Source organism: Leptodactylus fuscus, chromosome 11 (genome assembly GCF_031893055.1).
Source record: "Leptodactylus fuscus isolate aLepFus1 chromosome 11, aLepFus1.hap2, whole genome shotgun sequence".
NCBI classification, from domain to species: domain Eukaryota; kingdom Metazoa; phylum Chordata; class Amphibia; order Anura; family Leptodactylidae; genus Leptodactylus; species Leptodactylus fuscus.
The window spans coordinates 572,418-644,506 of record NC_134275.1 but is presented as its reverse complement, the minus strand read 5'-3'; the positions used below and the strand labels follow the sequence as shown (position 1 = coordinate 644,506).

Here is a 72,089-nt window from a genome sequence, read left to right as displayed (position 1 = left end):
CCTGTCCCTGCCTACTTGGCTCACTGCCCTAGGTGACAGAGGACAACTGGGTGGCGGTCCCTTCTTGGTATAGGTAATAATACAGAATCAAGACAAGACAGTGAGCCCTAAGGTGAACCCGTCCCCTGTCCCTGCCTACTTGGCTCACAGCCCTAGGCGACAGAGGACAACTGGGTGGCAGCCCCTTCTTGGTATAGGTAATAATAGAGAATCAAGACAAGACAGTGAGCCCTAAGGTGAACCCATTCCCTGTCCCTGCCTACTTGGCTCACTGTCCTAGGTGACAGAGGACAACTGGGTGGCAGTCCCTTCTTGGTATAGGTAATAATACAGAATGAAGACAAGACAGTGAGTCCTAAGGTGAACCCGTCCCCTGTCCCTGCCTACTTGGCTCACTGTCCTAGGTGACAGAGGACAACTGGGTGGCGGTGCCTTCTTGGTATAGGTAATAATACAGAATCAAGACAAGACAGTGAGCCCTAAGCTGAACCCGTTCCCTGTCCCTGCCTACTTGGCTCACTGTCCTAGGTGACAGAGGACAACTGGGTGGCAGTCCCTTCTTGGTATAGGTAATAATACAGAATGAAGACAAGACAGTGAGTCCTAAGGTGAACCCGTCCCCTGTCCCTGCCTACTTGGCTCACTGTCCTAGGTGACAGAGGACAACTGGGTGGCGGTGCCTTCTTGGTATAGGTAATAATACAGAATCAAGACAAGACAGTGAGCCCTAAGCTGAACCCGTTCCCTGTCCCTGCCTACTTGGCTCACTGTCCTAGGTGACAGAGGACAACTGGGTGGCGGTCCCTTCTTGGTATAGGTAATAATACAGAATGAAGACAAGACAGTGAGTCCTAAGGTGAACCCGTCCCCTGTCCCTGCCTACTTGGCTCACAGCCCTAGGCGACAGAGGACAACTGGATGGCGGTCCCTTCTTGGTATAGGTAATAATACAGAATCAAGACAAGACAGTGAGCCCTAAGGTGAACCCGTTCCCTGTCCCTGCCTACTTGCCTCACTGCCCAAGACGACAGAGGACAACTGGGTGGCAGCCCCTTCTTGGTATAGGTAATAATACAGAATCAAGACAAGACAGTGAGTCCTAAGGTGAACCCGTCCCCTGTCCCTGCCTACTTGGCTCACAGCCCTAGGCGACAGAGGACAACTGGATGGCGGTCCCTTCTTGGTATACGTAATAATACAGAATCAAGACAAGACAGTGAGCCCTAAGGTGAACCCATTCCCTGTCCCTGCCTACTTGGCTCACTGCCCAAGACGACAGAGGACAACTGGGTGGCAGCCCCTTCTTGGTATAGGTAATAATACAGAATCAAGACAAGACAGTGAGCCCTAAGCTGAACCCGTTCCCTGTCCCTGCCTACTTGGCTCACTGTCCTAGGTGACAGAGGACAACTGGGTGGCGGTCCCTTCTTGGTATAGGTAATAATACAGAATGAAGACAAGACAGTGAGTCCTAAGGTGAACCCGTCCCCTGTCCCTGCCTACTTGGCTCACAGCCCTAGGCGACAGAGGACAACTGGATGGCGGTCCCTTCTTGGTATAGGTAATAATACAGAATCAAGACAAGACAGTGAGCTCTAAGGTGAACCCGTCCCCTGTCCCTGCCTACTTGGCTCACAGCCCTAGGTGACAGAGGACAACTGGGTGGCGGTCCCTTCTTGGTATAGGTAATAATACAGAATCAAGACAAGACAGTGAGCCCTAAGGTGAACCCGTTCCCTGTCCCTGCCTACTTGCCTCACTGCCCAAGACGACAGAGGACAACTGGGTGGCAGCCCCTTCTTGGTATAGGTAATAATACAGAATCAAGACAAGACAGTGAGTCCTAAGGTGAACCCGTCCCCTGTCCCTGCCTACTTGGCTCACAGCCCTAGGCGACAGAGGACAACTGGATGGCGGTCCCTTCTTGGTATACGTAATAATACAGAATCAAGACAAGACAGTGAGCCCTAAGGTGAACCCATTCCCTGTCCCTGCCTACTTGGCTCACTGCCCGAGGCGACAGAGGACAACTGGGTGGCGGTGCCTTCTTGGTATAGGAAATAACACAGAATGAAGACAACACAAACAACAACAAATGGGAAGTCAGAACCATCAAAATCAGAACTTTTGGGAGTGGGTCTAGAGTGCGCCTGGTCACTTGCTACCACCACAGGAGTTAGTGGTCTGGTTCAAAGTCCAAATACCTGTATGTGGGTTAAAGGGTGAAACAGGGGAGCCTGCTGGGATAACGGCCTTAGAGGTGCCCAAGCCAAGCTCTTCATTTATGAAACATTGTTTATACCTGGAGGTAAACCTTATCTTACAATGTAATAGCTTGGCACCTGATGTAACATGAGCGCATTACACTAAAGGTATCCCAAATGCATCGCAACGTGACAAATAGGCAAGGTGTGAAGGCAGCCATTTATAAGGCATGGGTAGCCATTACAAGGGCTGAAACAAAATCATATTCCTAATTTGCTATCCTACAATTGACATTAGTGTTACCTATTCAAGAAGCGTCTGGAAAAATAAATGACTAAATATTGCAGAACAAGTTCTCTCAATCTTACATTGTGATTTAGCGAGGTGAAATATACAACTCCCAGCAGAAACTGAGCACCGCCCTGGAGGCTCCGACGTAGTTCGCAACAGCTGCCAATTTCTTAAAGGTGATGTCCATGCAGATAATACATAATGTGGCCTTATCCTCGGAGTCTCCCCCGCTTCTCTCCTAAGCCTGCTAATACCGCTATCAACAATGGCTTGTCACAAACGCACCACAGTTTTTATATGAAATTGGCGCTGAGCAGTCCTGGTCGTGGTGCGGAATATCAAAGTCAGAATTAATTCTATCCAAGTTGTCTCTTTCTCAAACGTATATTGATTTCTATATCATGAAAGGTCACAAGACACTGGAGCCAAGAATGATGCGGCTTTAGCTACAGAACCACGGAGGGTACGGAGGGTAAGCGTCACCCTTTCTGCGCTGTCAGTCCTGTGGCTTCAATTGAGAAGGATATCTAGGAATTGACCCTATACAATGTGTCCTATACAATATATATATATTATATAGACCTCCCTGTACCAGAGGTGAACATGTAGATACATAACCTTAGCTGTGTCATTATGGAGAACCTCATCCAGCTACATTGTATATTAAGAATCGGATCAATATTTTTGCCAATTAGACCGGTCATAAAATGAAGCTAGATGGCCGCCCATACTCTGTAACCCCAACACTGTGATTGGTCGAGAAGAGGAAGGAGCATGGAAGCACGGATCAGGGAGACTGACAGTAGCCAAGTCTCTGACTGTTCAATGAAGAGCCAGTATGTTTGTGTAGCCAGCGCCCATCCACTGCTTCTATAGTACACGAATACATTGCTCAACACAAGCGCTACTTCCATTTAAGCTAACTTGAATATTTTTTGGTCCAGGCCATATATCCTATATTCTAATGTCCCACCTCTAATAATGGCTTATCATCAAAACTGTATCTAGGTCAGAGGCCTCCGCTGGAGTGTGCAGAGGTTCCGGTTTCCCCCTATTGCCAGAACTGGTACTTCTGGGGTCAGGGGGGTCAGCAGCAGGACTGAGGCTATTAGAACTCATTTTGGTTTTGGCCCGCCGCTGGTTATTCGTTTTCCCTGTGGAATCAGCTCCCCTAGCGACGAGCCCTCCGGTTCCCTGTCTCCTTTCCTGCACCTGGATTTCCTTGGATGTGTATGACCCGGCTTGCTTTACAGACCTCTCCTCTGTGATCCTGATTTGGCACCTTCCTGACTTACTGTGTATGACCTTTGGCTTCCACCTGACCTCCCCTTTGGATCCTGATTTGGCTACTCTGTCGAACACCAAGGGGTTAAGTGCATCGAATATTCACTGTGCTTAACCCCTTGGTGTTCGGCCGCTTACACGCATTCCTATGGGAGCGAGGTATTCGATCTAATACTATTTGCTCCTCTCTGTTTCCTACCTCAGCAACGTTTGAGGTGTCTCTCAACTTTCCTTCTTTCGAGATGCTGGCTGCGAGTTTTTGGGGGGATTTTACTTATACCCTGAATGGAGACTGGGTGCTACCATGTATTTTCTGGGGTATTTTCTGGGTGCCATCACATTTGTTGTTTCTTCTGTATATTCCTATTGGCTGCCATTGGCCTTATAGCGTCCTACAAACACACTACAACTATGATCCATGGCCTAAACATATTCCGTCCCAGCAATGGCCAGGTATACGGCTCTGAATGAATGATGGGGCTTATACGTAGCGATAGAAGACGCGTTAGCCATCTACTTTTACTGCCATAGAGGTTGAGCCATTGATCCATAGCCTTGAATACACATTTAGCATTCAGAGAGTGTGAAATATACAGTATATATAATATTATCCCTGGACACGATACAACGCCATATGTTATATCGGTGAATATAAGACCTGACACATGGGCTTGTTGTGATGACCTTGAGAATTGCGCAAAACCTTTGGAGAAGAGTTTACAGATGCACAAACCAAATGTCTGTCTGACACATCAGCCCAACCTCGCCGCTCATGTTTGGCTTTTCAGTGTTTGTAATATAATTCCTTGCTAATATTAGCGGAAATTGCCTCCCCGCCACAGCGGCAAAGCCAAAAAGCACTTTGCTGTCTTAATATTCTCATCTCTGACAAAACCAGTTAAAATGGAAAATTACTGCAGCGTGAAGATCAGACCAAAGGCAATGACAGGGTGAAGCAGGTTCATATCAGCTTTGATTAATCCACCGGCTTACAGATGAAATTGATGGGTGTCACATTTGTTACGTCTTCCTCCAGATTTAACCCTCTCATTAGAATTCGGCAGTAAAACACAACTTGTATATATTTGTGCATTAAAGGGGATGACGTAAAAACCCTGCACGGCTCTCCAATTATGAAATCGTGTAGTTACCCATACCCCGGGGGGGGGGGCATGTGACCGTGCCAGGGACCTTTTCTGATTACGACAATCTGTTTCCCCACTTTCAAAAATGGATCGTTACTACTACCCCCCCCCATCCACTCAATTATACTTACCATCCATGGCTTCTTTGGCTTCTCCTCTTGTATTGATGCTGTCTGTGCGATGCGCGATCTTCTACACTGTGCACGCTGCTGCCGCCGCCTGTAGTTCAACTTCACATTCCACGCATGCGCAGTAGAGGAGTCTGATCACTGCTGAGAAGGAGTACGGGAGCAGTACAGGAGAAGGGGCCGACTCACCAGAAGAAGCATGGAGGGGAAGGTATATACTATGGGTCCGTGGTTAGACTGAGTAGGTAGGAGAGGGCGGGATAACTAGAGAGACAGGGAGGGGAGAGAGGAAGGAGGGGGGAGAAGTCAGAGGGTCAGTGACAAAGTTACACAGCAGGAAGCTGAACCAAGTAAACAAAAGCAGAGATACCAAGAGCTCTCAGAGACCCCCAGAAATCACTCAATACACACTAAAAGGTATATGGGTGCATTTATTAACCCATTAGCAACAGACTTTTTTAAAAACTTTTTTGCCCAGAAAACCCCTGTAAGTAAAACAGGATTATGTTATTTCCCGTGCAGGATACAGAATCAATAATATGGCTTTCACCAGAAATGCCCCCAAACTGCCAAGGCCCCACATACTGAAACACAGCAAAAATACACTGCAGAGCAACACAACGAAGCAGAAACGTGTCGCTTTTTTTTTTTTTTTTGCAACAATTTCATTGCCTAATCGTTGAGATCTCTCTGCAGAATTACTGCCCCTATAATACCGTTATGGGGAACTCTGCTATTTCCGCAGGTATAATTGACAGGCTGTGATTTCCAGAAAAGCAGCACACTTTTTCCTGCAGCGTATTTTGCTGCGGCCCGCTACGTGGGGCCTGAAAGGGTTATTCATATCTCAGTAAATTGCTACTGAGACAGGAAAAACTGCTTGTAAGCCTAATCACCCGGACAGGACTTAGGACAACAGGTGAGCAGTGCTGTTCTATGCTGTTTCCTTAACTCCCATAGAGGGGAATGGGAACTACAGAAACAGCATAGCACATGCGACTTGCAAGTCCCAAAGACCTAGGCAGAGCAATGAACATTGAGCTGTGTTGCTTTACGCTGTTTCCATAAGTTCCAACCTGGCGGTCAGGATTTGTGTATAGATATCTACGTCTTGTCAGAGATTTTCCAGGATGAGTTTACTCCTTTAGGCCAGGGATCCACAGGACAGAAATGCCCCAATTTCTAGCGAATGCCCACTTTGCAGTAAAAAACGCGGTGTGCACACTCCACAATTTCCATTTGGCATGATTTTGGAAATCTCAGCATGTCAATTATACCTATGGAAAGTGTGCAGAGGAAAACTCCGCAACCTTTCTGTTTAAAGCACTGTGGTGAGATCCGCGATGCGTTGCCTCCACGTTTTTTCCCACAGCGCTTTATTGCTGTGGGGCCTTATAACCGATTACACATGACGTGTGCTAACCGGTTTCTGTGAAGGTACACAGTGAACACGTGGATATCATCCGTGTGCTGCCCGTGCACTGGCCACGCTTTGCTCAATGACTAGGAGCTGAAGGGCCACAGAATCAGGAATCAGTAATAGAGACCTGATCTATATTTTGCAGCTTGGACTGTCGGCCTGCGCATGGGACCTTGTAATTCCTGATTCTGTGCACAGGCCCATAGAAATGAATGTGGGAATAACAGCACCCGGACAGCACAACATTCATCTACAAGGGGCTTAAGGGAACAAGCTGGTTTTGTGAATATTTGTTATCCGGTCTGCTATAGTTTTATTTGTAAGACCAATATGACGCTTTGCCGTCTCTTCTTATGAGATGCCGGATATACTCCGAGCATTAAGATAATTTTATGATTTCCAACTTGGATGAGATTTTGAAAGCTTAATAATGAACCCGTGTAAATGATGGCCTAATTCTCTAATTGGAGATACACTTGTATAAAATACTAACTTCCACTCATTCCTTGTGTCCTGGACTTGACACAAATTACTTCTTCATGCCATGTAAGTGTTTGAAATAGAGCGGTATGTTTTAATGAGTTTCAAAATACATCGACGACTGTAAATTAGCAAACCCTTGTGACTCGGCACCGAGATACTTAATATTCATTTCTTATATCCCAGCAAATATCAAGTTCAGCTAAAAATTAAGGAGCCCATTAAAAATAATAATAAAAAATACATCTGAAGTTTCTTCTGCTGCCTGCTGCTAATCTCATTAATTGTGGAATCATATCACTGTGAAAACCTAACAATTGGCTTCTCAGTTGGTGCCGCAGGGACTTGGCGTCTGCACTGCAACATTTATTGCTTTTATCAGGTCAAATCTGTTTAGAGAGAACTGATAATGGCGGCCCAGGATGTGCCAGGATGTGCCAGGGCGCCAACTGCAATGTAACATGCACAGATTAGGCTGCCAAAAAAAGCAGCTTTTTTTGTTGCAGTATTTTTTAGCTATAGCCAGGTGTGGATTGAGTAGAAGAGTAAGAGATTCCTATATATTGGGGCGTGGCCTGAACATGGCGGCATAAGGAAGCACATCCCTGCAGCCCCCAAGCAGTTTAACGCTCTCCCTCCAGGATTTCACTCACCTTCAGCCCACTAAACGGCGATGGTGAAGCGCCTGGGGCGCAAGACACCATCCTCCGCTAAAGTTGAGCCGCAGCTGGCCCGGTTTCTGATGGCTGCGGCCTCTTCCCCTGCAGCACGCTCCGATGGGTCCTAGATGGTGACGGCGCGTGTCGAAGCGGAGCAGCAACAACAGCCAATGGTGGCAGAGGCATCCTGCAGCACGGCTCCCACCTCCTCCTTTGCCATGCAGCCGGCACCGGTCCCCCAGGCCTCAGAGGGATCTAGCGCTATACAGTCTGGACGGATGCCAGCAGTGCTCTCCCGGCCTTGCAATATGGTGGCCGTCCCTTTGAGTCGACTCCCCCCCTCTGGCTCCGGCACTAACACAGGCCCTCCTCCTCCTCCTCCAGACATAGAGACCTGACTGGCTCCCTGGGCTTGTCTCCTCTCCTTCCTGAGCCCCTGCAGCCATCCCCTGCTGCTGCTGCTGGACAGTCCCCCTCACATAGCCAGCTAGGCCTTCTACCCCCTCCAGAGCACCCTGTTGCAAGGCCAAGGGATTCCCATCCTGGACTGCTTCTCACCTCTGCCCCCCCCCCCTTCCTGGAGAGAAAGCTATGCCGCTACAATACCCACCTCAGGGTTCTGGTCCAATGGCGCCTACCCTTGCGGCCCCCTTACCTGCATCCTCCAATATGGATCTTGATTACTCCTTGACCCCTGCTGCCCTGCGAACCCCACCTTCCTTGGACTCTTCTGATTCTTCGCAGCACCCCCTCGTAGGTGCACCGTTCTAAAGTGTCCTAAGCTGTCTGACATATGGCAACTTCTCCATGCTTTGCCTACTAAAATGGACATGGAGGTCTTGGTCCACAGGATTGACAAACGGCAGGAATCAGTCTCTGTCGACACAGGTCACCGCTCAGCAACAGGTGACGGCTGACTTGGACCACTGCTTGGCTGCTGCACAGAAATCCCTGGCCTCTCAACATCTGTTAAACCGCCATGTTTTATTGCAAGTAGATGATCAGGCGAACAGAGAGCGCAGGAACAATATCACGCTGAGGGGTGTTCCGTCCATCTGGATGAGATAACTTGTAGAATTTGCTGGTGCCGGCCGGCATTTCGCGGCCCTGTTATACATCTGTTTTGTTTTGTTTATTGTTTGTTTGTTTATAAATAAAGAATTTATTAAAAATAGAGAGATTCCTAAATATTTTCCGTTCCTTTTGTAGACACTCCTGACTCTGGCTCCAAAAACGGCAGCAACATCAGCAACTAAAAAATCTGCTTTTCTGCAATGTGTGGCCTCAGCCTTAGATCTGAGCTTATCTCATGTAGCACCATCCAAAAGACTATTTAAGGCTGTGAAATAAATGCAGGGGTCCATATATTTCTATAGGGCTTCTGGAACGATGATCTCCATCAGTCCCCTGGAAGGCAAAGGAGCGGTGATTATCAATGTCTACCAGTAATTCATTCACTATGGGTCCATGCTGTTGTGATTCGTGAGGGTCCCACCAGTCAGATCCCCAATAACCAGACACTTATCCCCATCCTGTGGATAGGGAATGAATGTTAGTAATGGGTAAATCAATCCAATAACTTATAATGCTCCATCTTTGACAAGTTCTGATTGTACTACATTGTCTACCAATAAGTATATGGACTCCTGGGGTAGAATAGAAAAACCACATTTCTTCCTATCCAATAGGTGGTAGAGTCCAGCAGATACTTCCTTACGGATGGGATTGGTGGACACAATACTCCCGATGCCTGGTGACACTCCTGGTGTATGTCAGCCATCAGTTGGGTGCGGTTTCTCTGGCCAGCACTCGTCGCTCTCTATCTCCCAGTTTCGGGGGTCTGCTGACTCGGGGCACATTCTGACAATCACTGTTCACCTTCCACTTGGTAATCACATAGGCCACTGTCAATTGTGGGTAATTCAGTTGGCTTGCTATGTCCCTTAAGGGTCGGCCATTTCTGTGGTCCCCCACAATTACCCCTTTCTTGAAATCGGACAACTCTGCACTCGGTGGCATCTTACACGTGACTAATGCCAATACACTATAGGCGTGACGTACATCACAACCACAGATATCTTCATTTGCATGGGTGTCCAAATACTTATGGGTAGACAGTAGAGATGGGCGAGTATTATTCGAAACGGCAGTCCATTCATTCCTATGGGTGTGTGCTATTTGAAACTGTGGTTACGAATAGTACTCGCTCATCTCTAGTAGACAGTGTACACGTAAGTGCAAAGTCAGATTAGTGCAAGAACATCATGGCCCGAGAAAGGCAGAAGAGATACCAAGAAAGGGGTTTAGGTTCACCCATCATAGACAAGACACAAGGCAGAACCATTCACTACATCCCAGACAACAGCGGATGAACCGGTATTTGAGGTTAAAAGACAATGTCTCCGCATAATAATTACCAAGCGTAAAATATGCCGGGGCTTATACTTCCCGATTCTAGACAGAAATTCTCACTCCATCCATTTTAACATTCCCTGAAAGATCATTCAAGTCTATTTATCTGCATTTTATGTTCTGTTTGGAAATGAGCATAAAACGTGGCCTTAGTGCGCGGTGGTTTGATTTGTAAAGTCAGGCGTTCGGCTGTCTGGGATGCGGATATTTACATTTTTGATCCTGAGGTTACGCTCTGATGGCTGCAGAGTAACAAAACGGCCGCCAGTCACCATAGAGAAGCAATTACGCAACTTATTTTTTATGAAGGGAATAACCTGTGATCTGTTTTCTTTAAAGAGACTCCTAATGACTAAGAGTGAAGAAGCTGCTTGCTTTCCTGGAGAAGAATGCACTCTCTATTCTAAGACGCAGCGTGAGGTCCATGAATTATGGATTTGCATTATAATGCCACCTGTTGAACTTTGGTGGAAAATATTATAATAGGCTTTTCTGTTCATGTCACTAGTAATATTTCTTTATATCCTTTTTTTGATTCAGCGTCTTGGAAGTCTGAGTAGACAGCGGGACGGCAGACTCGTCTGCACATCAATGCTTCACGTGGGGAGAGGACTGTTCATATGGGACTATTAGCCTTTGCTCCATGGAGATGATTCTTCTCTGCACTCAGATGGGTTTTTTGCTCTTGTAAAAATGCAGAGAAAGCATTAGGATTTTAGGAGGCGGACAAAAAAAACCAATCTAATTGTATATTCTGCATGGACACACAGCGGTCTAACAGCAGCTTTATTCCTATAACATCTAAAAATAGGGAAAAATAGGAAAAAATGCAACTTGAATTTTTTTTTATCCAAATTTAGGGGTATAAATGTCTTGGTTGAATAACAGGGGAACAGCACAATATGGAGTCCTAAGAAGAGATACGCCGGAATTATCTCATGGGTGATACAGATATTACCTTACAGTCTAACTATCCTTTCATTCCTTTGTTCCTAATGTATAGGGGAAGTGATTGGAAATGCTTTTGTGATATATTTAATTAGAGAATTTGGCTACACTTTATTAAAAACAAACGCTGAAACGTCCCCCTAGTAACTCAATAACTGTGTTAGCGTTGCAAAGGAAACGTTGTATTTACCATGGGGTAGATTTATATTTTAAAAAAAAAATGTATTTGTGAAAAACAGGTTCATATTACTTATACAGACAACTTTAAAGGTGACTGTCATTACACAAACATAGAACTGTATGAGCCGTCATTCACCAGTCGTATCCTTTAAAGTGCAGGCGCTTGGACATATAAAGTTAGTCTGAGACGGCCTCATATCGTGTGGGGTAATGGGGGAGCGGGGACAGAGGAGGGTTCGTTTTAGAGATTCTAATGATGGTACAGAAGGGTTTACATTAGGACATGTGATCGGCCGGTCTGATAAGATGTGTCTTTAGTTTGCGTTTGAAGCTGTAGAAATTGGGAGTTAATGTGATTGTCCGGGGTAGAGCATTCCAGAGAAGTCAATGAAAGAAAATGGAAAACACAAAAACACAGACATTTGGCTTGGGAACGGCTCAGAAATATTCAACACAGGCTTAGCCCATAATTACAGAGCAAAAGGACATCCTTGTAGTAGTCTCTTAAAGGTTCTTTCCAATGGACCTCATAAATGGAGTCAGTGTCAGGTGTTGGGAAGTAAATGACGCTGAAGGTGCATTTACCTGGTACGGCTAGTCGGGACCCAGAATCTCCACGGTCATGTCAGGCACCTATTTAAAGGGAACCTGTTGCATTGAACATGCAATGACTGTATGTAGCCAGTGCCGTAACTAAAGTCTTGTTGGGCCCGGTGCAATCTTTGTTCCAGGGCCTCCTACCTCATCCCTACAATGAAGTCTTGATAGTGTTGCTAAGGAGTTTAATCCACCTTAGTGTGGTCGGGTAATCTGTGGATCTCCTTGGCTTATGGGAGACATGGAAGCTGCAATCTCAATAATAATACCAGTGCTTATGGGCTAAGGCTCCTGGGCCCCGGCCACTGCACCCCATCAAACTTCTAGGCCGCGGGCAGAGCCGACTGCGCATGCCCACAGGCCACAGTAAGTAAGCGGCCATTTTTCTTGTGGCTGCGAGCATGCACAGTCGGCTCTGCCCGAGGCCTAGAAGTTTGACCCCCAGAGCCAGAAGAAGATGCATGAAGAGGACATTCCAGATGAGGATGGAGGCGGCGCTGGAGAGTTCACTCGCAGCATTGAGGACGCCACCAGTACTGTTTGAGAGCTGGGGACTGCCTACACCTCTGCAAGAGAACTCATTTGCATTGCGATGAAAACCGTCATTTCTACCGAATGGCGGTGCAGAGAAGATATCTAAAAGTAGGAGACGAATAGCCTTTCTTAAGGCTATTCCTACGTATGAGCTACAAAAATTGGATTTTAATGGTAGAATGGTAACTTCTAAACAAAAAATGCCACAGTTGTCAGATGTCTGACAACAGCTTTTCTCCCAGCCTAGTAAGCCAACCTGAACTGAAACGTTGAAAAGTAAGTCATGTAAGACAGCTGATGACTGAATAGCTTATCTTATGTATGGCCAGCAGTAAGTAAAGGTAGTCCTCGACTTGCGACGTTGATCCGTTCTTATGCGGTGTCGTAAACCAAATTTCGACGTAAGTCGGAAACATACCATACAATGCAGCATAGGAACGGATCAACGTGATTTAGTGTGCAGCAGCTTGGAACCAAGGAATTCTGTACCATATACAGTACAGGAACTAAGGAAGACTGTACCATATACAGTACAGTACAGTCTTCCTCGGTTCCGAGCCGCTGCACACTAAATCACGTACTGTACAGGGAGAGCTGGCAGCTTGCTGTTACGAGGGAGCTGACTTTTTCTCATAGGAATGCAATGACCAGTGTTGATTGGCCAGTGTACAGCATTCGGCCAATCAACACTGGTTGTGGCGGAGGCTCGTCTGTGAGGAGGCGGAGTCTAAATCGGACCAGAATGGAGACTGCTGTGGACCAATCTTAGGCTCCGCCTCCTCACAGACAAGCCGGCAGAACCAGCGTTGATTGGCTGAATGCTGTACACTGGCCAATCAACTCTGGCCAATGCATTCCTATGAGAAAACGTCAGCTCCCACATAAACGCAAGCTGCCAGCTCTCCTGACTAGCAAGGACCTACTCGCTCATCTCTAGTCATAACTCGAGACCGTCGTAACCCGAGGACTACCTGTATATGGAGCGGTTGATAGCAGAGCCTTAAGATGGCTTACTGCAGCCACAGAACTCTGTAGCAAAGCTGCAGCCCTGCACGTAATACTGAAATGATGAATGTGCCCAGTGTATTCTTGTGATGTGCTTTGTAATGGAATAGTCTGGCTATGATTAGATGGTTAATGCATACATTATCCTCATTAATAACAATCTAATCCACCTCTCCAAGGGAAGGAGCGGTCAGCACCTCTAGGCATGTACCGCACTACGCTGCAGCCCCGCACCGCCAGGCACCATCTCCTCATAGCTGTATATTGTGATGGTAATTCACAGAAGGGCTTTAAAGTGAAATGAAAGCTTTAAATCTAAAAAGAAACACAATAGGGAAATAACAATCCGCCTAATACATCACATTTTATTAACATTTCAGTTAACACGGTAACCGCGTTCTTGGTTTTATTTTTCCTTTTTTGGGTTAATTTCCTTTTGCGACCGGCGTCTTTACCCCTAGTGATATTTCCGTAGCTCATCTTGAGTAAGCCCTTGATCCTTGACATCCATTTTGTTATTCTCCCTAAGCTCTTTTCATGCACACTACTAGTTTGCTGCTCAATAATAAATCTCTGATATTCCTCATCCTGCTTGTTCGCTGAATATTTTTTAACCCTATTTTTTGTATTTTACTATTGCACAATTACAGATGCAGTGTAGCCGCAGGGTGTATGTCCTTGACTGCGCTGAAAAGCTGTGCAGGCGCAAGCACCAGAGATCAGTCAGGGTGTGGATAGTAGTATTACAGGGTGCTGCATTTACACTGCAATTCTTTTTCGGCAATGAGTGGATGGGATTAGCCAGAATGATGCAACATCATCACATCACGCCTACAGCTCCAGGGGCCAGCGGTGAAGCAGAAGCTGTATACCAACAGATCCTGCGTCATACACATACGGACGCAGATGAGTTGAAACAGAGACACCTCCTGCCAACTGGGACAGCAGGAGGCATGCAGATGCTATGGTCAGGGGCCCAATTGGGATGGTCAGGAGCCCAGCCCTTCACCATCTCAATTGGGCTGCTGACAAATCCATTGCATTGGCAAAATGATGACTAATAGTGAGGGCTCGGGGCCCACCGGGGGATTCACCAGTTTCCCGGTGGGCTAGTCCGACCCTGCTTTGTGCAATATCTTTCATACCAAACAACATCCACTATAACACCAGCCCTGCATGTCTGTTACACATTGTATTCTCTCTGTAATATAAACCAGCACTCCATGTACAGACTATCTGATGAGCTTGGGGGGAAGAACTTGTGCTTTTACCAAGCAGCCAATCTGAACAAGTAGAGCAGCAGCATGAAAAACACCGGAGGTCAGAGCAACATCCTGAGCTCCATGAACCAGAGCATGAATATAAACTGAATATAAACCTATGGAAGACAATGTTTAATTACAACATATAAACTTTCTATAGGTGCCATCATAACCGCTGGTCTCTCACCATAGGTCAGGCTGTTCGGACAGAACCCGACTCCTCCACTCTCCGCCAGGAACAGCCCAGGGCTGAGGTCTTGTCAGGCTTCATAGGCCTGTAATGAGACCCAACTCCTATATATATATATATATATATATATATATATATATATATATATATATATATACAGTATATATATAATATTGTAAGATAAAGATCTTCTCAAAATTGTATTTATTGACCTTCTAATGTTCGATATCTTTAAGAATAAGTTAGCCTAGAAAGTCATTCCTCGTGTGATTACTGATTGATATTCTCATTACTATATGATGAGGGCAATGTATGCGTACAGGCGTGGACTGCCAAGGGTTACAATTACTTTTCATTTCAGAATCAAAAATATCTAATCTGCTTAAAGATGAATCAGACTTGTTAAGATGTTATGTGATGATTAGAATTACGAGTTTGCCGGGAAGCATTAACAATGGAAGCTACAGCCGACATTACCAGCCCCGGTAGTGCGAGAAATTAGCACAGCGACAATGCATTTCAAATGGACAGGCCGAAAACCCTGCCCCTCCATCAGTGGCCATTTGAGGATGGGGCAGAGTGATCATAAGAATATCTGCTATCATCAGTGGTTCAATTACAATGAATGGTACGTCAGCGCTCTGCCCCATCCTGTGCATCTGCCCCATCCTGATACTTCTCTTCTGGTGATCAATGAGGTTCCCGCAGTCAGACCCCACTGATCTATCCTGTGAATGAGATATAAACTCCATTAGTAGGGCGACCCCTAGAAGAGGATTGTCCAGGAGTAATGAACAATGCTATCCTAGGCTATGACTATAAGGATATACTAGAATCAAAGTAGATCATCTTTGCATCTGAAATATAAGAGTTCTGACAACTCATTGTGCAGCTTCTCTCATTATATAATCCAGGTGGACTCATTTAAGGCAAAAGAAACTTGTTTTTCCATCTCGTACAATTTGATATTATTGTGGAGTGTTTGCATAACATAAATCAGAGATGTCCAGGTCGCGGTATTAATTAGCCAGGCTTTATGAGATGGTGCAGCCTCATTAGGGGGATTTAGACAACCATGAAGGAAGCTGAAAACTTGTTTTTGTTAGTTCTAAAATACCTAATAATTAATAAGCACATGTGATCCGTAATCTGAAGGTCACCTGTCCATCCAGTAGAGGATTATAGTATCATATGGTCATGTAAGACACAGACAGCAAATGGTAGAAGAATAAATAAGACGGAAATGTGCAAGAACTGGCACCTAAAGAATAAGGTAACAAATCCCAGGTCATCCTGAAGATTCATCCCAAGACGAACAATATTCCTTTACATTACTGACTTAATAAATAGAATCTGTATCCTGGGGGTCTTCTCTGTACTCAGCTACATTACCAATGACCCCATAGCCCAATGTTGGCCATTACTAGGACAGGAAAACTATCTTAGGGCTCATTCACACGGGCACATAGAGGGCGGATTATGGCGCGTAATCCACGTCATAATCCGCCCCCTCACAATGGTGGTCTATGGAGACCACCAGGCTACTTTTTTCCGTGAGCGGCATATTGCCACTCACGGAAAAAAGAAGTGGGCTGCCCTTTCTTCAGGTGGATTCTGCGGCTCGTTGAGCCGCGGCGTCCACCTGGCGGCAGCAACCTCTCGGTGCCAAAATCCGCCATTACACTCCACGTGTGAACTAAGCCTTAGGATAACTACACATGACCATGTGCTGGCCACTGGCCATGATGGAACAGCACACGGATGTCATCTATGTGCCGTGCGTGCATCGGCCATCATTCCTGGCCCCATTCATTCAAGGAGTAGGAGCCGTGGAAAACCTAGGAGCCACAAAACTGGACAGGAATAGGACTTGTCGTGGGACAACACGGTGACTCAGTGTTTAGCACTGCAGCCTTGCAATGCTGGAGTCCTGAGTTCATATCCCGCCAGGAACATCATCTGCAAGGAGTTTGGTTGTTCTCCCCGTTACAGGTTTTAGACTTTGGTAAAGACAAGTTGATTTGGGGTTTTATATTGATTTCCAGATTTGGAGTCAGGATTTTTTTCCCCTAATGTGGGGCAATTGGCATCAGCCTCATGGGGGTTTTTTGCCTTCCTCTGGATCAACACTGTAGGGATTGTAGGGTTATAGGTTGAACTTGATGGACCTTTGTCTTCATCCAACCTCATCTACTACGTAACTCTATGAACGTATACTATGTAACTATATGAAATTATCCCACATCCTATAAAGATATTTTTCAACTGGAAAACTTCTTTATATTTTTAGACTTTGGCTAGATATAGGCTTTAATATCATCCTGTCTCCGCACAAGGGAGATGGAAAAACCCCTTGAGGATATGTTAGATCCAATCCTTCTTTTGATCAAATAAGACATATAGGAGAGCAGATCTCTGAGATATGATGTAAAAGGGAATCAGATTATCCATAAAATATATGAAATGCCCCTTGTAATGCTCATCTTAAACACACAGACATTATAATAATCCAAATCAAAATGGAGACGAGCCCTTGGAGCCGATGGACCCTGTTACAATGTATCAATGTCTGTTCTGAGCTTTACACACAAACTTGTGTTTCAATGGAATTGTGACTTTTTTAGAGGGGAAGTATCTATCTTGTCAAACATTAAGCAAATCTCTACGGCGACTGTCATACATGTTGAGTATTAAATTGGATTTTTAACCTCCTGATTATTACAATTACACTGGCAGCAATAACAAGCACTTGAGTTTGCATTGACTTCACATTAATTAGCCATTGTGACAAAACGAGCCCAAAGTCCTCGGCTAATCAAAGCTTCTATTTTTTCCTGCTTCATTTATGGGGCTTTTATTCAAAAAGTGACCTACTTAAACAAAACCTTCCCAATTATCCCCCATGTTAGAAGGGTGACATGTTTAATAGCTAGTCATAACATGGAACATTGGTGTATCTCCCGGAACCTTCCTGCCTAATTATAACTTTCTTTCCACCTGTCATGGTAACAGAAAAATCTATTTCTCTAAGTGTTCTGTGTTATAAGTTCAATAAGGTAATGCACACATCAGGCTGAAGGGGCTGCAACGCTAATGGTGAATTTAAAGAGGCAGAGATTAATGTGTAGGAACGAGGTGAGAATCCTATGTCTGGCTCACGTAACCAGTCTATGAGTACAATTAAATACATGTTCTACAGATCCAAGTTCTCACACTGTAATAATAGGAAAAATTAGGCTCCAAGATTTTACTATTTCATAAATTCCATTGTGTCCATACCGATATAACACTATTTCCGTTACTCAGCCCCCCTCCTCTCTCACTCCGTTACACTCCCCCTCCCTATCTTACTAGCCTAGCTATCCTGCCCATTACTATCCCCTCCCATGTTTCCCTAGCTTAGCGATCCACCCATTACTAGCCCTTCCCACCCTCACACATCTCCCTAGCCTAGTCATACGCCAATTACTAGCCCCTTCCACCCTCCCTGTCTCCCTAGCCTAGCGATACTCCAATTACTAGCCACTCCCACCCTCCCCCATCTCCCTAGCTAACCTATCCGCCCACTACTAGCAGAGAGAAAGAAGGGGAGGAGCCGCTCCCAGACACAGGAAGGCATGGTAAGTATTGATGGAGATGCGGCGGGGGGAAGAGTTTTGGAAGTGGTGAAACAGAACGTCACCAGATTATCAGAAAGTGTCCCTGGGGTGGTCACATGACTGCTCCAGGGATATGGGTAATTTTTTTAATTGAAGTGAATTAGAAGTTAGACCGGGTAAGGGGGTTTAGTTTAGGAGTTCATTTTTTCTTTTTTGTTTCCTATCAGTATGTCTTTGTAGAATGGGAGGAAACCCACGCAAACACGGGGAGAACATACAAACTCCTTGCAGAAGTTGTTCCTGGTGGGATTCAAGCCCAGAACTCCAGCCCTGCAAGGCTACAGTGCTAACCACTGAGCCCCCGCGTTGCCCTAGTTCAGGGGTTAATTCTTAGTTTATACTGGACAACCCCTTTAATGATATTGTGATGCATCTTATAAGTTATAATACAAAAGAAATCTAAATGTATGAACAAAGTAATTAACAAATGTTGCAATATCATACATATCATAGACCATGGAAGCCCAAAAATGTCAACAGAAATATGTTGTGCAGTATGCAAAAGTTTTAGGCGATTTCTGGAAAAATGCTGCAAAGTAAGAATGCTTTCAAAAATAAAAGAGTTAAGAGTTTAATAAAATGCAAAGTAAATGAACAGAAGATTCTGAGTATAGTGTGGTGTGAACAGAGCTCAAGGTGTCAAGTCACTGGAAAAGACAACAGCATTAATAATAAAACAGAAGCTCAGAGGAGTGTGGCTAGCACACAATACACCATGGCACACAATACACTACTGATACACAATTCATTAAGAAAGCAACTATGACTTCATGACTCCAGATCTGTCCTAAGGGAGAACTCAGCTTAATATCATCAACTATTTACTTATAGCAAAAGGCCGTCACGGAAGATGGAGACAATGGAAAGACGTGACCAAAATGAATCGCACATTTAGGATATGACTGAGTTCTCCTTTATTGAAAATGGCAGTGTGTGATATATGCACAAAATAATTCTTGCGGAATAAGATCACGAGTGTCCCAGGAAGCAGAAGCGCAACAATTAAGATTAGTCATCATAAGCTTGGGGCCAAATCCACAGGAAACTTATGGAAATATAGTTCAACTATTCCTGACTTTCCGCCCAATTTATTCCACGCAGCACCTTTACATGGACCATCATATAAATATATATACATCACTTGTTATCCACTACTAGGTTGGCCTGATGAAGACACCGGTGTGGGTGTTGAAACGCGTTGCCATTGAATTTAATCAGATCTCTTCTTCATTTCCAGCTCTCCATCTTCTCATCCCCTTGCTGTTCCTCAGAGTTCAGTCCTAAGTTCTCTAGGTTTGGTTCTTAGTATCATCTCTATGCCAATGACACCCAAACACAAAACTGAACCGAATCTTTCCAAAACAGAACTAGTTCGGGGTGATCACTTCATCATGAATTAGGCGGATCTTCCGCTAAAAACTACAGCAATTCCTTACTGGTGTAGATAATCTCACGTGGCTGATGGCTCCATCCACACCCTATCCCCACCATACCCCCCTAGAGATGAATGGGGAGGGCAGCACATAAATCCAAAAAAAGTGGCTTAAAGGAATTCTGGATTCCCCTTTGTGTTCAGGTCATCTACTAAGTCCCCATCCCTTGGTTGAAATAGATAGGATTACAGCTTTTATTGTAATCGTACGCCTGTAACTCCTGGGCAGCGAGCCGGCTCTCTTGGGGTTAGACTCGACTCACATCTGTTCTTACATTCACTATATTCAATTACTTGCCCACTCATGTCCCCTGCACATATAATCCTACATTCTACTTTATCTTTCCTTTTTTTTCACCTTGGAATCTGCCAGAACTCTTATTGCTGCCATGATCCATTCCCGTCGAGATTACTGACAGTCATTGCAATTGGTTTTCCCTTTGGCCTCATGCAATGACCTGATGCGCAGACTGAAGAGGGCTGATTTCTTGACAGAAGGCATTGAGTGCTGCGTTTACTCCGTGTGAATAGGCCCTAAGGTCACACTCATAGGACATCCGAGTGCCTTCCGTGGTTCATTCATTCCTGTGGGAGGTTCTATCCAGTTCCAATCCGATATCAAGTAGAAAGACAGGACCTGGCCCATAATTATTGAATCAAAATGGAGCATCAGATGACACTGGTTCATGGGCATGTCGCCTCCTCTAATTGTTCCCTTTTCAGTCTCTTCTGAATGCAGCAGCCAAACTCATATGTATATCCAACTATTACAGCAATGCCTGTGCCCTGCGCCAGTCACTACACTGGTTACCTAATCACTTTCAATACAATTTCAATTAAAAAACAATGGACACCCAACAGATCCCATTATAGTCAAGTCCATATATATCCGCTATTGTAGTAGGCCACCTCTCCATTTTTCTGGTTCTCCAAAGGTGGAGATGTGAACTAAAGCCCAGTTCACATCTGCATTCCATATTCTGTTTGGGGAGTCCGCTTGGAATCCTATATGCATTAAAAAATAGTTAGCTAAGGGGCCACACGGTGGCTCAGTGGTTAGCACTGCAGCCTTGCCGCACTGGAGTCCTGGTGTTCAAGTCCCGCCAAGGGCAAAAAACCATCTGCAAGGAGTTTGTATGAAAAATATATAGTAAAGGAATTGCGTCTTACCACTTCTTTAGGCTTCGTGAGAGGTGCAAGACCTTGCCTCTGGACTGGAGAGGAAATCAGCTGATGAGGATGAATGTGAAGAGATGGTTTGCAGACACTCCAGAGCCTTTAAAATTTCTGTATCTTTATTCCATAGTAAATTAAAAAAAACAAAATACAAAGAGTGTCCAACAGAAAAGCACACGGTGCGTTAAAAAAAGACGCTTTTTTTAACGCACCGTGTGCTTTTCTGTTGGACACTCTTTGTATTTTGTTTTTTTAATTTACTATGGAATAAAGATACAGAAATTTTAAAGGCTCTGGAGTGTCTGCAAACCATCTCTTCACATTCATCCTCATAAGGAGTTTGTATGTTCTTCCCGTGTTTGCATGGATTTCCATCCCATATTCCAAATACTTACTGATAGGGAAAAAATGTAAATTGTGAGCCCTATGTGTATATATCTCTATGTGGGGCTCACTATCTACATAAAAATTTTTAAAAAAAAGCAGTTAGCTAAGAAACCACACAGATTCAATAGACTATAATGGGGTCCATGTGGTTTCCGCTGGGTGTCCACACAAGTCATGTGGAGAGAAAAGTGCTGCTTGAAGTACTCTTCTCTCCGCATGATTCGTTTGGAACCACACGGACCCCATTATAATCTATGGGGTCCATGTGGCTTCTTTCCAACCAATTTTTAATGCATATAGGTTTCCATTCAGGTGGACTCCCCGAACCAAAACCCAACCACAGATGTGAACCGGGACTTAGTGTTAGTTTGTTACTAAGTAATTAAGATATTTACCCTCTGAATTGTAAAGTGTATTATATAAAGATATTATTATTATTATTATTATTCTGTTATCAATACAATAATAAGAGTAATACTTATTATATTATATATATTATATACTATTATATACTATTATAATAATGTTGCCAAGCTCTGATGTTACTGTTTTTAGAATCCTGCGATATTACTGAGTATAACAAGCAGAATCTGCTGCAAAGACTTAAACAAGTGAGTTCTGGGCAATTATTACTAGTGATATTTGCAGATAATGAAGCTAATGACAGGTGGTATGCACGGATTATGTTGCCAGTTCCTCATAATTAATCCCTTGAGTTCTCTTGATCCTGCCATGTTACAGTATAAAAGTTCTGTAGAAGATTGTTCAGTATAATGTGACTCAGTTCTGGGAAGAACATCGGCCTTCTGAAAGTTTTTGCTACAGGAAGAATATTTAAAGACATATTACTTTGTTTCCAAAATGCCATATTTTATATATCATTGTACCAATGGGCGGACTTTCATGGATTGATATTTAACATGTAACAGGACAGGATTAAACGCAGAGAGAATGCATCAGAACGACACCTTCTATTGCAACGTGAGAATTTATTTTCAGTTCTGCGCCCTTGTCAGGAGCGTCCTAATAATGCCCGGACTGACGATAAACTTCTTGATCCTTATATCAGTCTTCATGTGTCTGTACAGCAAGAAAAACTGTATCAAAAACAGCATTGTGGCCTATGTGGTGGGCAGCACGGCGTTCAACATTGTCAATCTACTCTCTTGGCCGCTTATGATAGACTGGAGAATTTACCATAAGTGGCGTTTTAGTTCTCCCCTGTGTGAGCTAATGGTCTACGTCAAGCAAACGGCAAGTACCATTTCTTTCTATTACGTCTCCTGTATTTCGCTTTCCATCTACATTGCAATAGTATTTGGATATAAAATAGATGAGTGCAGGATTTTCACCCTTTTTCAGTTGTTCTTTCCATGTTTCGTGCTCCTGAGTGAAGAACTGATAGAACATCTCCTGGGCTGGAAGGATTCTCATTACGATCTTGTATATGAAACCTGCTTCACCATCATCAATGACCAAATCATGAAGATCAGAATGCTTTGTAAGATCCTGCTTGGACTTCCATTAACCGCATATTTTTATCTTCACATCTTACTGACTATTTTCAAGAGTGCCCAGATAATGCATAGGAGTCAGGCAACAAATAAAAAGTTGGCAAAAATGTTCTCCTCTATCTGGGTCATCACCTTTATTGCTCATATTCCTGGTAAGTTTGGTGCCGCCATATTGGATGATCAGAGAATTTGCAGTAATTATAGTGACCTTTTACCCCTACAGAATGTGTCCAGGTCCAGACTCTCTTTTCATTTTTATGGGTGTTCTTGGAAAAAGTATTCAGGGTTTTGGTTCCGATCAGCTGAATGTGTTGCTAAACGCCTTGATGAAGCAGCCTTTGGCTTATACATAGAGGGACCCAAGAAACCAGATCAGGTATAAGAATCCTCCTAAAAAAGTTATTAAAGGTAATTCAGGTAATATCACGTCGGAATAACCTTAAGAAAGGCTATTCGTCCCCTACCTTTATATTTCTGCTCCGCGCCGCCGTTCCGTTGATATACCGGTTTTTCCCGGTATGCAAGTGAGTGTCCAAACAGCACAGGGGGCGTCCCCTGTGCTACCTGAAGACTCTCCAGCAATGCCTCCATCTTCTACAGTTACACCTCTCCACCATGTCCTTCGTGTAGTCTTCTTCTGGCTAGCTTGTGTTTGGAATCTAAATTCCGCGCATGCGCAGTCGGCTCTGCCATCGGGCTTCGGAAAGATCCAACTGCACATGTCTGTTTGGCCATTTTACTGTGGCCGCTTACAGGAACAGCACTCTCATGTAAGCGGCCTGAAGCCTGATGGCAGAGCCGACTGGGCATGTGCGGAATTTAGATTCTGAACGTAGACTCGCCGGAAGAAGATTACACAATGGATGTGGTGGAGAGGCGCAACTGTAGAAGATGGAGACGTCACTGGAGAGTCTTCAGGCAACACAGGGGACGCCTGTGCTGTCTGGACACTCATTTGCATACTGGGAAAACCGGTGTATCAACGGAACGACAATGCAGAGCAGTAATATAAAGGTAGGAGACAAATAGCCTTTCTTAAGGCTATTCCAACATTATATTATCTGAAAAGGGATTCTAATGATAAAATTCCTTAAAGGCTAAGGCCCCACACTGCAGTAACGCAGCTGCTTTTGTTGCAGATTTTGCTGCGTTTTTTTGAGCCAAAGTCAAGCATGGCTACAGAGGGAATGTAGAATATATAGAAAGGTTATATACTCCTCCCTTCTGCTCATTCCACTCCTGGCTGTGGCTCAAAAAAACGCAACAAAATCTGCAACAAAAAAAGGTGTGTTTCTGCCACATGAGGCCTAACACGTTTTCATTACTGTATCGATTTTTCCAGATTTATAGAAAGAAGTCTAAGTGTATACAAAAAAATGTAATCCCTTCTATGAGGACAACTATCTGTTAGGCCCCACATTGTGGAAAATCAGCTTTCTTGTTGCAGATTTTACTGCTTTTTTATGAGCCAAAGCCAGGAGTGAATTGAGCAGAAGATAGAAGTATAAGAGATTCCTATTATTTCTCTTTCCTTTTGTAGCCATGTCTTGACTATGGCTCAAAAAAATCCAGAAAATCTGCAACAAAAAAAGCTGCGTTTCCACAACGTACGGCTTCAGCTTTAAAGTAAACAAAGGCAATCTGCTGCGAGTGTGAAGCCGTTGCTCAGTGCCTATGAAGGCAGATTAGGTTTACGAACTGTTTTCCTTTACAGTAAAAGTTTTTACATCCTTATTAGACACACTGGAACAATGGGCGGAGGCGAACAAAATGGTATTTAACAGGGACAAATGCAAAGTTCTACATCTGGGTAACAGAAATGTAAAAAACCTATATAGTATGGGAGGAATAGAACTAAGTGATAGCATAGGGGAAAAGGACTTGGGCATAATAGTAGATCACAAATTCAACATGAGCCAACAGTGCGGTGCTGCTGCAAAAAAGGCGAATACAATTCTGGGATGTATTAAGACAAGCATTGAATCTAGATGAAGAGAGGTCATTATTCCGCTGTCCTCTTCCCTGGTCAGACCACACCTGGAATACTGTGTACAGTTCTGGGCGCCTCAATTCAAGAAAGACATCGATATATTGGAGCAAGTCCAGAGAAGAGCAACCAAAATGGTGGAAGGTCTGCAAACCATGTCCTATGAGGAGCGGCTAAAAGAACTGGAATTGTTTAGTTTGCAGAAGAGAAGGCTGAGGGGAGATTTAATAGCAGTCTACAAATATCTGAGAGGTAGTCACAGTGCAGAGGGATCTCCCCTATTCTCATTAGCACAAGGAAGTACAAGAAGCAATGGGATGAAACGAAAGGGAAAGAGATACAGATTAGACATTAGGAAAAACTTTCTGACAGTGAGGGGAGTGAGAGAGTGGAATAGGCTGCCACGGGAGGTGGTGGGCGCTCCATCAATGGAAATCTTCAAGCGGAATCTGGAGAAACATATAGCTGGGATGATTTAGGAAAACCTGCACTCGCAGGGGGTTGGACCCGATGGCCCTTGAGGTCCCTTCCAACTCTACCAAAAATGGACTAAATGGACTACATTTCTATATTTAGGGTTAGAGGTTTATGTACATTAATAGGAAATAGAACATAATCCTCACTATAGAAACAATTGTATCGTGCGCTGCAAACATAGTCAGAAATGCATTTACTGAATGTGAAGGAAAGCGCTTGAAGATTGCACATTAAAGGCGGCTGAAAATCAACATCCCTATTAAGCAAAAAGCCTGAAATTCCCATTAAAAGCTAAACCTCTCCCCGATAAAGTGGGAAAGACAATTGTTCTAATGCACAAATAGGAAAACATTTCAGAATCTCCTCCAATTATTTATTCAGCTTAATGGCCATAGACACATGCTAGAAAATTGGTCAAACATTACAATAAAGTTTTGACTACTTGTTGAGCATTAGAATAAATATTTCATTACCACATTCTCTTGCATCAAAAAAACCTGTCTCAAAGGCCCGGTTCACATCTGTGCTCGGTATTCCATTCGGGGAGACTGTGTGGGGACCCTCCGTATGGAATAACAAATGCATTGACAAGTGGTGAGCAATGAAAGCACATGGACCCCATAGACTATAACAGGGTCCGTGTGTTTTCTGTGCGGTGACAATGGTAGCACCTTCTTCGCCTGAACAAGGGGCAGCTCGCTTCTTTCTTAATTAATATAATAAAGTAATGGCTGGCTCCCGTTGATTTCAATGGGAGGCGGTTTTTTGAGCAGTATTTTGACGCGGATTCCACATCAAAATCCTGATCCTTTTTCCCCATGTGAACTAGCCCTAACCTGTTTATAGAGTGATTCGAGCACCTATATATTGAGACAAACAGATATTTGATATACAGAACCTGTCATCAAGCTTTAATTTAAGTATTTTTTATGTTTTAGATTTTCATCTTAATCTCTTTGCTTTTTCAGGCGGAATCCTGCCTCTCATTGCAGACAAAAATATCTGTTTGGAAACGGCAACTGAGTTCTTATTTGATCTCCCCATCTTTACCAATCCCATCATCCTCTTCTGCATGAACAAGGAGCTTCGAGTTCAGTGCAAGAAACTAATGGGTGGGCGCTGGCGTGCCGGATCCAGCTCGCCAAGCAGGGATTTGGTCGCCACAACAGATGAGAGTCAGAAAATGACCAATGGTTCTAATGACTCAAAGCTGGAATCCATCTCTAGCGCTTACTAAATGTATCCCATAATACGGGGAGTGTAGAAATGAAATATTTGTGATAGGTATAAGAAGTGACAATGAATGCGTCAGTTCTTTATCATTTCTTTTAGTGTATTGTGTGCATGAGAGTAGGAATCACTAAGAACAACGACTGTAATTGCAATATGTCAAAGCTTGTGTTCAATAAAGACTAACAATGCAGGGCAAGACACTATAGTATCATTATGGTCAACGCATGGTGGATCCTACAGAGGGAACAATGAAGAATTTGTCGTCCAATTGTCTCTTTTGTGCAATTTTATCCACAATACTATGACAAAAATAACACATAAGACATTCTAATATCAATAACAAAACATTGTCTGTACATTGAGTGTATATATAGCTACATAGTTGCATAGTAGATGAGGTTGGATGAAGACATCAGTCCATCAAGTCCAACCTATAACCCTACAACCCCCTATACAGACAGATATACACCACAACTCAGGGGCCACATAGTGGCTCAGTGGTTAGCACTGCAGCCTTGCAGCGCTGGAGCCCTGGTGTTCAAATCCCGCCAAGGACAAAAAACCATCTGCAAGGAGTTTGTATGTTCTCCCCGTGTTTGCATGGATTTCCATCCCATATTCCAAAAAAGACATACTGATAGGGAAAAATGTACATTGTGAGCTCTATGTGGGGCTCACAATCTACATTTAAAAAAAAAAGATATACACCACAACTGGGTCAAACTGAAGACAGATGCTCCAGTCTCCTAATAATTCTGTCACACAACCCTCGAGCCATCTCGTGTACCAGAACTGAAACCAATGGCAGCCAGACACTGGGGCTTTAGCCTTAAAGGGGTATACCTATTTTTACAGATAGCCCCTATTCACGGGATGGGGGGAAACTGTCTGATTGGAGGGGCGCAGACTGCTAGAAACCCTACTGATCATGAGAATGGGGGTCTCTTGTACATGAATGAAGTGGCTGGCGACCCATGCATGGCCAATCCATTCACTTGCTGGGGATCATGGGGATATCTTTGGTAGTCCCATTTAGAATCAATGCAGCATGTGGCGTCAGGCTCCACTTATTTTATATTAGTCCATATGGAGGAGGGGAGGCATAAATATTGCATCGGTTATGGCATTTTAATGCTGGTGTGAACATGGCTGAATGTAATCTATTCAATGGTCAATACAATCAACCAATAACAATAAAAACAGAAACCAGAAACCTAACATCTTTTTGTAGGAGACATTTCAAGACTCCTTTCATACCACTAAAATACAAAGCTAGCTCGTGTAAAAATACCTTACAATTAGCATAAGGCAGCTGTGCAATGTGAGCGTACTTCTTTTCCCAGCAGACCTCTGTGTGGGCTGCTGCTCCTTTAAGAATTAGTGTTCTCACCTGCTAAACCTCCTCCTGCCAATGGCTGTCTGCCTGTATGTATATGGCCAGGCTACACTGTGACTTTACACTGCTACTAATGGACTGTAAATGACTGTTGACTGTTACTAAATAGTTAAAATAATCAGTAGGGCTACAAAATGTCACAATGTAGCCCTGACCTATAAGACGCAGCCTCACTGACCTATAAGACGCAGCCTCACTGACCTATAAGACGCAGCCTCACTGACCTATAAGACGCAGCCTCACTGACCTATAAGACGCAGCCTCACTGACCTATAAGACGCAGCCTCACTGACCTATAAGACGCAGCCTCACTGACCTATAAGACGCAGCTATCTGGCCTATAAGACGCAGCCTCACTGACCTATAAGACGCAGCCTCACTGACCTATAAGACGCAGCCTCACTGACCTATAAGACGCAGCCTCACTGACCTATAAGACGCAGCCTCACTGACCTATAAGACGCAGCCTGACTGACCTATAAGACGCAGCTTTCTGGCCTATAAGACGCAGCCTCACTGACCTATAAGACGCAGCCTCACTGACCTATAAGACGCAGCCTCACTGACCTATAAGACGCAGCCTCACTGACCTATAAGACGCAGCTATCTGGCCTATAAGACGCAGCCTGACTGACCTATAAGACGCAGCCTCACTGACCTATAAGACGCAGCCTCACTGACCTATAAGACGCAGCCTCACTGACCTATAAGACGCAGCCTCACTGACCTATAAGACGCAGCCTCACTGACCTATAAGACGCAGCTATCTGGCCTATAAGACGCAGCCTCACTGACCTATAAGACGCAGCCTCACTGACCTATAAGACGCAGCCTCACTGACCTATAAGACGCAGCCTCACTGACCTATAAGACGCAGCCTCACTGACCTATAAGACGCAGCCTGACTGACCTATAAGACGCAGCTATCTGGCCTATAAGACGCAGCCTCAATGACCTATAAGACGCAGCCTCACTGACCTATAAGACGCAGCCTCACTGACCTATAAGACGCAGCCTCACTGACCTATAAGACGCAGCTATCTGGCCTATAAGACGCAGCCTCACTGACCTATAAGACGCAGCCTCACTGACCTATAAGACGCAGCCTCACTGACCTATAAGACGCAGCTATCTGGCCTATAAGACGCAGCCTCACTGACCTATAAGACGCAGCCTCACTGACCTATAAGACGCAGCCTCACTGACCTATAAGACGCAGCCTCACTGACCTATATGACGCAGCTATCTGACCTATAAGACGCAGCCTCACTGACCTATAAGACGCAGCCTCACTGACCTATAAGACGCAGCTATCTGGCCTATAAGACGCAGCCTCACTGACCTATAAGACGCAGCCTCACTGACCTATAAGACGCAGCCTCACTGACCTATAAGACGCAGTCACTGACCTATAAGACGCAGCCTCACTGACCTATAAGACGCAGCCTCACTGACCTATAAGACGCAGTCACTGACCTATAAGACGCAGCCTCACTGACCTATAAGACGCAGCCTCACTGACCTATAAGACGCAGCCTCACTGACCTATAAGACGCAGCCTTACTGACCTATAAGACGCAGTCACTGACCTATAAGACGCAGCCTCACTGACCTATAAGACGCAGCCTCACTGACCTATAAGACGCAGCCTCACTGACCTATAAGACGCAGCTATCTGGCCTATAAGACGCAGCCTCACTGACTTATAAGACGCAGCCTCACTGACCTATAAGACGCAGCCTCACTCACCTATAAGACGCAGCCTCACTCACCTATAAGACGCAGCTATCTGGCCTATAAGACGCAGCCTCACTGACCTATAAGACGCAGCCTCACTGACCTATAAGACGCAGCCTCACTGACCTATAAGACGCAGCTATCTGGCCTATAAGACGCAGCTATCTGGCCTATAAGACGCAGCCTCACTGACCTATAAGACGCAGCTATCTGGCCTATAAGACGCAGCCTCACTGACCTATAAGACGCAGCTATCTGGCCTATAAGACGCAGCCTCACTGACCTATAAGACGCAGCCTCACTGACCTATAAGACGCAGCCTCACTGACCTATAAGACGCAGTCACTGACCTATAAGACGCAGCCTCACTGACCTATAAGACGCAGCCTCACTGACCTATAAGACGCAGCCTCACTGACCTATAAGACGCAGCCTTACTGACCTATAAGACGCAGTCACTGACCTATAAGACGCAGCCTCACTGACCTATAAGACGCAGCCTCACTGACCTATAAGACGCAGCCTCACTGACCTATAAGACGCAGCTATCTGGCCTATAAGACGCAGCCTCACTGACTTATAAGACGCAGCCTCACTGACCTATAAGACGCAGCCTCACTCACCTATAAGACGCAGCCTCACTCACCTATAAGACGCAGCTATCTGGCCTATAAGACGCAGCCTCACTGACCTATAAGACGCAGCCTCACTGACCTATAAGACGCAGCCTCACTGACCTATAAGACGCAGCTATCTGGCCTATAAGACGCAGCTATCTGGCCTATAAGACGCAGCCTCACTGACCTATAAGACGCAGCTATCTGGCCTATAAGACGCAGCCTCACTGACCTATAAGACGCAGCTATCTGGCCTATAAGACGCAGCCTCACTGACCTATAAGACGCAGCCTCACTGACCTATAAGACGCAGCCTCACTGACCTATAAGACACAGCCTCACTGACCTATAAGACGCAGCCTCACTGACCTATAAGACGCAGCCTCACTGGCCTATAAGACGCAGCCTCACTGACCTATAAGACGCAGCCTCACTGACCTATAAGACGCAGCTATCTGGCCTATAAGACGCAGCCTCACTGACCTATAAGACGCATCTATCTGGCCTATAAGACGCAGCCTCACTGACCTATAAGACGCAGCCTCACTGACCTATAAGACGCAGCCTCACTGACCTATAAGACGCAGCCTGACTGACCTATAAGACGCAGCCTCACTCACCTATAAGACGCAGCTATCTGGCCTATAAGACGCAGCCTCACTGACCTATAAGACGCAGCTATCTGGCCTATAACACACAGCCTCACTCACCTATAAGACGCAGCCTCACTGACCTATAAGACGCAGCCTCACTCACCTATAAGACGCAGCTATCTGGCCTATAACACACAGCCTCACTCACCTATAAGACGCAGCCTCACTGACCTATAAGACGCAGCCTCACTCACCTATAAGACACAGCCTCACTGACCTATAAGACGCAGCCTCACTGACCTATAAGACGCAGCCTCACTGACCTATAAGACGCAGCCTCACTGACCTATAAGACGCAGCCTCACTGACCTATAAGACGCAGCTATCTGGCCTATAAGACGCAGCCTCACTGACCTATAAGACGCAGCTATCTGGCCTATAAGACGCAGCCTCACTGACTTATAAGACGCAGCCTCACTGACCTATAAGACGCAGCCTCACTCACCTATAAGACGCAGCCTCACTCACCTATAAGACACAGCTATCTGGCCTATAAGACGCAGCCTCACTGACCTATAAGACGCAGCCTCACTGACCTATAAGACGCAGCCTCACTGACCTATAAGACGCAGCTATCTGGCCTATAAGACGCAGCCTCACTGACCTATAAGACACAGCCTCACTGACCTATAAGACGCAGCCTCACTGACCTATAAGACGCAGCCTCACTGACCTATAAGACACAGCCTCACTGACCTATAAGACGCAGCCTCACTGACCTATAAGACGCAGCCTCACTGGCCTATAAGACGCAGCCTCACTGACCTATAAGACGCAGCCTCACTGACCTATAAGACGCAGCTATCTGGCCTATAAGACGCAGCCTCACTGACCTATAAGACGCATCTATCTGGCCTATAAGACGCAGCCTCACTGACCTATAAGACGCAGCCTCACTGACCTATAAGACGCAGCCTCACTGGCCTATAAGACGCAGCTATCTGGCCTATAAGACGCATCTATCTGGCCTATAAGACGCAGCCTCACTGACCTATAAGACGCAGCCTCACTGACCTATAAGACGCAGCCTCACTGACCTATAAGACGCAGCCTCACTGACCTATAAGTCACAGCCTCACTGACCAATAAGACGCAGCCTCACTGACCTATAAGACGCAGCCTCACTGACCTATAAGACGCAGCCTCACTGACCTATAAGTCGCAGCCTCACTGACCTATAAGACGCAGCCTCACTGACCTATAACACGCAGCCTCACTCACCTATAAGTCACAGCCTCACTGACCTATAAGACGCAGCCTCACTGACCTATAACACGCAGCCTCACTCACCTATAAGTCACAGCCTCACTGACCTATAAGACGCAGCCTCACTGACCTATAAGTCACAGCCTCACTGACCTATAAGACGCAGCCTCACTGACCTATAAGACGCAGCCTCACTGACCTATAAGACGCAGCCTCACTGACCTATAAGACGCAGCCTCACTGACCTATAAGACGCAGCCTCACTGACCTATAAGACGCAGCTATCTGGCCTATAAGACGCAGCCTCACTGACCTATAAGACGCAGCCTCACTGACCTATAAGACGCAGCCTCACTGACCTATAAGACGCAGCTATCTGGCCTATAAGACGCAGCCTCACTGACCTATAAGACGCAGCCTCACTGACCTATAAGACACAGCCTCACTCACCTATAAGACGCAGCCTCACTCACCTATAAGACGCAGCCTCACTGACCTATAAGACGCAGCCTCACTCACCTATAAGACGCAGCCTCACTGACCTATAAGACGCAGCCTCACTGACCTATAAGACGCAGCCTGACTGACCTATAAGACGCAGCTATCTGGCCTATAAAACGCAGCCTCACTGACCTATAAGACGCAGCTATCTGGCCTATAAGACGCAGCCTCACTGACCTATAAGACGCAGCCTCACTGACCTATAAGACGCAGCCTCACTGACCTATAAGACGCAGCCTCACTGACCTATAAGACGCAGCTATCTGGCCTATAAGACGCAGCTATCTGGCCTATAAGACGCAGCCTCACTGACCTATAAGACGCAGCCTCACTCACCTATAAGACGCAGCCTCACTGACCTATAAGACGCAGCCTCACTCACCTATAAGACGCAGCCTCACTCACCTATAAGACGCAGCCTCACTGACCTATAACACGCAGCCTCACTCACCTATAAGTCACAGCCTCACTGACCTATAAGACGCAGCCTCACTGACCTATAACACGCAGCCTCACTCACCTATAAGTCACAGCCTCACTGACCTATAAGACGCAGCCTCACTGACCTATAAGTCACAGCCTCACTGACCTATAAGACGCAGCCTCACTGACCTATAAGACGCAGCCTCACTGACCTATAAGACGCAGCCTCACTGACCTATAAGACGCAGCCTCACTGACCTATAAGACGCAGCCTCACTGACCTATAAGACGCAGCTATCTGGCCTATAAGACGCAGCCTCACTGACCTATAAGACGCAGCCTCACTGACCTATAAGACGCAGCCTCACTGACCTATAAGACGCAGCTATCTGGCCTATAAGACGCAGCCTCACTGACCTATAAGACGCAGCCTCACTCACCTATAAGACGCAGCCTCACTCACCTATAAGACGCAGCCTCACTGACCTATAAGACGCAGCCTCACTCACCTATAAGACGCAGCCTCACTGACCTATAAGACGCAGCCTCACTGACCTATAAGACGCAGCCTGACTGACCTATAAGACGCAGCTATCTGGCCTATAAGACGCAGCCTCACTGACCTATAAGACGCAGCTATCTGGCCTATAAGACGCAGCCTCACTGACCTATAAGACGCAGCCTCACTGACCTATAAGACGCAGCCTCACTGACCTATAAGACGCAGCCTCACTGACCTATAAGACGCAGCCTCACTGACCTATAAGACGCAGCTATCTGGCCTATAAGACGCAGCTATCTGGCCTATAAGACGCAGCCTCACTGACCTATAAGACGCAGCCTCACTCACCTATAAGACGCAGCCTCACTGACCTATAAGACGCAGCCTCACTCACCTATAAGACGCAGCCTCACTCACCTATAAGACGCAGCCTCACTGACCTATAAGACGCAGCCTGACTGACCTATAAGACGCAGCTATCTGGCCTATAAGACGCAGCTTCACTGACCTATAAGACGCAGCTATCTGGCCTATAAGACGCAGCCTCACTGACCTATAAGACGCAGCCTCACTGACCTATAAGACGCAGCTATCTGGCCTATAAGACGCAGCCTCACTGACCTATAAGACGCAGCTATCTGGCCTATAAGACGCAGCTATCTGGCCTATAAGACGCAGCCTCACTGACCTATAAGACGCAGCTATCTGGCCTATAAGACGCAGCCTCACTGGCCTATAAGACGCAGCCTCACTGACCTATAAGACGCAGCCTCACTGACCTATAAGACGCAGCCTCACTGACCTATAAGACGCAGCCTCACTCACCTATAAGACGCAGCCTCACTGACCTATAAGACGCAGCCTCACTCACCTATAAGACGCAGCCTCACTGACCTATAAGACGCAGCCTCACTGACCTATAAGACGCAGCCTGACTGACCTATAAGACGCAGCTATCTGGCCTATAAGACGCAGCCTCACTGACCTATAAGACGCAGCTATCTGGCCTATAAGACGCAGCCTCACTGACCTATAAGACGCAGCCTCACTGACCTATAAGACGCAGCCTCACTGACCTATAAGACGCAGCCTCACTGACCTATAAGACGCAGCCTCACTGACCTATAAGACGCAGCTATCTGGCCTATAAGACGCAGCTATCTGGCCTATAAGACGCAGCCTCACTGACCTATAAGACGCAGCCTCACTCACCTATAAGACGCAGCCTCACTGACCTATAAGACGCAGCCTCACTGACCTATAAGACGCAGCCTGACTGACCTATAAGACGCAGCTATCTGGCCTATAAGACGCAGCCTCACTGACCTATAAGACGCAGCTATCTGGCCTATAAGACGCAGCCTCACTGACCTATAAGACGCAGCCTCACTGACCTATAAGACGCAGCTATCTGGCCTATAAGACGCAGCCTCACTGACCTATAAGACGCAGCTATCTGGCCTATAAGACGCAGCCTCACTGACCTATAAGACGCAGCCTCACTGACCTATAAGACGCAGCCTCACTGACCTATAAGACGCAGCCTCACTGACCTATAAGACGCAGCCTCACTGACCTATAAGACGCAGCTATCTGGCCTATAAGACGCAGCCTCACTGGCCTATAAGACGCAGCCTCACTGACCTATAAGACGCAGCTATCTGGCCTATAAGACGCAGCCTCACTGACCTATAAGACGCAGCTATCTGGCCTATAAGACGCAGCCTCACTGACCTATAAGACGCAGCCTCACTGACCTATAAGACGCAGCCTCACTGACCTATAAGACGCAGCCTCACTGACCTATAAGACGCAGCTATCTGGCCTATAAGACGCAGCCTCACTGACCTATAAGACGCAGCCTCACTGACCTATAAGACACAGCCTCACTGACCTATAAGACGCAGCCTCACTGACCTATAAGACGCAGCCTCACTGACCTATAAGACGCAGCTATCTGGCCTATAAGAAGCAGCCTCACTGACCTATAAGACGCAGCCTCACTGACCTATAAGACGCAGCCTCACTGACCTATAAGACGCAGCTATCTGGCCTATAAGACGCAGCCTCACTGACCTATAAGACGCAGGTATCTGGCCTTGTTCTGGTTTTCTCTTTGATGCTCGAGTGTTTAACTATGTCATAGCCTCTGTCTGCTCTGCTTGGACAACAGTTATTCTGTCTGCTTTGTCTGAACTATGTCCTAGTTTCTGTCTGTCTTGTCTGGACATTTCTTCCTTCCTTCTGGATGACTAGCCTTTTGGCTTCGGCCATGAATGATTCTGTTTCATTGTGGATATATTGGCCCAGGGTAACTACTGTAATATTTAGACGAGCAGTCAGATAATACACCGGATTTGGATTGCACCAGATTTCTGTTTTGGACCCGACTTTTGCTCAGTTCTGTCTCCCTCTCAGTTTTTAGTCTGTGCATGTATTCTGTGGCTAAGGCCCCACATTGTGAAAACGCAGCTTTTTTTTTTTTGTTGCAGATTTTGCTGTGGTTTTTGGAGCCAAAGCCAATAATTGCTACAAAACTAGTGGGAAATACAGAAGAACTTCTTATACTTCTCCCTTCTGCTCAATCCACTTCTGGCTTTGGCTCAAAAAAACGCAGCAAAATCTGCAATAAAAACAAATTGCATTTCTGTATCGCGGGGCCTTACCCTGTATTCACATTATGTGGTTTGTTTCTGTGCTGTAGTTCCAACCTGTCTGGTCGACTTTTACCAAACTGGGACCACCGCAGGTAGTGGCCTGGAAGACATGCAAAGTCCGGATTCTCTGTATGGCGGAGTCTGCTTGGACAGCACCATTAGAAGTGGCCACAAGCCAAACCATAATCTTCTGCCCATTACAATTCATTAAAGAGAATTATTTATTACAAGTAGAAAGCCTTAAAGGAATTATCCAGGGAAAATACAAGTTTCCTGGTAGTCATAACAATAACAACAAAAAAAGATGATTATACTTATCCCTCCTTGTCTTCGCCAGCCCCTGTTACCATTGCAGCAGCAGGATGATGTCACAGAGAACAGCACATGAAGGCCTGTGATTGGCTGATGCTCTAGTGGGTGACATCATCCTGCAGCACCAAAAACAGGGTGCATCAAGGAGAACCGGGGCCGCCTCTCTGCAATGGAGGGGTGAATGTGATCTCATCTTTTGGGGTTTTTTATATGACTGCCACTGCCTCCATCATATTTCTCTGTAAAGACCCCACAGAGTCATGTAAGGTCAGATTCCTCAGCCATTGCAACAAAAAAAATAATAAAAAATGATATCCAGCTAAAGTGAGCTGTGGAGATCTTGTCTATGTCGTCATTGAGAAAGAACACGCTGAACTCAATGAAGCTAATCTTACCAAATGAGGAAGAAGGCGAGCTTACAAGACTCAGGCCTGAGGCTTCATTCACGTATCAGCTCGTAGATGTGTTGTGCATGTGGTTGGATTGGCCATGGCTAATCGCATGCGTAAAGCTCTGGAAATAGAGCAGGCATCACAACCACTGATCTCCAATATTGCCTCAAGAAAACATGTACATTTAATCTCCAGCCCGCAAATATTCTTTTGTAGCCATGTTTTATTCCTTCTGTGACTACTTAGTTTATGCTGCCATCTACCGGCCACATAGAATAAAGCAGCTCCAATGAACTTCTCGTTCAGATCCAAAATGCCTCCCAAACCAATAATAGCGCTGTGCGGGGACCTTAAGGGGAGCATTTGTGGTCACAAACTAATAAAGCTATACAGAGAGAATCATATTTTATTGATATGCAAATAAGTCTGCAAGTGCAAGGGCAGCCCTGATTTACAGATAGTCATAATGCAGGCAGACCTAGGGGCGGACGTTGCAGAGGAGAGCAATGCACTTGCAATTGCAAACCAGGCCCTGACGCAATGCACTTACATATCGGTAAAAAGATGATTATTTCAGTATTGCTTTGTGTTGTAAATAATAATAGGATTATATAAAATTATTAACCGTGCATCAATGCCTCTGCATCACTGCTATATATTACAACTGACGGGGAGGATACCCCATTATAGCTATGGGTTAGGACCAGCAGGACCTAGCCCAAATAACCAGCAGGGCATCCATAGTGCAAAGTTACAGAAGCCCCAGATCTTTTGTCTAGTGCCCTAAATGCTTTCCTATATTATGATCAATTGGCATTGCATTCACTGATACAGCTGAGTACTGTGGCAGGGCTCACACTAATACAACACAAGACACTTTCAGCCTGCAATGTATACAGGAGCAGATCAGCAGCTCAGGTGGACAGCACACCAGAGGAGAGCTTTATTATTATTGGGGGTACTATGGTGGTGCAATGTTTAGCTTGATAACTCTTAGGGGCTCTACCATGGGCACACTGAGGAATCATTATTATCAATGGGTTCACACTGGGGATGCAATATTACTTTTAGGAGCAACAGGCATATCCCTCTGTAGGCCCTGAGCCAGGTAGGCCCCCAGCTCACCCGGTATGGCACTGTACGCGCCTTGTACTTCATACAGATACTCAGCATCTCAACCAGTTTATGCAACAGTATAAACTGGGCCCCAATTCTCAATCCCACTGCCAGGACCCCACTCACCACTCATCTTGCAGAGTCTTGCTGCTGCCTGGGGATTCCTAGCTTAGAGCTAAGACGGCCCTTGTAATAGGCCACAGACTACTGACATGACCCCAGGATAGAAGACAAAGGCAAGGCTTAGGCAGCAAGCTACTACTGAAAAATAATTGTATGTTGGCGACATTTTAGAAATTTGCATACAAGGTAGTATTTGGATGTAGCTACAGTATATACACGGTCCAGTCCTATTAATGTGACCAGCGCCTACTTGTGACGTCACCATTAAATAACCAATGGCAGAAGGCGCGTGTCATCAGCCATCTGGGTGCACTCATCATTGTGGAAGGCACGATGGATCAGCACACGTATGCATCTATCCTTGTGGACCATGTTCACCCCTACATGTGAATTGTTTTTCCTCAGGATGATGACGTCTACCAGCAGGACAATGCGACGTGTCATAAAGCTCGCAGTGTATGTGCGCGGTCCAAGGAGCACCAGGATGAGGTTACCGTACTCCCTTAGCCAGAACTATCCCAGAACCTGAACCCAATCAAGAATCTGTGGGACCACCTCGATTGGGTTGTTCTCGCCATGGATGCTCAACCGCATAACCTAGCGCAGCTGGCCACGGCACTGGAGTCGGCTCAACATCCCAGTGACATCATCACAACATCCCAGTGACATCATCACAACATCCCAGTGACATCATCACAACATCCCAGTGACATCACCACAACATCCCAGTGACATCATCACAACATCCCAGTGACATCATCACAGCATCCCAGTGACATCATCACAACATCCCAGTGACATCATCACAACATCCCAGTGACATCACCACAACATCCCAGTGACATCACCACAACATCCCAGTGACATCATCACAATATCCCAGTGACATCATCACAACATCCCAGTGACATCATCACAACATCCCAGTGACATCACCACAACATCCCAGTGACATCATCACAACATCCCAGTGACATCATCACAGCATCCCAGTGACATCATCACAACATCCCAGTGACATCATCACAACATCCCAGTGACATCATCACAACATCCCAGTGACATCACCACAACATCCCAGTGACATCATCACAATATCCCAGTGACATCATCACAACATCCCAGTGACATCATCACAACATCCCAGTGACATCACCACAACATCCCAGTGACATCATCACAATATCCCAGTGACATCATCACAACATCCCAGTGACATCATCACAACATCCCAGTGACACCACCACAACATCCCAGTGACATCATCACAACATCCCAGTGACATCATCACAGCATCCCAGTGACATCATCACAGCATCCCAGTGACATCATCACAACATCCCAGTGACATCATCACAACATCCCAGTGACATCATCACAACATCCCAGTGACATCATCACAACATCCCAGTGACATCACCACAACATCCCAGTGACATCACCACAACATCCCAGTGACATCACCACAACATCCCAGTGACATCATCACAATATCCCAGTGACATCATCACAACATCCCAGTGACATCATCACAACATCCCAGTGACATCACCACAACATCCCAGTGACATCATCACAACATCCCAGTGACATCACCACAACATCCCAGTGACATCATCACAGCATCCCAGTGACATCATCACAGCATCCCAGTGACATCATCACAACATCCCAGTGACATCATCACAACATCCCAGTGACATCATCACAACATCCCAGTGACATCATCACAACATCCCAGTGACATCACCACAACATCCCAGTGACATCACCACAACATCCCAGTGACATCACCACAACATCCCAGTGACATCATCACAATATCCCAGTGACATCATCACAACATCCCAGTGACATCATCACAACATCCCAGTGACATCACCACAACATCCCAGTGACATCATCACAACATCCCAGTGACATCACCACAACATCCCAGTGACATCATCACAGCATCCCAGTGACATCATCACAGCATCCCAGTGACATCATCACAACATCCCAGTGACATCATCACAACATCCCAGTGACATCATCACAACATCCCAGTGACATCATCACAACATCCCAGTGACATCATCACAACATCCCAGTGACATCATCACAACATCCCAGTGACATCATCACAACATCCCAGTGACATCACCACAACATCCCAGTGACATCATCACCACATCCCCTCTCTTCCTGCAGGTCTCGCAGCGGTCCGCTCTGCCAAAGCGGGATATTCTGGATTCTGACAGGTGGTGACATTAATGTGTAGTAATCCCCATAATGAATTTACTGATAGGCCTTAGGCATCCCATAAGTTCTCATGACACTTTTCCTTAGCCTTGCAGCTTTCCTTTGAGGTGAGATTTCCCCATATTGTCAGAGGTATAAGGGGCTTATATGGAGGGCACTTGGATCAGGTATATCGGGGCTTCCACCACTTTGATGCTCTATGGCGCCTCCACCAATTACGTATGTCCAGTCCTTCTCTTGTCACACGTAGCCTAAGAGAGATGCCCACACATATACCATATGAGGCCTAAGGCTCCATGCACATGACTGTAGTTTTGGTCCATATGTGATCCATCATTAGCTGGTGCATAGGATCCAGCCACAAAATATGGAGTAGATCCTATTACAGTCCATTTCATAAAAGCTAAATCTGAGGGGCCCCGACACACCCCTACCATGTCCCATTTGAGGAAAGTTCAAAGCTAAAATTCCCACTTTTTTATGCAACAAATAGTGGCCTTTCATAGCTTGTCTTATGGTTTTCTGGCCTACAATCCATGATAAATCAGCCCTGTATTTCTTTGTTGCAAACAGATGTATAAGATTAGGACCAAGCGGAGAACAATGAAGTAGCGGGAGTAAGTTCATCATTCACAATGCGCTTCCCAATATCCTTGATGTAGCCTACAATTGATTTAGGCAAGCGTAAGAATCTATGTACTGTAAGTATCAGTTCTCGTAGATAGTCGTGTTATTAGCCATAATAATTGTGTATTGAACGTAGCGGCTCTGCACCATAATGTGAAGATGAGTAGCGGCAATATCCACCAGTTAAATCCATTATTTGTATCATAAATCATGGCTGGTATTGGCAAGGAAGCAGATCCAGGAGCCATTGTACTGAAGCCATTAATCATGGAAGGCTCCCGAATACTAATGGATTATATGTCTGCTCTAGAACTGTATTCATTACCTACATTAACACAATGTGACAAACGTGGGATTTTATTCTAAATTAAATATTTTACAGAAATAATTATAACTAAAAGTTAAGCAATACTGTCGCTACAGTCGTCATCATCAGAAACAGAAGTTGTAGAGAGTGGCGCGGCGGCGTGCCGAGTAACCTGGAATAGAAATAAGAATTCGCTAACGGCCCCAATATCTTGTCAGAATTTTAGATTTGCCTGATCCATTCAAATATGTGGAACAAAGAAGCAATAACAATAGGAGGTATTACTGGGGCACTGCTTGAAGCACATGTTGGCCAAAATTAGAATCCCTGGAAGCAGCCATGAGGGCCTGTAGTGATTGGCGAACGTGGAACATGAGGACCCTGAGGCTGCGCTGGCTATTTCATCAAAGCCACATCATTTTGTACAATGGCCTCTTACCTGGTCTGGCAGGGACTTGTTTTCCAAGGTACTAGTGCATCTCAATAAATTAGAATATTACCAAAACGTTCTGGACTGTTCCTCAGTGGTAAAGTTGTTTTCAGATTTCAGTAAATTTTGTATTTCATTTGGAAGGTCCCAGAGTCTGGAGAAGAGTGGAGAGGCCGCTGTACACAATCCAAACTGCTGGAGGTCTGCTGTGACGTTTCCACCATCAGTGGTGGCCGGGGAGCCATGTCATCTGCTGGTGTCAGCGCAGCGTCTACCAGGACATTCTCCAGCACTTCAGGCTTCCGTTTGCTTTTTGGAGATGGAATTTTTATTTTCCAACAGGACTTGGCCCCTGTGCACACTGCCAAAAGTGCCAAGACCTGGTTTAATAACCAAAGTATCACTGGGCTTGATTGGCCGGCAAACTCGACTCACCTTAACCTTGTAGAGAATCTATGGGGTGTTGTGAAGAGGAAGATGAGAGACCCCAGACCCAACAATGCAGACGAGCTGAAGGCTACTATCACACAACTTGGGCTTCCATAACACGAGCCCTGCAGGCCACAGGCTGATCCCTCCCGGCCACATTCATACCAAGCATGGAGGGCATTTACTGGACAGACTTTTCACCAAAGGGGGATTTATAGAGGGGGATTTAGAGTAGATTCATTAGGGGGCATTATGATGATGGGGGCTCATTTAGATAAGGGCTTTTAGGGGGCATTAAAGGGGGAGGTCATTTACCGTATATACTCGAGTATAAGCCGACCTAAATATAAGCCGAGGCTCCTAATTTTACCCAAAAAAACTGGGAAAACTTATTGACTTGAGTATAAGCCGAGTTGGGGGGGAATGCAGCAGCTACTGGAAAATTTCAAAAATTAAAGTGGTGGTAGTTTTTGGGTGCAGTAGATGCTGGGGAAGGGGAGGGGGTGTTTTGGTGTCTGTCTGCCCCTTCACTGAGCTTGAGGACTGGGATTTTTTTCCCCCACTTGGAATTCAGCCTGGCTGACTATAGGGGATCTGCAGTGCCCCTATTAACCCCTTCCAGATGGAGCACTGCAGATCCCCGATATTCAGTAGATACAGGAAGACCTTCTACTTCTATATGTATTCTAGGGAAAGAGGGATTTACAACTTTTATTTTTTTATTTTATTTTTTTAAAGATTCTTTTTTTTCTCACCATTTTATAAGAGATTCTATATATTACTATTGTGGCTGGTCATAGACCCCCCCCCCCCCCCCTAAAGAAATAAATAATAATTTTTTTTTTATTTTTTTTTTGCTAACTCGAATATAAGCCGGGGGGGGGGGGGCTTTTTCAGCACAAAAACTGTGCTGAAAAACTCAGCTTATACTCAAGTATATACGGTCTTTGGGCTTTATTAGGCTTTATTAGGCTAAGGCCCCACGTAGCGGGTGGCAGCAAAAAAAGTGCTGCAGGAAAAGCCAAGGCGGTAACAAATCAGGTTTTTCCTGCAGCTCTTTTCACAGAAAGTTCTCAGACTCCACTACGAGGACTTTCTGCTTCCATAACACCTATAGGGTAAGTCCCGCGTTTCCGTAGCTATAAGTGACATGCTGCGATTTGGACTTCATCCTTTCACCCAAGACCCCTCCTGGGCCAATGTGCACCTTACCTGGACATTAAATCTTGAAGCCGAATCAGCAAATGCCTCCCAATTGAAGTGATTGGGGAGCAGATTTCTGGAGAAATGTGAGGTGGATTCTGTCTCAGATTCAGCATCAGATTTAGTGTCAGATTCCTACATGTAAAGCCACTTATAGGTGTGGGAGACCTGAACTAGATCCTGCTCAGAGGTCACAACATAAACAAACCAATATTTTGCTGCCTCAGTTTTCAGGGAAACATGTTCCAGATGTACAGTATGTTTATTGCCAATGTCCCTATCCTTCTACATCATATATCCTGACAGCTAGCACTATCACGATAGAATCATTATTATTATTCACATCACGTTGTCAGTACTATTAATGCAATGGCTGTATCATATATATACTGTATATACATCATATCACAGGTCTAATACTCGGCATATCCGGCAGGCCACAGCTCCCCAGGGCAGATATCAGGGAATAGATTTATCCAGCTCACTGAATTTCCAAATGTTCAGTCTTTTGATCTCTTGGGAGATTCTCCACCATCACAGGGGACTTGACGGCATCTTATTCCCCTCTCCCCCTGACACAACATGCATACTCAATGGGGATGGGAGAGAAAGCTGTCAGTGGGGCAATGCTTGTATCTTGCAGATCCTACATTTCTAGAAGTCTTCTCTATTATATTCACTGTGCGACTTGTCTATGTCTGAACTATCCCCTATAATCTTCTAAGGGTCTTGTACAATTCTCAGAGCTGAGTGTAATTGACTCCTTTTTATCACCGTGTCCCTGTTTTGGATTCTGTACATTTTGTTTTCGCTCTTCCTTTTCTATATTTGTGGATTTATGGCGTCCACTAAGCTCAGTAGGGCTCTGCTATACAACATGAACAAACATTATTGGTTGTGTCACGTGAAGAGGGTGGACACGATTGATTCAGTGACTATGTGATATATGGACACGTGGTCTCTATGTATGAGGCTGGGAGACGGAGGTTTAGTCTGATTTTGGCCATTTAATCCTTAGGATGACACAACCACTTAGTAAATATGTATAATAAGGGAATGGAGATTGCAGGGACAGTCGGGGGTCTCCAAAAGAACCTCAATAAATGACATATTGATGACTGTCAGGAAATGGGGGTCTCCCCTACGACACATCCACTCGCTGTATACCAGATTGGGGGGTTACCCATTCACCTTACTAGCCGCATGCACACATTTCACCCAAGATGCAATCATAAAAGGATCCTTGCTCCCACACTCCTTTCCAGCTCACCTGTCACACGGGGCCACACAGGTGTGAAGCACCTTACACAAAGCTGCCACCCCTCACCCCTCGCTTACCCCAGCTTACAGTGTAAGTGATCACAAAAAAATGGCCACGGGCATGTGCAGTCAGCTCTGTCCAAGGCCCGATGGCAGAGCCGACTGCACATGCGTAGAAGTTTGAAGCCAGCACCAGAAGAAGACGTGGAGAAAGGCCGTTGCAGACAAAGATGGAGGCGGCGCTGGAGAATAGAGATGAGCGAACACTGTTCGGATCAGCCATAGAAATGAATGGAAGCACCTGTGATGGCCACCGGCCACCTCATCTCTACTGGAGAGTTTTCTCGCAGCATTGGAGATGCCCCCAGTGCTGTTTGAGCGCCGGAAGACCACCCCCAGTGCTGCGAGAGAACTCTTTTGCATACTGAAGAGAACCGGGATTTCTACCACACGGCGGCGCAGAGAAGACATCTAAAGGTAGGAGAAGAAGAGGCTTTCTTAAGGCTATTCCTACGTGTTAGTCAGAAAAAAAGGTATCTAATGATAGGATCCCTTTAAGTCTGGGACAGAATGCATGCTAATTTCTAAAGAATCTGCCAGTGAAATCCTGACCCTCTATTATGTTCTCCGACCCCCAACCTATTTCCTGCAAACTCCCACTTGTGACGTCATAACTTCCTTTAGGTGACCAGTAAGCACTCCGATGTGTCGCCATGTCTGCTATAGTCCGCTCGCTTGACATGATAATGAGGGTGTCCCTCTGTGCTAAATGCATTGCCATTTAACTAATTGTCTCCTGCATTGAAATTTCCATACAAATTGGAATTACTGAGACTCAGGACATGTCAGTACACAAAGGCCCATTGTCCTAACTACACCAGGAATAAAAACCATAAGGAAGTTCCCAAATAGAAGCGGAACAAGATATATATTATTATTAATTATTAATTATTATTATTATTATTATAGAGATATTCCATCACAATGACCTACCCTAAGATTTGGTCATCAATAGGTAAGTCCTGGAAAACCCCTCTATGTTCTCCCAGGGAAGCCCTGTAGGAGAGGACTATGGAGGACAATTATCCAATGTTGACATCACCTTTAATTAAGAGTTCTTTTTAACCCTTATCAGGGTTATATTTTGGATACGAGAAGCTTGGAAGTGCACGGGGTAAGCAGGTCCTACATTGACCCCATTCTTAGAAAACAGTGGGGTGCTGAGTCAGAGCATTAAGAAGGGAGGCTGAGGAACGAGACTTCTTGTCCCCTACAAGTCTAATAATCGGGGGGTCCGGGGGCCAGCATATGTGTATATGTATATTGGTAAGTCAGCGGATGTCTGGGTCACACTAACACTGACATATAAGAGTGATAATATACAGATCTCATTTACTAGAATGGAGTTTATCAGGTGTCCATTATTTTAAACTGAAATTGGACAAAAAAGTTGAATTTGCCGGGGGGGGGGGGGGGGGTTGCCACACAGCGCCACAAAGTCTTCAAGCAGAGACTCCAACACAAATGTGAATGCAGCCTGATCTAGGTTATGGAATTAGCAAAGCAATTTTTTTTTTTTTTTTTTTGCATCTCTGCATTTTTTAGTAGGAAGAGCAAAGGGGGACCTGAAACTGTAGGGGCAACCTGGAGGGGGACATGAAACCGTAGGGGCAACCTGGAGGGGGACATGAAACCGTAGGGGCAACCTGGAGGGGGACATGAAACTGTAGGGGCAACCTGGAGGGGGACATGAAACTGTAGGGGCAACCTGGAGGGGAACATGAAACTGTAGGGGCAACTGGAGGGGGACATGAAACTGTAGCAGCAACCTGGAGGGGGACATGAAACTGTAGGGGCAACCTGGAGGGGAACATGAAACTGTAGGGGCAACTGGAGGGGGACATGAAACTGTAGCAGCAACCTGGAGGGGGACTTGAAACTGTAGGGGCAACCTGGAGGGGGACATGAAACTGTAGGGGCAACTGTAGGGGGACATGAAACTGTAGGGGCAACCTGGAGGGGGACATGAAACTGTAGGGGCAACTGGAGGGGGACATGAAACTGTTTAGGCAACTGGAGGGGGACATGAAACTGTAGGGGCAACTGGAGGGGGACATGAAACTGTTTAGGCAACTGGAGGGGGACATGAAACTGTTTAGGCAACTGGAGGGGGACATGAAACTGTAGGGGCAACTGGAGGGGGACATGAAACTGTAGGGGCAACTGGAGGGGGACATGAAACTGTAGGGGCAACCTGGAGGGGGACATGAAACTGTAGGGGCAACCTGGAGGGGGACATGAAACTGTAGGGGCAACCTGGAGGGGGACATGAAACTGTAGGGGCAACCTGGAGGGGGACATGAAACTGTAGGGGCAACTGTAGGGGGACATGAAACTGTAGGGGCAACCTGGAGGGGGACATGAAACTGTAGGGGCAACCTGGAGGGGGACATGAAACTGTTTAGGCAACTGGAGGGGGACATGAAACTGTAGGGGCAACTGGAGGGGGACATGAAACTGTAGGGGCAACTGGAGGGGGACATGAAACTGTAGGGGGCAACTGGAGGGGGACATGAAACTGTTTAGGCAACTGGAGGGGGACATGAAACTGTAGGGGCAACTGGAGGGGGGACATGAAACTGTTTAGGCAACTGGAGGGGGACATGAAACTGTAGGGGCAACTGGAGGGGGACATGAAACTGTAGGGGCAACTGGAGGGGGACATGAAACTGTAGGGGCAACCTGGAGGGGGACATGAAACTGTAGGGGCAACCTGGAGGGGGACATGAAACTGTAGGGGCAACCTGGAGGGGGACATGAAACTGTAGGGGCAACTGGAGGGGGACATGAAACTGTAGGGTTAACTAGAGGGAAACATTATACTGTGGGTGCACCAGGAAAAGGACTTTATAATGTGGGATAAACTGGAGGGAGACATAATAATATAACATTTTAGGGGCCACTGGGGGAGGACAGGGGCATTATACTACATGGGGGCCACTGGGGGAGGACAGGTTAATGTGTGCAGGGGCATTTCCCTGTGTGATAGGACATTATACTACATGGGGGCCACTGTGGGAGGACAGGGGCATTTCCCTGTGTGATAGGACATTATACTACATGGGGGCCACTGTGGGAGGACAGGGGCATTTTCCTGTGTGATAGGACATTATACTACATGGGGGCCACTGGGGGAGGACAGGGGCATTTCCCTGTGTGATAGGGCATTATACTATATGGGGGCCACTGGGGGAAGACGGGCATTTCCATTTGTGATAGGGCATTACACTAGATGGGGACCACTGGGGGAGGACAGGGGCATTTCCTTGTGTGATAGGGCATTATACTACATGGGGGCCACTGGAGGAGGACAGGTTAATGTGTGCAGGGGCATTATACTACATGGGGGCCACTGGGGGAGGACAGGTTAATGTGTGCAGGGGCATTACACTAGATGGGGGCCACTGGGGGAGGACAGGGGCATTTCCTTGTGTGATAGGGCATTATACTACATGGGGGCCACTGGGGGAGGACAGGTTAATATGTGCAGGGGCATTATACTACATGGGGGCCACTGGGGGAGGACAGGGGCATTTCCCTGTGTGATAGGACATTATACTACATGGGGGCCACTGGGGGAGGACAGGTTAACGTGTGCAGGGGCATTATACTACATGGGGGCCACTGGGGGAGGACAGGTTAACGTGTGCAGGGGCATTATACTACATGGGGCCACTGGGGGAGGACAGGTTAACGTGTGCAGGGGCATTATACTACATGGGGGCCACTGGGGGAGGACAGGTTAACGTGTGCAGGGGCATTATACTACATGGGGGCCACTGGGGGAGGACAGGTTAACGTGTGCAGGGGCATTATACTACATGGGGGCCACTGGGGGAGGACAGGTTAACGTGTGCAGGGGCATTATACTACATGGGGGCCACTGGGGGAGGACAGGTTAGTGTGTGCAGGGGCATTATACTACATGGGGGCCACTGGGGGAGGACAGGTTAGTGTGTGCAGGGGCATTATACTACATGGGGGCCACTGGGGGAGGACAGGTTAGTGTGTGCAGGGGCATTATACTACATGGGGGCCACTGGGGGAGGACAGGTTAGCGTGTGCAGGGGCATTATACTACATGGGGGCCACTGGGGGAGGACAGGTTAACGTGTGCAGGGGCATTATACTACATGGGGGCCACTGGGGGAGGACAGGTTAACGTGTGCAGGGGCATTATACTACATGGGGGCCACTGGGGGAGGACAGGTTAACGTGTGCAGGGGCATTATACTACATGGGGGCCACTGGGGGAGGACAGGTTAGTGTGTGCAGGGGCATTATACTACATGGGGGCCACTGGGGGAGGACAGGTTAGTGTGTGCAGGGGCATTATACTACATGGGGGCCACTGGGGGAGGACAGGTTAGTGTGTGCAGGGGCATTATACTACATGGGGGCCACTGGGGGAGGACAGGTTAATGTGTGCAGGGGCATTATACTACATGGGGGCCACTGGGGGAGGACAGGTTAACGTGTGCAGGGGCATTATACTACATGGGGGCCACTGGGGGGGGGGACAGGTTAATGTGTGCAGGGGCATTATACTACATGGGGGCCACTGGGGGAGGACAGGTTAGTGTGTGCAGGGGCATTATACTACATGGGGGCCACTGGGGGAGGACAGGTTAGTGTGTGCAGGGGCATTATACTACATGGGGGCCACTGGGGGAGGACAGGTTAACGTGTGCAGGGGCATTATACTACATGGGGCCACTGGGGGAGGACAGGTTAACGTGTGCAGGGGCATTATACTACATGGGGGCCACTGGGGGAGGACAGGTTAACGTGTGCAGGGGCATTATACTACATGGGGGCCACTGGGGGAGGACAGGTTAATGTGTGCAGGGGAATTATACTACATGGGGGCCACTGGGGAAGGACAGGTTAATGTGTGCAGGGGCATTATACTACATGGGGGCCACTGGGGGAGGACAGGTTAACGTGTGCAGGGGCATTATACTACATGGGGGCCACTGGGGGAGGACAGGTTAATGTGTGCAGGGGCATTATACTACATGGGGGCCACTGGGGGAGGACAGGTTAATGTGTGCAGGGGCATTATACTACATGGGGGCCACTGGGGGGAGGACAGGTTAGTGTGTGCAGGGGCATTATACTACATGGGGGCCACTGGGGGAGGACAGGTTAATGTGTGCAGGGGCATTATACTACATGGGGGCCACTGGGGGAGGACAGGTTAATGTGTGCAGGGGCATTATACTACATGGGGGCCACTGGGGGAGGACAGGTTAATGTGTGCAGGGGCATTATACTACATGGGGGCCACTGGGGGAGGACAGGTTAATGTGTGCAGGGGCATTATACTACATGGGGGCCACTGGGGTAATATTACAATTTGTATGGCTGTGCTGGTTATACCGTTAAACTTCTCCACCATTGTTGTCAAAAAATTGTTCTAAGCCCCCCAAGAACCAACACCATGGTCACCCCCGGGCCCCGCACTAGAGTGAACGATTTGGGTTCCTGGAGCGCGCACAGGCCAGAACCCCGGACAGCGCTCACGTGAACGCGCAATAACGAGCGCCCACGACTGCGCCAACTCCCGGGCAGCGGCTGTGGCCCCGATAGCATGCCATACCACCGACTGACCACTAGAGGCGCTGATTTCTGCCCATGACGGCCACACTGCATTGTGAGGTAGAACAAAGAGAGCTGTGTTCATGTCATTCAGTAAGATGGCGTCCTTGGCGTGTATTCTAGGCAGATACAGCGATGAATGACTGACACAAGGCTACAGCACGGCAATCATGTCCGACATATGAGGCGGAATCCTCCAGCGCCCGCGTACGGGACTCGCGGTACCTCAGAGAACAAATGGAAATCTCGCGATAGCGTCTCCTCACGGAAGTTGCCGACATATTCCGAGCGCTGATTTTCCAGTTCGGTGAGTGGAGGGGGCGCCTCGGGTGCCCTCTGCAGGTCAGAGCCTGCTAGTGCGGCGGTGCTCGGTGGCTGCGGGAGGAGCTTGTTCATTCGTTGTGTGCGGAAGCCGAGGCACCGGGTGGCCCGGGGACAGCAGGTAAGTCGCCCACAGGGGGCGGACTACACGGGGCTACATAGGAGGCCTCCCTGGGGCGCTCACCGGGAAGCATGGCCGACAATGTGCGGTATAATGAAGCCGGGGCCTAGACGCCTCAGCGCCTGCACTAGTCCCGGGCTTTCTCCTTTGTGGCCGCCATGCTGTGGTGTCGGTGTGGGGCTCAGGGCTGTGCAGGGGGCGGATGCCGGGGCCTGGGAGAGCTCGGGGCTTGCGGGCTGTGAGGCCTTATAGGCCGGCGGCTTGTCTGGGCGTGTAGGCCGCTGCTGGAGGCAGCATGGGAGCCCTGGCTGTGCCATTGTCAGTGCAGGGGTTAACTACAGATCGGCCGATTGTCTCATACGATCCGTGTGCAGAGTGATTTGTGGTCATGGGAGTAGGAGCACATGGCTGGAGGGGGAGGGGATGCTGAATGGGTTAATGCTGGTACAAAGAGGCCGTAGCCCTCCAGCCATAGGGGGTGTCAGCCTGCACCCCCTCATCTCAGGGGGCTCTCATAGTGATGAATGGCAATGGCCTGGGCCCAGACACCATTCAGAATCTCAACAAAGCTCAGATCTGATGTGCTGGCGTCTTAGACTTGTAATAAGGCCAATACAAGTGTCTGAAAAGGAGGAGAAAACATCAAGCCCTCTGCAATGTTGTGTCCCCGGGCAATTGGAGGAGGGGGAGGAATAGCAGCATGTGGCATGGAGAATTGTGCACATTGATAACAGCCTGGGGCCAAGTGGTCAGGAGGAATGATGGCCGGACGACGGAGACAACCTGGATCCAGCGGAGACCTGTCACATCTCCTCTTCTCTGCATGTTACCTCCTAGCCAATGAGACACAGCCCCCCTCCCCAATATGAGGGGATGGCAGCCATCTAGATACCATGAGATGAGGAGGGAACCATTAGGATAGACTAAGATTGTGTGAGATGTATGACATGTGCACCATATACCCAGGGTTTATGATGAAAGCCCCCTGTGAGGTGCCTGGACCCCAAGTGTTACAGGTTACCTTGAGTGTTGCCTTTAAAAGCGGAGAAGGAGGTTCCAGCCTAGCGCCACATCTGGTACTTTGCTGCATTGTTTACATATGTGGTGGGTTAGTATAGTCCTCGGTCATACGTGTCAGGTCCTATAGCATTGATGCATTATTATATATGTGGCCTTGTCATGCCGTCACATAAATTTTTTACCCTTATATATGTGCTACTGTTATACAGTGAATTTTATGGCAGATTAATCTGCAGCAAAACATGTCACTTTGTCATTGTCTCATTGTGGTTGGTATCCAGTTATAAGTCTGTTCCATAATATCAAAGACTTGCAAGCAGGTTGTCAGGGATCATTTCCAGTGTGAGGCTTCTTGCCGCCTGTGCCAAGTCCTGATCAGCCTCCTTTAGGCACATAGTTCCATCATTGTCCTCAGTCTGTCCCTGTCTTCTCCCGATAACAGCGCCTTGCATGCTCACATAAGAGGTGACTGTTTGCTTGTTTGGCCGATCACTGGACACGTGTGCACAGGGCAATGGCCGGGGCCAGGAGGTCGAAAATGTGGTCGTTGGGCCTTTTAAAGGGATTGTCCAGTTTCATAAAATACACTGTGTAGTTCCAGGGCGGCCGCACTTGTTTTGCAGCCTGCAGCGGTGACATCACATTACACAGCTCAGCTTCCAGTCTATGTGTTGGCCTCGTCTCGCTTTCTCCCCAAGGTATGCTGTTGTTATGCCATTGATCTAATAGAGTTGCTCCAGAACCTGCCACAGGCTGGAGATGAGATTTTCTTCTATGGTGTGTTGAGATGATTTGCTGCTCCTTCTCTTTTCCACCAAGGCCAGACATTCTCTGCAATGGTCTGCGGTCCAGTAAGAGATCATGTTCTGATGTCTGTGAGTCACATTGCTGATCCTCCACCTGCAGAGGCCGAGTTACCAGCTGGAATAGCAGAGATGGACGCTTGTCAAAATGATGGCTCGAAATATCAGGCTTGAGAGAGGGGGTAGAGGCGGCTGACATGGCGTCTTATGTCACTAACTTGTACCTCGATAAAGAGGAAGGAGCGTGTCCGAGGACCAGAGACCATAGAATAGCGTGCGGGTCAGGCCGAGCACCACAGGAGACGTCTTGTAGTGAGCAAAGACTTGAGGCCCAATGTAATGTCCACGTCACCGAATCTGGAGCTACAATGGGAACTGAACTCCTGAATTGTGTACAACTGTAGGTGACCTGTAGTCCGGTTCCCTGTGACGATCTACGACCTGCACAAGAAAAGACCCCTAAGGCTTCGTGCACACGACCGTGTTCAGTGTGTGGATCAGTAAAAATGGCGCCAATGACACAGGGATTGGTATGTTTGTGTCATCCGTGGTTTTCACTGACCCAAAATGAATGGCTGGGCAGAGCCGCAGTTACAGACAGGTAGCTGGGTGTATAAGGGCTCGTTCACACGGGGCGGATTCTGATGCCGAATTCACCTCAGAATCCGCCCCCTCACAATGGAGGTCTATGGAGATTGCTAGCTTACTTTTTCCCGTTACGCTAGGTTCACACTAGCATGCAGAAGACGGAAAGCTGTCAGAGCGGGTGCGGCGGTGAACGTTTTATGCTCTCTGCCGCGAAACCTTTTTTGTTTTTTTTAAAACCAGACACAGAGAACTGCATGTCCGACTCTGCGTCCGATTTAAAAAAAAAACGGTTTCGCGGTGGAGAGCATAAAACGCTCACCGCCACTCATGGCTGGACATCTTTCAAACCCATTGAAATGAAAGGGTCCTGCAGGTTTCCGTCTCTTGCCTCTGTTTTGTGCAGGAAACGGAAACCTGCAGAACGGAGACCGGGCGCAGATGTGAACGAGCCCTGCGCAGTGTTCTGTATCAGTGCACAGCACCACACGTCTGTCTCCTGTCCTGCGCAGTATGTTCTGGCTGCCCTTTCTTCAGGCAGATTCTGTGACTGGTTCAGCGCCGGCGTCCACCTCACAACAGCCCCCTCCGGACTAGGCCCATTCATTTGAGCATACTTCGGAGGGGGAAGCCGCGACTGTCGTGACAGGTGCATTTTGGGCGGCTTCCCCCATCAGAATCAGGACCAAAATAAGCGGTCCCATGACTGTGTGAATGAGGCCTAAGCCATTAGAAATGAATGGGTCCGCACTGTATCTGCAATTGTTGACAAAAACTACCGTCGTGCATGTGGAGCCTTAAGGTGCACTCTTGTTTGAACCGAATCCTCCTTAAGGCCTTGTTCACATCAGCGTTTGTATTCCGTCCGGGGGAGTCCACATGAGGAGTCGTAGAACGCAGCTGCAAGCAGTGTGAAGTGAATACGCACAGCAAGCACATGGACCCCACAGCAGACAGGTGACGCTAGTGTGAGTGTAGCATAAAGCAGTCACAGACCCTCTACCTAGTGGAGGAGTGAGATGGATAGCACTTGATTTCTTTTAGGCCATTCTGACCCCCTTGAAAAACCCAATCCCCACTAAAGCACCTGAGAAAAGTCAGAACCACATGGGGCAACACGGTGGCTCAGTGGTTGGCGCGGCAGCCTTGCTGCACTGGAGTCCTGGGTTCGGAGGAGTTTGCCTGGGTTTCTTCCCATTCTACAAAGACAGACTGATAGGTATTAGAAAAAAAAACAGCCCCCCCTCCCCGTGTCATGAGAGCCTCCATCTAACACCAAGCAGTGTAAGGGTGGTATAGAGGGGAGGTCTCCAGTTCGGACGCCTCGCAGGGCACTACTATCAGACTGGTGTCTCCGGTATTATATGGCCCCTCTTATTTGTGGTCTGTTCTGTTCCCATAGACTAGAATAGCAGTGACCATACACGGAATTACATGGGGTAAAGCCAGATTGTCTCTGTTGTGTGTTTGTGACTGTTTTGACTCGCCCGGACAGATAATATTGGGAGGGGAGGAGAGATTCGGGAATCCGTCCAAGTTACCCAGGATTTTGGCAGTGGAACACTCCCCTCTTCCCATTTGGAACATAGGCTTGCATGGCAGATCTGCAGGTGTGGGGGGATGTGGGAGGGGGTAATAGCATGGTAATGAGCATTTGGCCAAAAGCTATTGAGGGGGTGCGGCCACTGTCAGTGTCTTTGCTCCCATCTGGATGAATTCAGAGTCGCAATAATTTACTTTTCTAACTATCAATTTAGTGTGATATGAGAAGTTTTGATGGGAGGGGGTCTGTGCCAAGTCGCCCACCAATTGCTAAAATAAAGGGACAGAATTGCAGCTGGTGCCCCGTCTTGTGTCAGAGGGCCAAGCAAGTGATGTAGAGACTTTCTAGGTGCCATAGACCACTTGCTCTGAGGCCCGGCTCACATCTGCGTTCGGGGAGTCCAAATGGAATAACGAATGCATTAAAAAGTGGTGAGCAATGAAACCACACGGACCCCATAGACTATAATGGGGTCCGTGTGTCTTGTGCGCGGTGTCCGCACAAATCATACAGAGAGATTGCAGCATTTTTCTTTCCGCATGATTTGTGCAGAAAACACATGGACCCCATTATAGTTTATAGGGTCCGTGTGGTTTCATTGCTCACCGCTTTTTAATGTGTTTGGTATTCCGTTCAGGGGGGGCCTAAGCGGACTCCCCAAACTGATTACCAAACGCAGATGTGACACAGTGCTAAGCTGAGATACCAAGGGACACAGTGCTAAGCTGAGAAAGTGATGGGTAAAAAAAAAAATGCCGTAAGTGACCATAAATAACCGGCCTAGCTCCTCGCTTCCTCCTGATGTCTCAGAGTTGGGAGGTCGCTGATGTAGCTTTCCAGTAAGCCCTTCTTATTAAACAATCAGACGTTACTGTAGTGAGACAACGGTTCCAACAGAAAAACTGTCCATGTCTTGGTCTTCACTACTTTACGTTGGAAAAACACATCTGTTTAGGGTCCTATTCAGCTGAACTTGTGTCCATATCGCCCATTCGCATCATTCCGTGGCCCACACGTGGTCAGGGCAACGTACCCATGAGCTTTTTGTGAATGTTCTTATATAGAAACTATTAAAACTTAAAACCCGGCTTAGTAGATGATGATGATGTCAGCCGACATATAAAACATAAATTGTCCTTAAAGGGATTCTACCATTAAAACAAGTTTGTTTTCTAGTTACCACGTCGGAATAGCCTTAAGAAAGGCTAGTCGTCCCCTTCCCTGATCAGATGCCTCTGGCCTGCCGTTCGGTAGTGTCATGGTGGTCCTCAAGTCAGACCAATAGGTATATTGGTATGGGAAGGATCATATCTTATTCTCACTTATAGCATTTCACATTTAATCATCATTGCAGGGTTTTTAATTCCAAACACATAGTTGTATCAGTCAATCTATGAAAAAGTTGTACTGTTTACCTTCTGACCCTCTAAGCAATTCAATGAACGCCATCAGCTCCATCTCCTGTGCAGACATATGAGGAGGGAGTGGTTCTGCTTTTACTACCTCATGTTGTGTGGTCTTGGTTCCCCCCCCCCCCCCCTTTTTGCAAAAACATTATTTACACCAGTCATGGTTTTTCTGTCCATACACACAAGTCCATCCTCCTGGTCCCGCTGCAACAGGAGACATGAGATGGGGTTGAGATGGTGGAGGAACTTTACATTTACTACTTTTCTCATATATTAAACCTTACAAAGTCTTATTCACAATCCAACTACTTTCTTGTTTCATATCTTTCATTACCTCAAACCAAACTTCCTTTTCTGACCAACTTATTGTCATTAACCCATTAATTAGCACTGAGGCTGATTGCCAGATCACTACTGGATCACTTCACATTTCTAGAACTTGCAATAACTTAATAACTTACTTGAATCTTTCTTTCATAACAACCTTGCATGTTCACATAACACTATCTCACAAGCCTTAACCCCTTCAGGTTCCTGCCGGCTAGGTACATTTCCCATGTTGCACTTTCCTCTATGCCCACCTCTGGTTGACATATAAACCTCTATGTCTCTCAGTACTGTATACTACTACCGTACTCTATTAGATGCCACAGATACTGTACCCTCCTGATCTAACTCCCACTCCAGGCATTTTCTCCCACCCAGTAGCTCACAAAGTGCTTGCTGGGCCCGAGAACAGTTCAGCGACCCCTTTGGCCAAATCGTGACTTCCTAAATTTCAGTCACCTTCCAGTCGCTGATCACCGCCCCAGGAGTTAGATACGGTACAGATATCAGGCTACTTTTCTGCATAACAATAGATTCTATATATCAACCAGAGGGTGAAGCAAACTAATGCTAAACAAAACAAGAACAACCTAAAACCTTTCAAATTCTCCTGAAATCATGTGAGATAGCGTCGTGCGTACTACAAGACAAACATAAGACAAGACTTATCCTCTGGCTAGGGGCGTCCCCCTTTGGTTTCCGGACAGAATTACAGAGGATCTATCAGTCATTTCATGTACTTTGTACCCCATATCTCTAATTGTCCCCAAGAGGAGGTATCTGGCATGTGAGACCGACCGTCAGGGGCGCTCTTTCCCAGACCCACCGGACACACCAGTCTGATCGCAGGAAGAGTTGGTCTTTACGGCAGACCCCAACAGACCATTCCATACCCTCTAGGTATTAGGTAGACTCATACATTCACACAGCCGTTACATGTTAGACATAACAAAACAGTAATACATAGAGCTATCCAATCCAATATACCATTAAGTATCAAGAATGATATTCTACGGTTCTTTGCCAAATAATATGGGCTGGAAGTACAAAGAGACAGACTATAGCATACCTTCAGATCCGGTCCCAGAGTTAGAAGACCCCCGGAAACACAGAGATATTGTAAGTAAGAAGCAATGGTTCTTACCTCACCGGTGATTGTCTGTGTGTCCTTTGATCCTTAACTCTGTTATTGCCGGGTCTCAAGATATTGAGGTCTTTTGCCTTTGCCAACCCCCCGTTGAGCGCCATTTACTGTCATGGTGGTCCTCAAGTCAGACCAATAGGTATATTGGATGGATTCCAAATTACGTCACACTCCGGAGCGTCAGTGATGCAATGACACAGAAACAAGATGAATCTGGGCTAAAGCATAAAGTTTATTGAACAAATCATCTTTTCTTATACGCAAAGAAGTGGGCGTACATACAGGGTGTATTATAGAGTAATCAGTAACTCGGTAGGCGTATATGGGTGTGTCATTGAGTAATCATTACCCGTTAGGATTCAGCAATTTCTATACATGAGTATTACAAGAATATCCCGCCCCTAATCATGAATATTCTAACTGTTCTGACATCTGATGATGAGGTTCGCTCAGTGCGCATTACGTAGTGTATGTTTTAGTCACCTTACCGCGTGGCATAACAAAGTCTATTTTGACCTGGGTTTTTCCATTAGTCTCATCTTAAGCTATTTTAATAACCATCTTATCACTTTATTCCAGCCACTTTATTACTCTGTTTATTATGGGGTGCGGCATTATGTCTACAAATATTCTGATTAATATGGACTATGGGTCAAGCTGACCTGGAGAGATGCATGTTACAAGCTTAAGTCATTGAAAGAATGTATACACATATAGGGAATATATATGAACGTATTGATTTCCTATCAGTAGAATTACCGTTTTTTTTGCCGGTATACAAATGAGTTTTCTCGCAGCATTGGGGGCGGGCCCCAGCACTCAAACAGCAGTGGGGGTGTCCCCAATGCTTCCAGAGAACTCTCTCCAGCGACGCCTCCATCTTCTTCCGGCTGGGGTCAAACTCCTCTCTGGCGCGCATGCGCAGTACGCTCCTGTAGTTCTCAGTAGAACGCCCCCTCCCTCTGCTCGTCCATAGACCAGTATTATCAGGAGGGGAGGGGCGTTCCTCCCCACTCACACTGTACAGCTCTACAGATGCTGCTGTGGAGAAGAACGTACCTAACTGACTGTAAACGCCCTTCTGACTGTAAGGAGCTATAGTACCGGCACTGATAGCTCTTCACCGGGGGCACGGATCGGGAAAGCCAATAGTGCGCTGAATTCAGCAGTATATAGAACTGCCTGTGCCCCGGACCATGAAAGGTGCTCTTTAAGTTCAACTTTATTGTTAGCATTTACACTAGCCTCTGCCCGCGACTTCGTCTGCGTGTTGTTGGCGTCGATGATCCGCCGGTATTCAGCAAATTGCTGCTGTCAATGGTTTGCCTGCTCCGGCACTTTGGCAGCTCTCAGACTGTCCTGCTGCAGACCTTGTTCCTCACACCGTGCCTGTGATTGCTCCGCCATCTCAGCAGCTCGCTGGGACACCTTTCTAATGAGCATGTTGTTGGCGCCAATGATCCCTCTCAGCTCCGCTTGAGGAGAACTCTGTGACTTCTGCCTCCTTCATAGCTCTCGTTGTTTGCAACAAATTAGATTTTCTTTTCCCCGCCATGTTTAATATTAGCAAACTGCCAATGTGGAGTAAAAGGGTTTGCCCATGTCACTGTGTCAGCACTGCCTGGAGCAGATCAGATAATATGCAGATGCTTGTACACAATGGACTGAGGGTGTTAGCGAGAGATAACAGACCTGGCGTTATCAGAAGCTGAGATAAGCGGCTGCAGGAGCAGTGTAATATAGTATGTGAACATAAATTCATAACAGTAGTGAAGCCATGTTATTTACCAGGATACAAAGTAGTCTGTGTTACTCCAGGTTACAATCTATCTATGTGCCAAATATCATTCAAATCCATTCAGCCGTTTTTGCGTGAATAAGGAACAAACATCCAAACTATCGCACTTCTAATATTAGTAGGATTATGTCGGCAGCTTGTCCCCTGATGACACAAGTGTTGTTACAAATACATATTGGCCGGATAATTGGGCAGGGGCATCTTTACAGTAAGTGTAGTAGAACATGAATCTATGAATGACATTACGTATAGGTTGATAATGGGTTATTGTTTTTTCTGTTCACACGCTGACGTCTTTTTAATATTTTCCTGCAGACATGGACACAAAGAAGTTGATCACGGCGACAGACACCCAGTACTCTGGCAGCCTATTGCAAGCACTAAATGACCAGCGGCTGCAGGGCTTGTATTGCGATGTCACCGTCATCGTTGAAGATCGCAAATTCAGAGCTCACAAGAATATTCTTTCCGCCTGTAGCACTTACTTCCACCAACTCTTCATTGTCGCCGGTCCGGTAGTGGAATTGAATTTTGTCAGAGCTGAAATTTTTGCAGAAATTCTTAACTATATCTACAGCGCTAAGATTGTTCGTGTGAAATGCGACATGCTGGAAGAACTGATCAAATCTGGAAAATTGCTGGGAGTTCCTTTTATAGCAGAGCTTGGAATCCCCTTATCACAAGTGAAGAGTATGTCTGGCGGAGGCAAAGATGGTTCTCCTGAAGCCCAGTCTAATTCTGACCAGAAACCACGGGATGCGACAAAAAACACAAGCAGTCCATCGTCCAGCGCGGCTCAATCTGAGGGAGAGAAGGAAATGCCGATCATCGGTGAGTCCTTCTCATTATCAGCCAATAAAGAATCCGAGACAGAAACAAATGTGATAGAAGACGAGTCAGAGGACGATGACGTCATCTTCTGTTCAGAGACTATGCCAACCAAACCCGTCATTCAAGAGAAAAAAGAATCGGTGCAGACCCCAATTGTTCCCCCTGTTGACCAAGTCCCTGATGCGAAAAAAGCAGTACCGTCAAGTCAACCTCCACAGCCGAATCAAAGCCCTAAACCTCAGACTCAACCCCCTTCAAAAAATGTGGTTTCTGCCCCGAGTGACACAAATTCCAACCTTTCTACTCAAGATCCTCCTGCAAAAGATTCTGTCCCCGCTCCTGCTGCGCCGCCCGCACCTGCTACGCCTGCCCCTTCCATCCAGACTTCCCAAACCACCTCATCTGCCACACCAGGGTCGACCCAGAAGCAAGCCCCTCCTGACACTACTCAAAACCTGCCCAAACTACAACCAATTGGTATCGTTCATCCCAAAACTGAGCTGATATTGGATGGAAATGGCATTTCAACCTCCCCCGTGTCTTCTGCTGTGTCCTTGGAGCAGCCAACGATTACGCACAAAAACGTGTCATTCGATGGTGTCCAAAAAAAGCAAGTGGTTACCTTCAGCCCCGGATCATCCTCCAAACCGGGAGAATTTAAGATTAAGATCGCGGACGTTGTTTCCGGAACCAGCAAGGACTCTTCGGAGCCCAGACGTATCATCGATGGGAAGAAAATCATCACCTTGGACCAGGCGTCAGAAATCGAGGGTTTGTCAACGGGGTGCAAAGTTTATGCAAACATCGGCGAGGATACGTACGACATAGTCATCCCCATCAAGGAAGAAGAGGAAGGGTTGGCTAAGTTGGAGGAGGACGATGAAGGGTTTCCAAATCGTAAACGAATGAAACTAAAACACGACGACCATTACGAGCTCATCGTCGACGGAAGAGTCTATTATATCTGCATTGTATGCAAAAGATCATACGTTTGTCTGACCAGTTTGAGAAGACATTTTAACGTTCACTCCTGGGAAAAGAAATATCCTTGTCGCTATTGCGAGAGAGTCTTTCCTCTGGCAGAATATCGTACAAAGCATGAAATTCACCATACAGGTGAAAGAAGATATCAGTGCTTGACTTGTGGTAGTTCCTTTATCAATTACCAAGTCATGGCGTCACACATTCGATCTGTTCACAGTATGGACCCTGCGGGAGACTCAAAGCTTTACCGCCTAAACCCATGCAAGACTTTACAGATTAGGCAGTACGCGTACATAACAGAAAATACAAATTCTGTCCCCGTCATCAACGATGGTGGAATCGTGTATGACATAGACCCGGACAAATCGGAACCCGCCTCCGCCGAGAACCACTCTAACGAAGGGCCAAAACCTGTAAATTGGGACGATATCTTCATTCAGCAGTCCAACCAGAACATGTTTAAGCCAACTACTCCGGAAGGCAGTACTGAATTTGAGTTTGTTATACCAGAATCCTATTGATCATACTGACCTATACGTTCCAGCGTAACGAGAACCAGGATTACATGATCTTCAGGTGAACTGCTGTCAGGATCGGTTTTTTTTAACCTTAATATAGCCTACAAATCGGCCTAGTTTTAGCTTTTCTTCTAAGTTACCACCAGTATGGGAGGGCATCTTCTAGCCAAACAATCACGCAAGGTTTTACAGAGACAATGGACCTAAACTTTGGGAGGGCGGGGGGGTTTCGCAACCTTTGTATAGGAAATGGTTAGACAAAGAACTTTGTAATAACAAGAAAAAATAAAGGTGTGTATTACATTTCACTGAAGTTGTTCCAGCGTGAGTTAGACAGACCCCAATACGTTAGGCATGTTTGCACTTTAATATGACGACAGGTAAGCTAATTCAGTGGTCTCGAGGCCTAAAACTAAAGCCGAGTGATAGCGGATATGAGGGTCTTCCACTCCTTTAATAATACACGCAGATGATGAGGAAGGCTGCTAGCAAGGCACGCTCGGCGTATGGCTGGCCGTACACTCCAGATAGCGCTTTGGCCAGCAGCTTTTCTCACCACCATCTCCCATTCACATGCAGGCAGTCGCCAAAACTTCCGATAGTGGCTTAACTCCCCAAGAACTGGTGCCGACCCTTATCACCCCCTGGGATAGTCGGGGAGCCCCCATATGTATTATAGTCTTACTGTAATAGGCAGCTTCACCCAACATTGTAAAGAAATGCAACCAAAATAAAACCGAAGGCAGTCGATAGGTTTAGGAGCCTTTTAGCGGCTTGGCGTTCTCACACGTTGGACCTCATAGACCTGCTGATGTTACTTTTTGAAATCTACAAAAATGGTTCTTAAGTGTCTAATCTGTACCCCTAATAGGTAATCTTATGTCACGTTTACTGTCGGAGGTCTGCATTGTGTTTTATGTTGGACATTCTTGATACAATATCTTCCGTCTCCGTAGCTACAGCTGCAAATAGTGAAATAACCCAATCCAAAAAGTTCCTGTGCATGTATGAGTGATCGCTCGTCCCCCCATACAGGTGTGCATAAGGCTATACAGGATATCTCAGCAGGCCTCGCAGTATAGTAAGAGCTTGTGCTACGGTTACAAGAGGGCATTTTGAGGTCTCCTACAATGGCTTTGCAGTAATGATTTCCCAAAAAATTTGCCATAGCAAAATCATTTGTCCGATTTTCCATGGGCATTGCAGTTGAATCTTATTTATTTATTTATTTTTTTAAGTCTTGCGTATTTTACACATGCAATTCACATACCGTATATACTCGAGTATATACGGTAGGCCCGAATCATAAAATTTCTATGCAGAAATTAAAATCACGCGATGGAAGAAATTTCTCTCCGTATCTGACTTGTATGGAACGTCTCCTGTTACATTAACCGCAACTTCATTGACGTTGGGTATTAGACTATTATATTAGGCTTCTGTGCTCACTCCAAAATCCTAATCTATCTACTGTCAGGGCCCAGCAATTGGAATCCATGTTTGGGAGTTCCTTGTTACAAGATGCCCTCTCATATCTCATATCGCACCTTTCCCTGGTGTAAATGAATGGGTATTAACTGTTTCCCCACTGGATTTGACAGATATAAGTTATTTTTCTCCATTTTTTGATTTTTCTTACTTAGCCCTGTTGGGTTCCCCGGGTTTCCTTCCATCTAGCTGTACGGCCTGTTCCCTGCTGTGCAGTGTGGGGTTCCCATTCTTACAAACCATTTACTCCATGTTTGATATTGAGGATCCGAATGCTGGGCTTGTCGTAGTTAGCATAGTACAAGTAGGCCAATGGATAGGGGCTTTTTTTTAATGACGACTAGTAAGAGGTTTTTCGTTTTTTCTGTGTGATTATACATTGTACAAAGACTCGGTGCAGGTGTCTGTATATAAGAAGCTGAGATACAAGAGCTGTACTTCTAGGCCTTTAATAGAAAACTGGAAACAGGTCGCCCAGGTAGTCGGAAACCAGGTACGTTACCATCATGGGGTTGCGCTCCTAACAACTTGTTATAGGGTTACAATATGTTTTATCTGTTTACTAGAAGATGTCAGTTGCTGCGCTCTGGCATATATAGGGTTATATCATCTCTACGAGGTTTTCTGACTCTAAGGGTGAGTTCACACAGGGTTTTTTGGTCAGGATCCGCCTCAAAATCCTCACCAAAAAGACGGCTCCAATTGAAATCAATGGGAGCCAGTCAGGTCTTTTCTCCGGGAGCTGGTTTGTTCTTCAGGCCGTTTGGCCTCTCCATTCAGCCTGAAGACACTCCCGACTAGGCTCATTCATTGGGCCTAATCCGGAGCGGAGGGCGCAGCTGGTGCAGTGCATCGGCATTCAGTCGAGGCTACCCGTTTTTTGGACCAGAACCTGAGGCGGCCTCTGCTTCAGGTTCTGGACCACAAAAACTCAGTGAACTTCCCCTAAGGCTATAAATTTTGACAGGACTCCTGAAGAGACTGAGAGTCCTGCTATGACTCCGCCCACTCACAATGATTGACAGCCGTCGGAGTACATGGAGAGCTGTCAGTCATCTCTCCTGCTATCAGATAGGACGGCTCAAGTCACCTGACCGGTGGTATCTGGACCATGGAGGGTTACACCCATACTTTCTAGTACATTATATTAATAAGTGACATTCACTGTCTTTGTATGTAAAAGTTTAGAAACACTGAATTTTGCCTCGCCCTATTATTTGCTGTGGCGACATATACTGTATAGAAGGGCATGGAGGATTGGATAGATGGTATACAAGTATTGGGCATGCTGGTATTTGTAGTAGAGCACCCAAGTCCTGAATATTATGGCTGCCGGCCTGTGACTATAGAGCCGGTAGTGGGTACACGTGTGGCTTGGGTATGCTAATAACGTCTGTGGGAAACCCCAAAGTGTTAATGCCTCAATAACTCACTTTGTGTAAAGTATTTTCTCGTTTGGAAATAGTGAATGTGAATACGAATAGTTTACGGCTTTAAAGGGAGTCTATTAACCATTCCTGGAAAGGCTTTATGGGGAATCTCCTAGGGATAGAGCCAGACTGATAGCCAAGAGAGAAACTTTGGGTGCTTTATATACAGTAGAGCAGGGGTGCCCACACTTTGTCAGCATGTGAGCTACTTTATTATATGACCAAGTCGAAAGATCTACCCACTTCTTGTGGGCAGGGCCGGGGCGGGCATGTTGGCGGGGCCGGGCGGATCGTGAGAGCAGGAGACAGCGGCGTTCTGTGGCCGCCCAGGGATCCCCGCTGTCTGCTTGTTCACAGCGCAGGCTGAGAGTTATCTCTGGACACTGGTAGGCTGGGGCTGTGGTTGCGGCTGGGGCTGCGGCAGCCACGCCTGCCAGTGTCCGTAGATGACTCTCAGCCTGCGCTGTGAACAAGCAGCACCCCGGCCCCCTCCATCCCTAAGAGCGGCCTGCAAGTGTCCGGAGTGCTTGTTCACAGCGCAGGCTGAGAGCCGACTCTCAGCCTGTACTGTGAACAAGCAGACACCGGGGATCCCTGGCTGCATCCCGCGATCGACCCATACGTCCATTGCGATCAACCGGTAGATCACGATCGAAGTATTGGGCACCTCTGCTGTAGAGCAAGGACTGACGCTTCTCATACTCCAGAATTTTTGAAGGACTTGTATGGTTTCTGTATTGGTGAGCTGCTGTCCCTTTGTTTCACAAGCGTACCGGATAGTGTGTTAGGAGAACCTGTAGCTCAGTCAGTAGGGTGATGACCTTGTATGTCTGCACCGGATAGTGTGTTAGGAGAACCTGTAGCTCAGTCAGTAGGGTGATGACCTTGTATGTCTGTACTGGATAGTGTGTTAGGAGTACCTGTAGCTCAGTCAGTAGGGTGATGACCTTGTATGTCTGTACCGGATAGTGTGTTAGGAATACCTGTAGCTGTCAGTAGGGTGATGACCTTGTATGTCTGTACCGGATAGTGTGTTAGGAGAACCTGTGGCTCAGTCAGTAGGGTGATGACCTTGTATGTCTGTACTGGATAGTGTGTTAGGAGTACCTGTAGCTGTCAGTAGGGTGATGACCTTGTATGTGTGTACCGGATAGTGTGTTAGGAGAACCTGTGGCTCAGTCAGTAGGGTGATGACCTTGTATGTGTGTACCGGATAGTGTGTTAGGAGTACCTGTGGCTCAGTCAGTAGGGTGATGACCTTGTATGTGTGTACCGGATAGTTTAGTGTGTTAGGAGTACCTGTAGCTCAGTCAGTAGGGTGATGACCTTGTATGTCTGTACTGGATAGTGTGTTAGGAGAACCTGTGGCTCAGTCAGTAGGGTGATGACTTTGTATGTGTGTACCGGATAGTGTGTTAGGAGTACCTGTAGCTCAGTCAGTAGGGTGATGACTTTGTATGTGCGTACCGGATAGTGTGTTAGGAATACCTGTGGCTCAGTCAGTAGGGTGATGACCTTGTATGTCTGTACCGGATAGTGTGTTAGGAATACCTGTAGCTCCGTCAGTAGGGTGATGACCTTGTATGTCTGCACCAGATAGTGTGTTAGGAGTACCTGTGGCTCAGTCAGTAGGGTGATGACCTTGTATGTCTGTACCGGATAGTGTGTTAGGAGAACCTGTAGCTCAGTCAGTAGGGTGATGACCTTGTATGTCTGTACCGGATAGTGTGTTAGGAGTACCTGTGGCTCAGTCAGTAGGGTGATGACCTTGTATGTCTGTACCGGATAGTGTGTTAGGAGTACCTGTAGCTCAGTCAGTAGGGTGATGACCTTGTATGTCTGTACCGGATAGTGTGTTAGGAGTACCTGTAGCTCAGTCAGTAGGGTGATGACCTTGTATGTGTGTAACGGATAGTGTGTTAGGAGTACCTGTAGCTCAGTCAGTAGGGTGATGACCTTGTATGTGTGTACCGGATAGTGTGTTAGGAGTACCTGTAGCTCAGTCAGTAGGGTGATGACCTTGTATGTCTGTACCGGATAGTGTGTTAGGAGTACCTGTAGCTCAGTCAGTAGGGTGATGACCTTGTATGTGTGTACCGGATAGTGTGTTAGGAGTACCTGTAGCTCAGTCAGTAGGGTGATGACCTTGTATGTCTGTACCGGATAGTGTGTTAGGAGTACCTGTAGCTCAGTCAGTAGGGTGATGACCTTGTATGTGTGTACCGGATAGTGTGTCCTTGATGTAGCCCAGTTCTCTGCATTGAATAGTTCCCAGTCCATTCTCTCTGCTTTGAACGACCTCTATGGCTCACAGTCCAGAGACCACTAGACCAGCTGCTGTGAAACTACAACTCCCAACATGCTCTTCTCATCTCCATGGAAGTACCAAGAAGAGCAGAGCCTGTATGCATGCTGGGAGTTGTAGTTTTGCAACAGCTGGAGAGCCGAGGTTTCCTACCCCTGCACCAGAGCCATCACTTAGAGTAGTGGGCCCTGCACATGAAGGGGCTGCCTCCTGGGGACTTGTGTTCGTACCGACAATGATGAGGGCTTCTCGGCCATACACGACGACCACCACAAATATGTTTACACTGCTTGGTGACAGACTCCCTTTAAATCCAGTAAATAAGATGGGGGAAGTTATACTGATGGTCCAGAATAACATTAAACCGGGAGGCTCAAAGTCTGACATTATTTGGTGCTTGGTCTTATTTGGTGCTTGTGTGACTATAATATTGGTCTGGTCAGTCTGGAAGGGTTGCAGCGATGCAGATACTATGAGATATAGGAAATTTTTAAATGGGGAGTTCCTGGAGAAGCCGCATGCTATTAAATGATGCAAACCCTTTCTTGCAGTATTTATTGAGACCGTTGCACTTATTGAATGAATATTTAAGACTTTAACTATAACGCCGTCTGAAGATGCTAAGCTGCAAGCCAGAGACGCCGCTGCAAGTCCATTACCCCGGCACAACTTACTCTGCCCCTATAGTCGCTCCATGGCTCACGTATATTGAGGTTCCATCTCTAGATCGGAAGTCCGATCGGAGCCCTTGCAATATTTTCATTCTTTTCAGATGGCATTCCAGCCTTGTACAGAAAGAGAGTAGGGGTCACTGCCCACCATGGAACGCCTGCTTGTCTTTTAGGAATTGGCTTGTATATCCTTTTATTCTTCAATGATCTTTTATTTGGTACCAGCCATGTTGTATATATCTTATACTTGTACAGCTTTTAACTTCCTTACCTTTTTTTTTCTTGCTCTTTTGTTTTTTTTAAGTCGTGTGCTACTTTTCACTAATCGATTCTCGAGCCTTTAGACTTTAGAGCTTTCTATGGCAAACCAATAAACATTTTTCAATCTGAATGGTGTAATATGATTTTATTGCAAACTGTGAATATTCAGCCTGTGTGTAATGTAATGTATAATGTAAGTGCGGAATGCTGTACACTGGCCAATCAACGCTGGGCAATGCATTCCTATGAGAAAGAGTAAGCTCCCTCGTAACAGCAAGCTGCCAGCTCTCCCGATTAGCAAGGACGAGCCTTCTGCAGAGCCAGCGTTGATTTGCCGAATGCTTTACACTGTATAGCATTCAGCCAATCAATGCTGGCTCTGAATCGAATATTTACTGCGAATAGCGAGTAGTATTTGATCAAGTACGAATATTTCGAATACCTACTCAATCGAATACGACTCGCTCCTCTCTAGTAAAAACCTTTGATGTTTGCATGGACATCACTGGGTGAACCCTGCAGTATAGATCACATTGTGTGGATTTCTTTCAATCCCATTTCCTATGCTATAGCTATAAATCAGCAGGGGTGAGCCTACGGCGAGTTCATGACCACTGAGATACTGCCCAGGTTGTCTCCAGCTTCAGAGGAGAAATCCAGACAATTTATCTTCTGATATCAGCTGAACTTGGCTCCATACCTTTATAATTTAGAAAAACTGCAAATATTTCTAGAACTTTTTTTTATATAAATCTGAAGCTGCCACTAAGAGGCCCCAACAGTAGATGGAGCTCTAGAGCTATTGCTGCATGCAGTGGTTGATACAGGCGACTGCTGAGAGTCAAGACAAGGCAGGGTTATCGGTCCCTGTATTTTGGCCGGTTTCTGTATGTGAATCACCTTATACCCAAGTAACCTGAACCAACTCTCTAGCTCAGGGGTAAGGAATCTTCGGCTCTCCAGCTGCTGTGAAACTACAACTCCCAGCATGCTCCATTCACTTCCATAGGAGTCTCAAGAACAGCAGAGCCAGTATGCATGCTGGGAGTTGTAGTTTTGCAATAGCTGGAGAGCAAGGTCCACCTTTTTTCAGGGTGACACATGTACTCTGCTAGAGACTGACACCTGAGTAGTCAGAGACAAGAAAGGACCTAGAACTCAAGAAGACTTTCTGCTGGTGGGATATCTTGTATAACAGAAATCAAAGACGAGGTCTAGATGATGGAATCTGCAGCTGAAGATGAGGTGGACTGTGGGAAAAGAAGGATTCTGCTCAATTATGCAGGGTGAAGCTACGGTGGTAGGCCTGAGAGACTTCACAACCAGCATGGGGGTCACAGGCACCCACCGACAAGATGCTGTGGTTGCAATTGGTCACGGCATCCGAGTGCATTAAATATCCATGATCTAAATCTTCCCCACAAGAACGGGAATCTCAGTCTCCCGTAACACTGAACCCCACCCATAAGAAATCAGTACTTTCCATACGGCCTTTCAGTTCCTTGTGAAGATGTCAGGAAAAGGAACTGCTTTATCTAGCAACGCAACATCCAACGCTGCTCGGAAGGTTCCAGTTGGCCACATAGACACAGATTTCTGAGAAAAGTGAATTAAAGCCAAAACTACAGCAATGATGGTGCGAATGTTCCGGACTGTTGTGATGTGATATGACTGGAGATGTTCTGGGCTGAGATCAGAGTCTGGTATTGGAGCAGCCGCCACATTATACAGCCCTGCCAAGGCGCAAAGCATTAAGTGCAGATGAACAAACTGCTAAAAGTTATCATGTAACGTCCCCCATAACCCGACCGAGCCCCACTAGGACCCCCCCAAAGACTCTGTGGTTACTAATGCTGTAAGAGCAGTGTCGCTGCATTTTATCTTAAATTTGGGGGGGGGGGGGTGGTTTGGGAGTTACTTGTTGTAATCCCATAGCAGTTCTTACCAAAGTGAGAGGGACGGAGATACTTCTGTACTGGATCTCTCAAACACCCCGAGAATAAATCTGGAGAATATAATATTCATCTTAAATAATCATCTTATTCTACGAAACTAATGTCTAAATAAATTAAATATAAAGATTAATGCCTCATAGGGGCCCCTGCACACAATATTATACCCCATAGTGGCCCCTGCACACAGTATTATGCCTCATAGGGGCCCCTGCACACAGTATTATACCCCATAGTGGCCCCTGCACACAGTATTATACCCCATAGTGGCCCCTGCACACAGTATTATACCCCATAGTGGCCCCTGCACACAGTATTATCCCCCATAGTGGCCCCTGCACACAATATTATGCTTCACTGTGGACACCCATGAACAATTATACTCTCGGGTCAGAGTATAATAATCGGAGACCCAGGGGAGGATACAAACATAGAAAACACTGTTACTTACCTCTCCCAGACTCCGGCGTACTCCTGACTGATATCGGCCATCTTTAATGATAGAAGAGACGTCACGAGCCGAGGCTTGCATTATGATACAAGTCCTGGCCCGCGTGACGTCTGGGACATCACCAAGTAGGCCTGAAACCTTCCGGAGACAGGAGAGGTAAGTAACAGTGTTTTTTTATGTTAACCTCACCTCTCCTAGCCCTCCGATCATTATACTCGGTGGTCTATTTGTGGGGTTCGTGGGCCTGCAAACTTACTTACCAATCCCGACTCCTGCTCACAGCCGCCTCTGCAGAAGGGGAAGTGCAAGCGGGCAGGAGCATGAGCCAGGATTGGTAAGTAAATAGGGCTCGTTTCCTATATATAAAAAAAAAAAATCTGCAGTGATACTGGCTTCCACCGGTCCCCCTAGTATCCCGAGCCCCCTAGTATCCCGGGCCCCCTAATATCCCGGGCCCTGTGGCAGCCCCGATAGTTACGCCCCCACTCTTATATTTACCAAAGTGCTGCTGCTTGGTCAGAATGTGGTTGGTCAGTGACAGTCACAAGACATAAACTATTCCGGTACTTCTTTGTTTAGGTGACTATGGGAAGTGATTTGCATTTTACTTTTACCTGGATTTTGCCAGTAAGTATATCGCTTATCCGACGACACGCAGTTACGCCATTTTATTAGAGGACATCTCCAGGGATGACAGTATTGTTGCACATCTGACTTTATTTTCTGTTACATATGGATGTCTTCACAAACTTATCATACAATTAAGAGGCACCAATGTTGCATGATAAAATAAGACTTGCCCAGTAATTTCTCAGTCTGCGTTGCAGTGACAGAATCCCGGGATTTTGATGTAAACAGTTTCTGCTCTTTGTAGATTTGCAAGTAAAATAAACTCTCGTCGACCTTTTCATCTCTACTCTGTAAAGGTATATAGAACACTGAAGCTCAGATACAGAATCTCATCTCTCCATATCGTCTTTTGCTTTGCTGGTGCTTTGATTAAAAAGGAGGAAGCGTGAGCCAAAGACAAGTCGCATCGGTGAGGTTGCCCGGGCATTACGTTGTCACACAGTGGCCGTGAAATAAACCGTGGATCACTACACGTGGTAACTTAAAGTCTACACTGGCACGACAAATGAAGCACAGAGGCTAGTGCAACAATGAAATCAATGCACCGGTTCAGCACATCCATGTAAAGCAGACAATGTGCGTGTTCCATTTGGCAGAAGTTTAAAAAGTCAGTTTTGCATCTGGGGCATCTTGCACACATATATACACTTAGAATTTACACAGTCGTCCATTCCACCCAGATATCTTAAAGGTATTCCATAAATATATAAAACGGGATATGATTTGGCGGGCTTTTGGCCGATATTTTGCAGGAGGAGACGGATAGCTAGGTCGATGAGGATCATGGTGTGTAAGGAGGAGGCTTCTCATCTGGTGGGAAATAAGGTGGAGAGTAGCGAGGAGGAGCGGTGGACGGCCACATGAAACTGGGACCAGACTGGGAGGTTGAGTTCGGATCATCTGATAAGCCAGAGGGTGTAGAAGCCGGAAAGACATTGGAATGCTGCAGAAGAAACGCAAACGTTATCGTTACTTGGCGTGATCTAGTGACGTGTAGTAAGAAGATATATACCGTACTTATTACCAGTAAGGCCTGGTTCACATCTGCATTCGGTATGCAGACTCCCCGAAGGGAATACCGAATGTATTGACAAGC

General features: G+C 46.5%; 2 protein-coding genes across 3 annotated transcripts in view; one reads left to right on the top strand and one right to left on the bottom strand.

The window, feature by feature from the left end:
• The first annotated feature begins 50,720 nt into the window (after window positions 1-50,720).
• On the top strand, window positions 50,721-62,027 carry ZBTB33 (zinc finger and BTB domain containing 33). Its single transcript, XM_075260368.1, has 2 exons — window positions 50,721-50,843; window positions 59,788-62,027. The coding sequence occupies exon 2, from the start codon at window positions 59,790-59,792 to the stop codon at window positions 61,806-61,808; it is 2,019 nt and encodes a 672-aa protein (XP_075116469.1). The 5' UTR covers window positions 50,721-50,843; window positions 59,788-59,789; the 3' UTR covers window positions 61,809-62,027.
• A 9,035-nt stretch (window positions 62,028-71,062) lies between these two features.
• The window catches only part of TMEM255A (transmembrane protein 255A), a 40,169-nt gene continuing 39,142 nt past the window's right edge, over window positions 71,063-72,089 (bottom strand). For both annotated transcript variants that reach the window (XM_075259617.1, XM_075259618.1), the window contains one exon: window positions 71,063-71,936. In XM_075259617.1, coding sequence (XP_075115718.1) covers window positions 71,775-71,936 — 162 coding nt within the window. In that variant the 3' untranslated portion in view covers window positions 71,063-71,774. The remainder of the gene's footprint in view (window positions 71,937-72,089) is intronic.

Bases quoted from the DNA above. Each gene is read 5' to 3' on its own strand.
- ZBTB33 (XM_075260368.1), top strand. From the start codon at position 59,790: ATGGACACAAAGAAGTTGATCACGGCGACAGACACCCAGTACTCTGGC.